The sequence below is a fragment of the Zootoca vivipara genome, chromosome 7, assembly GCF_963506605.1.
Source record: "Zootoca vivipara chromosome 7, rZooViv1.1, whole genome shotgun sequence".
In the NCBI taxonomy this organism is placed as follows: Eukaryota; Metazoa; Chordata; class Lepidosauria; order Squamata; family Lacertidae; genus Zootoca; species Zootoca vivipara.
The window spans coordinates 62,666,909-62,738,997 of NC_083282.1; the positions used below are offsets into that span (position 1 = coordinate 62,666,909).

At 44.0% G+C, this 72,089-nt stretch overlaps 1 protein-coding gene across 1 annotated transcript; it reads right to left on the minus strand.

Annotated features, from left to right (window-relative positions):
- Nucleotides 1-8,823: 8,823 nt before the first annotated feature.
- On the minus strand, nucleotides 8,824-60,465 carry LOC132592447 (synaptotagmin-6-like). Its single transcript, XM_060277158.1, has 3 exons — nucleotides 60,330-60,465; nucleotides 16,242-16,495; nucleotides 8,824-9,422 (listed from the first exon to the last, which is right to left on the minus strand). The coding sequence occupies exons 2-3, from the start codon at nucleotides 16,409-16,411 to the stop codon at nucleotides 8,834-8,836; spliced, it is 759 nt and encodes a 252-aa protein (XP_060133141.1). The 5' UTR covers nucleotides 16,412-16,495; nucleotides 60,330-60,465; the 3' UTR covers nucleotides 8,824-8,833.
- Between the last annotated feature and the right edge of the window lie 11,624 nt (nucleotides 60,466-72,089).

Genomic DNA, 72,089 nt, shown 5'->3' on the forward strand with positions numbered 1-72,089 from the left:
TTGGATTCTGTTCACATACACCCCCTTCTGAAAATATGGACAACAAATCAATGAAATCTAGAGGGGACAAAAAGATTGTGTTGCCATGACTAGCAGAGCCACGGCCCTTTTTTGACTTTGACTTTGAGATTGGAGATGAAGTGAACCATTTGGTGGGTGCCTCACAAAAAAGGAGCTGTAGGTGACCCCACGATATCTAGAACTGAAGATGATCATAAATACATGCGGCTAAAACTCTCTTGCCTGCAGAAATAGGAAACATATTGCCAGTCTTGCAACTAAAGGGCAGCTGTCCATTCTCAAAATTTAAGCCCAACATGGGGGAGAAAAAACTGCTGGGAATCAAAACCCACCAGAATCTGGTTGGCAATTGAATTAGTCCTTAAGCAAGTTGTGTAATATATTCTGTGCAGCTTCCCATGCTGAGGGCAGTGAAGAGGCCCTCTGCTGCAATTTACTCTTTTTTACGCAGTATTCATGCCACCATCAATTAATCCCAAGTTATCTAAGTGACTCACCATATCACAGCGCAGTTGACAATGAAGAAACATGAAAATGTGTCTTATTAAATTGGCCACCATGCTGAGCAGGCTTCAGGGAAGGCCCTGTTTGACAAAATCTGTGAGAACTTATTAGGGATGGGGAAGAAATTCAGTTCAGTCTGCATTTAAAAGTGAACCTACCTAATTCACACTCCCCAAAACAATGTGCAAATCAAACAGTACCATTATGCTAATTCACAGTACTCCAAATTTTGCACATGCTAGGGCAGAGGAGAATCCTTGGAAAAGACCCTGATGTTGGGAAAGATTGAGGGCACTAGGAGAAGGGGACGTCGGAGGATGAGATGGTTGGACAGTGTTCTCGAAGCTACAAACATAGAGTTTGACCGAACTGCGGGAGGCAGTGCAAGACAGGAGTGCCTGGCATGCTATGGTCCATGGGGTCATGAAGAGTTGGACACGACTAAAGGACCAAACAACAAGGGCAGAGGTGGGGAATTTCAGGCACAGAGACCAAATTCAGCCTCTCTACCTGACCCTCAGAACTCTTTCCAAGACACCCCCTCACTGCTCCTGCTTCTCACACCAAGTGCTTTTGCTGAATATCCCTATTTTCTGAGGAAAGTTGGAGGGTATGCGTGGCTGGAATGGGTCTTTGAACTCTGATAATGCCTCTTGCTTGTCTGGATGAAGGATGTTGTTGTTGTTTAGTCGTTTAGTCGTGTCCGACTCTTCGTGAACCCATGGACCATAGCACGCCAGGCACTCCTGTCTTCCACTGCCTCCCGCAGTTTGGTCAAACTCATGTTCGTAGCTTCAAGAACACTGTCCAACCACCTCGTCCTCTGTCGTCCCCTTCTCCTAGTGCCCTCAATCTTTCCCAACATCAGGGTCTTTTCCAGGGAGTCTTCTCTTCTCATGAGGTGGCCAAAGTATTGGAGCCTCAGCTTCAGGATCTGTCCTTCCAGTGAGCACTCAGGGCTGATTTCCTTAAGAATGGATAGAGAGTGTTTATAAGAAACAAGCCTACGGTACAGAGATAAAATTTACATTTGTTGTTCCATCCTCTTTTGCCTCAGGCTCTGCCAACCACTGGATTATGGCCCTTGGGAGGTTGCCCAAATGGGAACACAACCCTCAAGCTAAACAGGGTTCTTCACCCCTGCACTACGTAAATTCTTCATAAAATTCTGCACATACAATATACAAAAATGCAGTATATGCCTGCAGAACCATGTGCGTTGGGCAAATATGTATACAAAAATGTGCATATCAGAAGAAAGTTACCTTAAAATGCTGGTGAATTTTTCACAAGGACTTTAAAAAAAAATCATAACCTAGGTAGCTACCTAGGTATTTGGCTACCTAGATCTAGCAAAACTAACTAACTCAATTAGAGGTGGTAACAGCCAGAAATTCCATCAAAGCTGGGAGAAATTTGGGGTCTACATGAAGAGACATTGTCCCACATTAAAGACCTGGATCTATTTCTAGCATTCTGTACTGTTTGGAAAAATTATATTTATATGATGAAGCATTAGGGAAGTATTTTATGATAATGGAAGCAGTTAAAAATAAAATTTAGTTAACCCGAAATGAAGATAAGTGGAAGTCTTACGGAGGGAGAAGGTGAGGATATTTACATTTGTGTGTTGGTTTGGTATGTTATGTCTATTTTTTTTAATGAATGGTTTAATATGATTTAATACAATATACAATGAGTAAATGAATAGATAAGAATGCATAATGGATTTGTGTATTAGATGGTATTCACAATTTTATTTGTAAATTTGTAAGTTTTATGATTTGTGTGATTATGTGTATTGATTTGAAATTTAATAAAGATAATTTTTTAAATTAAAAATAAAATGAAATCATAATCTGATGTGGAGAACTGGAGACTGGAAAAATGAGAAACCAAAACTGGCAAATTTGCCTATCCGTATGGACTTATGAGAGTATGTAAAGGCATAACCAATTATTTCAAAAGAGAAAGCTTGAGCAGAGGAGCTGGTTATCCAATAGCAGCAGTATTATACTGTGACAGAGAAAACAGTCTAAAATGTAAATGTTCATCACCAGCCAGATAGAGGACCAACAATAAAAAGGTTTATTTATACTTCTTTGTTCTGCTTCATTAGGTGCTAAATTAATAACAGGCATTCATTCTCCCCCCCTCCCCCTCATTTATCTTATCTTTTCTTTTCTTGTCCTGGACAAGACATCACCAACAATATGAGTGGAAGGTTTCGCTTCTGGAGAAAAAAAATGTTCAGGTGTGAAATCTGGCAGTCGTTCAGGTTGTTTCTTTGCTTTGGAACAAAGACTAAGGATGCTCAGGGATTTTGTCCAGTCTCCCTCTGCAGGCAAACCGACCACGTTTTCATTTCCCAGACTAAGACGTGGATCAGGATGCAGTAACCCTTCAGTTTTCGTGTTTCTGCAGATTTTATGATGCACTTCTGAGAGTAAAACATGCACAATGTGTAAAATGTGCAAAAAATGTATACCTTAGCATAAACATTTAGAAAGAACAGCAGTTCAGTGGTAGAGTATTTGGAAGAGTTATGTTAGCATAAATCCTACGCAAGGGGGAAAAGCTGCATGTGACTGAATTGTTTACATTATAAGACTGCTGTAACTTTCCCACACACAGGAGACAGCGTAACTTGATCTCCTGTCATGGGATATTCTTTGTTCTGTTTCTACTTTCACTTGTGACTGGAGAGTGACAGAATAAACACTTAACCATCGCTCTCTAATAAACGTAGTTAAAAGCTACGATTGTTTGCTGTCTTCTTTACCGAAGCCAGTGGCAAAAGAAAGAATATAGGGCTTTACACCCCGATATTCTAACAGCCAACGTCCAATACCAAGATGAAGATCTACCAGGCTTGTGTGTTGAGCATGCTGCTTTATGGAAGTGAGTTGTGGGCAACTTCACAACCATCAGGAGTGATGCCTCAATGCCTTCCACATGATTCTGCATCATGAGGATTCTGGGTATCAAATGGTAGGCCAGAATGCCAAACAAAGATGTGTTCTCCCAAACCCACATTTCCAGCATGTTTGCACTCCTGTCTCAGTGACGTCTACACTGGCTTGGCCATGTCCATAGAATGGAAGATGGCAGGATTCCCAAGGATGTGCTCTATGGGTCTTCCAGCACCAGGCCAGTTGGCAGACCAACTCTGTGTTACAAACAGGGCCATCTCTAGGCCTGGGCTGGGTGGCGCAATGCGCCAGGGCGCCTGGCCACCAGGGGCGCTGCTGCGCCCGCCAGACAGCTGATGTCTGTGAGAAGGACTTTCCTTCCTTCCGTTCGATGCTGCACCTGGAGCCTCCATTTCGCTGCCCGCCCGGAGGGCTGCCTCTCGCCTTTCCCGTCTCCCCCTCTCAGAGAAGGGGCCCTCAGGGCATGGCGACGAGAGCTGCCGAAGCACCAAGGCGCTTTGCAATGCGATGTGCGTGCTTTGCCAGACCCTCGCAGCGCGCAAGGGCTGCCAGGAGGTGGCCGACCGCCGAGTGCGAGCCCCAGAGCTGCTGCCTCTTCCTCACTGCCAGTAGCCTGCGCCTCTCCTGAGCGCAGCAGCAGCAGTGCCGAGGAAGGGAAGCATGGCACTGGCTCCTCCTGGGTGCCGCACGGCGTACAACTTACTTTGGAGTCCCCCCCCTTAAAATGGGTCAGCAACTCTGGGAAACAGGGGGGGCCGCCGGAGGGACCTTTGCACCACAGCGCCGGATGGGCTTAAGATGTCTGCAAATGCAACATGAAGACTGCCAACGTCAATCCTGCCATGTGGGAATCCATTGCAGATGACTGCAGTGCCTAGGGACAGTCAGGTCATGATGCATCCATAGCAGTGACCAGAGAAGGAATGATGGCCGGGAGGAGCACAGAGAGAAGAAGCACCATGACGCATCTGCAGCAGAACAACTGCATGCCATTGTCTGCCCCAGCTGCAACAAAACATATCTCTCCTACATCAGTCTCCACAGCAGGCTCTGCAACCTTCCAACAGTTTGACTTCACCCACAAAGGTGCACTCCTCCATTGTTTCCCAAGACAGATGGATGCCGGCAGCTTTTGTGCAACATAACTCCATGCAGCCAATTGAGAGGTGAGGTTTTGTACAGTGTAAAAGCACCAGTCACTTCACTGTACATATCTGAAACAGATAAAACTATGTGGAATACTTAAAAAAATATCTTTAAAACTTCCAGAGCATGACAGAGATTCCGTGTGTAGTGTTGTGCTATGTTCACTTGGAGGATCCTGATTCAAGGCCACAAGTACCACGAGCGTCTAGTTCTTTCTTTTTACAGAAGCGTTTCAGTTTTCCTGTTTTTTCAATTAACCCAGCAGCCCGTGTCATTACGTAAGCCATATACATAAATATGATGTGAGCACACTTTAATCTGCATACACACTACAGTAATCAAGTAGTTGAAACATCCTATAGGGAGCCCCATACCAAGTATGAAGAAATTGCCTAATAGTCAATAGCTTCTAAGAGAACTGAAAGCTGCTTGAGAGACATTTGATTTCCCATGGTGTATATACATAATTCTTTGGTTCCTCTGTCACCTTAGCTCAAACAGGTTTTGAAGGCCTTTGAAACAATGCAAGCCCTCAAAAAGAACCTGTTACTCAGAGGAGAAGAGAGGTTGGGCAGACACATCACAATTGGTGGTCTCTCTTGGAAATCAACCCCAACTCTCTCATTTGTGTGAGAGAGTTTTGGTTGATGCTGGAAGCTGGTGGCACAGAGGCATGTCTTGCTCTGTGCTGATCCCAAGAGCTGTGGTTTGGGGGCTTCCTTGAAAGCCTCATGAGGAAGCAAGACCTGTGGAGTGTTAATGCTGTGAACCCCTCCATCTTTTGCTCAGGTTGTGTATATGTGTAAATAAAGACCCCACAGTCTTCATTGACTTCCATTTCAAGGAAACCAAACCGTAGGAAAAGCATTTGGAACCACTGTAGTCTCTCACCACTTTGAGACTGTGTTACATGCCACAGTATGTTTCTCCTTCCCTGCCATACCAAATGCCACCTGAAACCTAACAGACCCATATTTCAGTGCCTGCTAATTCTTCCCACATTCCTTCTCCTGAGTATGGGCAGACTCCATGGCTCCAACTTCCCCCCAGGCCTGATTTTTTTTACCACCTCATCTAGTCCAATGAAAAGTCCTGGAGGACTCAAATGCTCACACCCTATTTGGGGACATTTTGGCTGGTCTAATAAAGGCATTGCCCTAATGTAGATTTTGGAAGAAAAACTAGGTTTGACTTTCTTGTCTGCAGCATTCCGAGGAGGCGTGATTAAGAACTTCATTAGGGTCAAGCATTAGCATCCTTGGGTGAGGTCTGCTAAGCCTTAATGCATATTTATGACGCCGATTAGGAGGGCTGCTGCTTGAAACAAATTAGCAGCATCTGCTAAGGATCTCACTGTTTTCCTGGGCTGTTGGTAATCACAACAACATTGCAGAAGTGTTTGAAAACCTGTGAGACAGTTACGCTATTAGAATGATAAATGGGGAGCTTTGCATGGGAATAATGAGACTGTGCTGCTGAAGCATAGCAACAACAGTGCTGTTTCTGGGGTAAGTACAGCACTGAGGGCTTAGAGGGCAAGGATGCAAGAAAGGCCTTCAGGCAATGGCACTTCTGGGACCAATTACATGCTCAGGACCAGGCCATATACTCCACTGCACCATCATCATTTCCTTCTGCCCAAAATATTAAAACTTTCTCTAGGCAGCTAGCAGACTTAAAGCTCCAGTCCCATGCTCCATTCCCCAGGTTCGGCACTTCCAAGAGGAAAAATCAATTTGTCGGATTCTGTAACTTCTCATTTAAAGCAAATTTGTTCAAACTCTTCCGAAGAAGATTTGATTGGAAAGATCTATTAACAAGGGAAAAAAGGAAAATCTATAGAGATGATTCTCGAAGCTGGGCTATATAAAGCAAGCTGATCAACTTTCTTCTAGGACAGTATCTTGGACAGATTAGATAGAAAAATCTAGGTGAGGGCATGGGGAAATCAAACAGCTGTATTAAGGTGGGGAAAGCAATCTATTTCACAGTAACAGCTGAAATTCAACAATAAGAACATAATTTTGGAGCAGAGAGTAATTCCTTGGAGTAATAGAAAGGTAGGAAACATTAAAGGAACAGGAGAACATTTGATTGTCCCAAGACCAGAGCACAGTAGCCATGCTAGTCTGAGCCAGTGCACTAGAGTCCTGAGCTGGTATGGCATTAAAATGGGGTGAAATGGAGATCATTTATTTTGGACCCTATCTGGTTTCAGTGCAGAATGTGAATCTAGAGTAATGCATTATTATTGGGGGGGGGTGCTTAAAAGGAGAGGCAAAGAAACTGGAATAACTGATTCAGCAAATCAGACTTAAAATGTATGGGAGGAACATTCTCTGTTAAGATTTGTCTGCATCAATTGCCGTTCACTAACCCTTATTAACAACTGAGAATTCAAATAGTAATGAAAAGCTCAAAATACGGCATGTAATAATATAGTTTGATAGCTTCAGCATTTTTTAAAATAAAGCAAATATCTAGATTTCACGGGTTGTAATACTGAATATGAGTTGGCAGTTTTGCTTAAAATGCAAGTCAGTAAAAGCTGGACCCCAGTCCTTGCAGCAATATTCTCTTCCACATACAATTTTCCCTGTATTCCTAGTCCCTCCTGTATAATTTAAGTGCAATATCCCCAAGGACAAAGAAAGACGCTTAAAAACAATTTATAGCCTATGCAAATTGCAATGGTGATGTATAGTGAGCAGTCCCCCACCTTTTACTGCCAAAGCTGTCAGAATTTAAAGCACACAGCAGATCCTACAACCAGGAACCAATGGACTACTTCCAAACTGTGGCTCATGGAGAGGCCTGTCCTTGATAATATGCCCAACTTGACCTTGCCTAGTTGTTTGAACAACAAAGGAGTTTTCATGTTTTGATTCCCTGAAACAGACAAAAAGCTACCCAGATATGGCCAGCCCTACCATTAGATTCCATGAGATGGAGCTATCTCCAGCAAGAGATGCTGGGGAGGGGCAGCAAGATATTTAGAGGACAGAGCAGTGTGTACTACACAACCTGCCCCACACTCTCTAAGACAGCCTATTGCCCTCAGATGTGGTGGGGAAAGCTGTACCATCACCTGTGTGAAAGTAATCTACCAGCATCTGTATGTGGCATTGCGGGGGACGGGACCATGTTTTCCTTTGCCTTGAGTAGCAAAATGTCTTGGCCCAGCTCTATGCCTTCATCTTGCTTCCTTGCCACAATTTGACAAAACCTGGGTATAAGTACATCTCACCCAGGATTATCAACATTGACCTAGAAAGACCCGTAAAGGAAGTGGAAGTATTGCCATGTAAATCAGATTAAGATTTTGCAAAATGAATCTCTATTGGTGTGAACTGTGGTACCTTCGCAGTACTGTATTACTATTTTTAATGTAATCACCCATAACCTAGATGAATGGCTGGATGTTTGAATAGTTGTTAGCTCCTCAACCTCGGCCCTCCAGATGTTTTGAGACTACAATTCCCATCATCCATGACCACTCACTGGTCCTGCTAGCTAGGGATCATGGGAGTTGTAGGCCAAAAACAGGGGTCAGCAAACTTTTTCAGCAGGGGGCCAGTCCACTGTCCCTCAGACTTTGTGGGGGGCCAGACTATATTTTGGGGGAAAATATGAACGAATTCCTATGCCCCACAAATAACCCAGAGATGCATTTTAAATAAAAGGACACATTCCACTCATGTAAAAACATGCTAATTCCCAGACTGTCCGCGGGCCGGATTTAGAAGGCGATTGGGCCACATCCGGCCCCCAGGCCTTAGTTTGGGGGACGCCTGGCCAAAAACATCTGGAGGGCTAAGGTTGAGGAAGCCTGGCTTAAACTGTTGGCAGCTATTGATGGCTATCTCAAGTAACCAGGACTTTGTTGCAGGAGAACCAACCATTGTCCACTTCTAGGTCCTCCTGGCTCTTCTGCTCCTTCCCTTCCTGCTTGACTTCTTCTCTGTGTATGCATGCACAATGAACAGAGCAAGGAGCAGCATTCCAAAGAACAGGGTAAGTGAGGGGGCAGAAGGAAGGAGAAGCCAGGAGAACAAGGGACCCATGAGGGCCCAAGGACCATTTAATACCTGAAACTGACACTGTATCGTCCACACCTCCAAAAGAAGAACACTTGGTGGTCTTTCTGCACCAAAGCTCTCATTTTAAAGTGCAGCTTGGCCTATGGAGCTACAGCAAACTCATCCAAACATTGGTGTACTATTGCCTCTTCATACTGATGGCAAAAGCCGCCTACTCACTGTTGTGGCATACTGAATATCCTTCCAGATGGAGGTCTCCCGAGAAAGATCCGAAGCCTCAAAGAGGTTCTCCAAGATCACCTCACCGATCATGTCATGCCGAGAAAACCTGTCGAAGTCAAAGACGCTAAGATGAAGCTTCCTATTGGTCAGCTCCTCATAGGGCACAGGAAACTGAAAGCACTCGTCAAAGGTGGGGTTGAGCGTTTTCCTGTGCACACGGGTTTGGAACTTGCACTTCCTGTCAGGCAAGAGGTAGATCTTGACGTAGGGGTCGGAACTGCCACAGAGGTCCTTGGCAGGCAAGTCAAAGGCCTTGAGAATCCGCACAATCAGGGTCTCGTTCTCATAGTCATATTTCAAAGCGAAATTTATTTTCCCACAGTTTTTTTCTGCCTCTTTTTTAGGGTCCTCAGAGTCCACGGATTTCTGCTTGTACAGCTCTGGCTTGATCCGGCCGATGCAAGTTGGCTGCTCCGCCGCAAGTGGTAGTTCTGTACCATAATCCATACTGGAAACATGCATTTGCCTGGGCAGGTGCCTCTTGAAGGAAATGTGCCTGCAAGAGATAAGAAAAGGCTAGTGTGTTGTATGTTGGGAGAAGATTGTCTTGGGTATCTGACCCCACTTAAGAGATAGGATGCAAAATGGGGAAGGGCAGGGAGAACGTAGGAAATATAGTACTCTCCTGGGCCCAACTGCACTATAAAGTTCCATCATACCACTTTAAACAGTCATGGCCATGACTTCATGCAAAGGATCCTGGGAACTGTAGTTTGTTAAGGATGCCAAGAGTTATTAGGAGACCTCCATTCCCCTCATAAAGCTATAATTCCCAGAATTCCCTGGGAAGAAGATTTGATTGGGAATTGTAGCTCCCTGAGGGGAAAAGGGGTCTCACAACTCTCACACAGTATTTTTTTAAAGAAGCCAGTTGAGAGGGAGTAGGAAGTTTTCACAACAGTGATGTCACAGGCAGTAGGCACCCCTGACTAAGCGGGTGAAACATGAGACTCATAACTTCAGAGTCCCCACATTGGGCTAAAGATTCCAGCATTGCAGGGGGTTGGATTAGATGACCCTTGGGGTCTCTTCCAACTCAACAATTCTGATTCCTCTACGACTATAGTGCCGACCCTTGTAGAACTTCTGAAGGCTTTGTCATAAATGAACTGTGTAAGCACAAGGGAAACTGGTTTCTCAATAGCTATCATGCAATGGAAAATAAAGAAGCGCATCTCATGCTGATCTGTGGGAGAGTTTGAAAAGAACAACTTTATGGTCTTCCAGTTCTAGGAATTAAGATCCATACCAAACAGAATGCAAGGAGCAAGTTGCCGTTCAAAAGCAAAATATTTGGAACAAGTGGTATCTTTGGCATTGGAGACAACATAAAAGAATGTAATTATAGTTTGTGGGAATAGGAAACACAGCTACAAGGGGCTGGTTATACTAGCCAGAAAGGAATAGCAGCACCCCTGAGAGTTCTGAGGTCTGTTTAATAAGCCCCACGGCTTGCTGTTTATGACTTACAGGAGAGGAGAAAGGAACTGCTGACCAGTGATCCAGAGTTATAGGCTGCCAGCTGGGATTGCCACATATTCCAAAACCATAAAGCATTACTGCCTTGGGGAAATACTGTGTTTAAGGACTATGGGTCAATAGGAGTTTGGGGGCTTGTTGTAAGCTACATTTCTCTGTGCTATCAGCCCTTGAAAACAGTTACCAAAGAATCCCTGCTATTACTGAAAGCTTCCTATCTACTGGGTTGTTTTTTTCCTGTTGCTGATACGTTTACAATGAAATAAGTAGAAAAGGGAAAGGAAAGGAAAATAGAAAGACAAGAAAACAGAGAGAGAGAGAGAGAGAGAGAGAGAGGCGCACACAAGGTTGGCATACACTGTATGCAACTCAATTTCAGTTTCTCTCATTTTTCCAATTTCAAGTTCAGTTCTTCACATTTCCACTTCAATTTTCAACAACAACAACTGAACACATTTTTGCAAAGCAATCCCCCTAAATATAATGCAGTTTTGTATGTTGCTTCTGCTAATACAGTATATGCATTTTTATGCACAGTTTACCACGACACATCCATTTTTTTGTACACATTCCTTGGCTGGAGAACTGCATTGCAAAATTTAGAGAAGTGCCAATTTTGAAGGATGGCTGTGCTTTCAGTTCACATATTGTTTTGAAAAGTCCAAATTAGATAGGTATGCCTTTAAATGTGAACGGAGCAAAATTTCTCTCCCATCCCTAGAACAAGAACCTTTCTCAGCTGTGGGAAGGGGAGTGCTTTTATATTCTCCATATCAGAGAAGAAAGAAAAGAAAAGGCAGTGACAAAAAGCCAACCACATACCGTACTTATTTTGCTAGTGCACCATCTTTCCCAAGATATACCTGATTGAGGATGTATTTTGATCACACCTCTGCATAGTTCTCGTAACAGCAGGACTTCTTTTCTATAATTCATACGTTCCAGCAGAACTTTTCTAATTGAGTTTGACCAAATTACACTTATCTTCTTTCTCTCCTTCATAATGTCTTCTGTGAGTGAGCTTAATGGATATGAATGGCTAAGGGGATTTGAAACAAAGTGTGGCAGGCATACATCTGCCAATGGCACAAAACATCAACTCGATTGCTCAGTCTCTCTCACAACTTTTATGACAGGACAGTTTTAGACCTGATTTGCAGCCTTCATGGTTATGCATGAGCAGAAACTGAGAACAGGGCATGGGCCAGCCTGAGCTCAGTGACATCCTTATACTTCTCATACAGGTATTTTTTGGGGTCTTTGTTGCTACTTGGGCTGGGAGTAATGCCCATCTTCATTAAAGCCACCCTGCTTTCTTTGGCAAGTTCTACCAGGTACTTTTGTAGCAGGTTGCAATTTGTTTGTTGTTGCATTTATCTCTCTCTGGGTCCAAGGAGATCAGAGCATCATCATGATCATTCCCGTCCTACCGCTATCTCACCATCAGTGCAAGAGGAAAGCTCCCTGCCTCAAGGAGCTTACGACCTAACACTCAACACAGAAGAAGGAAGAGCAGAAGGAGATGGATGTAGAGTCCAGGGGTAAAACAGCCTTCTCATGACTTAGCTGAGAGGTAGCAGCTTGACTAAGGACATCTGGTGAGCTTTAAAGCTGAGCAAGGATTTGAGCTGGAGTTTTCCAAGAGTCAGTTCTCACACACTCTAGCCACTATACCACTGTACTCCGCGGGCTGGAGGATATGCAAGGTACTCAATTTACATTGCATATATTCTTACTATCCGAACTCTATTGCAGTGAGTGAAAATGGCTACCCATTTGTCATTGTGTAGTTAATGGTTAATATTCAGTGGGGAAACACTTCATTAAAGCACTCATTAGTACAGCTAAGGCACACAATTAGTTTACGTGCAATGAGCACCTAGGAAGCAAACATGTTCTCTTGAGACTAAGGTGGTTGACCTGGAGAGGCTGAGAAAGGCAGAAGACACTGTAGAGGTCTCCAGCTCCTATGACGGCAGGTAAGGGTCTTCTGGCAGGAGGGCATCATACCAAGGCAAGTAGGACACAGTTACTTGGAAAGACCCATCTCCTGAGAGGTGCATCTATATCCTCTTATGCCAAAGATATACCCCTGGACAGGGGCCTTGCTGTAGTGATTCAGGTATTTGTAACATTTTGGTTGGACTAATACTGATATTTCCTAATGTGGATTTTGGATTTGGCAGAAATGTTTGTGGCTTTCTTCAGAATAAATATTTCTAAGGGGAGGGGAACAAGAGCGACATTTAAAAATTACGAATGGTCAAGAAAGAGTAAATGGATTGATTTTTTTTCTCTTTCTCTCATAATGTTATAAACTGGGCGTTATCCAGTAACATTGATTGGCCATAGTTTCAGAATAGACAAATGAAACATTTGTTTCATACAATACAAAATTAACTATTTACTACCAATTAGCCATTTTCTACCATGAGATCAGGTAGTTCTATCATGATGGCAAAATAGAACTTTTGTATTCAGAGGCAATGTATCTCCAAAGCCCATTTGTTAGAAGACTGGCAGAAGAAAAGGACTATTGCCTTCACTCTTTCTTATAGGCTTCCCAGAAGCTAAATGCTGGACTAGCAGTGGTATTGTGGAAGGAGAAGGCAGAGGAGCACAGTTCTGGGACCTTTTATAGAGCAGGAGAAATGGTATCATCTGAGATGGTGCGATCATGAGAAACTAAATTTGTTTGTGACACATTAGAAACAGAATAATAGAACTGTAGAGTTGGAAGGGACCACGAGGGTCATCTAGTCCAACTTCTTGCAATGCAGGGATCTTTTGCTCAACGTGGGTCTCGAACTCATGATCCTGAGATTAAGAGTTTCATGCTGAGCTATCCCAGTCAAAGAATGAGAGAAATAAGCAGAGGATGGGTACTTCTTTCCTTTTTTTGAAGGCATTTCTACTTCATGCTAGCAGTTTAAATCGTAACACTTCTTCGCAAGATTGCTTGAACTAATTTAAAGCTTAAATGTTGCATTTCAGCTGACTGAAAATCTTGTGAAAGCTCAGTGTATTTAAAAATCTGTACAGTCATAAGCACCACTAAGTTCAATGGAGCTTACTCCCAGATACGTATATCCATATCCTATTGTGCCAAAGATATACCTTTGGGACGGTATATTTTGGGATGGTGGGTGGCAGGGTCCCCACAGTGAGATATTCAGGCATTTGGAACATATGTTAAATATTTGTAACATGCTGGTCCTAATAAATTGGACAATATGCTATGTGCTGCTCCGTGTGTGTGTGTTTCAGTGGATGAAAAGAGCTACAGTGGTACCTCTACTTACGAATAACTCTACTTACGAATGGAGCTCCATCCGCCATCTTGGATGCGGTTTAGATAGGATTTTTTCTACTTATGGATCTTTAGATAGGGTTGCTTCGACTTATGAATTTTTTCTCCCAATGCGTTCCTATGGGATTTGACTTACAATTTTTTTTGACTTATAAATGTGCATTCGGAATGCATTAAATTCGTAAGTAGAGGTACCACTGTACTTGCATTTATTTATTTATTTACTCCTTAAGCAATGGGGGCTGTCACAATGAGTTCCTGCACTTTTGTATAGTTGTGCATTTTCTTGATTTTACTGCTTTATCTTTTGTAACCCGCTTTGAAGGTTTTTGCAATCCAGCAGTGCATAAATGTTATAAATAAGTAAATAAAATGCAACATCCCGTCCAGAAGAGGGCAACCAAAATGGTCAAAGGCCTGGAAACGATGCCTTATGAGGAACGGCTTAGGGAGCTGGGTATATTTAGCCTGGAGAAGAGAAGGTTAAGGGGTGATATGATAACCATGTTCAAATATATAAAAGGATGTCATATAGAGGAGGGAGAAAGGTTGTTTTCTGCTGCTCCAGAGAAGCGGACACGGAGCAACGGATTCAAACTACAAGAAAGAAAATTCCACCTAAACATTAGGAAGAACTTCCTGACAGTAAGAGCTGTTCGGCAGTGGAATTTGCTGCCAAGGAGTGTGGTGGAGTCTCCTTCTTTGGAGGTCTTTAAGCAGAGGCTTGACAGCCATCTGTCAGGAATGCTTTGATGGTGTTTCCTGCTTGGCAGGGGGTTGGACTGGATGGCCCTTGTGGTCTCTGCCAACTCTATGATTCTATGATTCTATACTATAGGACTAGACAGACTCTTGCTCTGAATCTAGAAGGCTCTTATGTTCCTGTGCCTGAAAGCAAAGGAACTGAGCAAAATTGAGCAACTCTTGCCCTCTATGGCATGGTAGACCTCGTTCTGATCAACCATGATGCATGGTAAAACATGGATAAAGTCACCCACATCTTAGCTGAAAAGACTGCCTGTATTGGAAGACATTCAGGTCAGTGGCCCATGGGTTACCACGCTGTCTTCCACCTCCAGATCCTTGCAGACCCTGCCTTCCTTTGTCATGGATCCTCATGCACGGTCAGCCTTTCATCTGTGGCTACAGTGGCCCTGAGGCAGTGACTGATCTTGAACACTGAGATGCAGCTCCCTCGAAGCCAGTACAGTGAGTGATATGTCAATTCCGTTTATCTAATTATTCCTGCTTTGAGCCACATAAGCAAGAAAGAGAGGGAAAGGCTGTAATTCTATCTGACAGTGCGCCATGTCACTGATATGTCTCCCTGCCTCTCTGAGTCCTAACAAAATTAAAGTGGCCACAAGCATATTGACAGCTTGACACAATGAGGTCAAGTCACCGTAACAGGGTTTGAATCTTTTGGCTAAGATCAAGGGCCCACAGGGAGGCTGGGGGAATATGTCAGCTGGTTCACTTTCAACTCAACCTTCGGCAGAGACCAGCATGTAGTCGGGGGAGTATCCTGCAGCTCCAGGAGGTGTATGCCAGCCAAAGGTTTAGCGTAATATCCCTTTAGTGCAATTGTTCAATGATGTACAAGTGTCAAGAACATATTTAGAAAGAAGAGAATTGCTGCCGATGTCTTGAGGAGTGGTGGCCCATTGCATCAAACATAAACGAGAGCCATCTTCAGATGTGGGTGGGCTTAAAGAGAGGAGGAGTCAGGGAGCACATGCAAGCCCCGCCCCACAAATCTTCATGTAATCAAGTTTAACCCCATGTAATAGGGTTCCTGGTCATGAGGAGGATCCTGACAGCATTTAGAATCCGTCTTCAAATCTTCCTACTCACTGGTCCCCAGTCCAAGGGCCTGAAACAATGTTGCCGCACCTCCCAAAATACGGTATTTCTGCTTCTTCTCAAGTGCACCAATTTTGCAAATGGCAACAAAAAGGAAGAAATTCAGGGGTGGGCAGAGACATTACTATGAGTGCAATAGCACTCTATCGTTCATAATCCTCTGCAAGTGGTATTCAGAGGTATTCTGCCTCTGGGTTGTATCTGGGTGGTGCCCCAGATTTTTGCTGCTCTACTGTTCTTGTTTAACAGAGACAATAAAGTTTGTCTCCAGTTTGCACACCATTGTGTCTTCTAAGCCATGACATGACAATTACTCAAACAAATCTAATTACTCTAGAACACCTTGATCAATATACACTCCAAAAAAGGAAGGGGGGGGAGAACTTAACAAACCAACCCAAAACATAAACTTTCTTTTGAGCATATACAGCGAGCAATGAGGAAGCTCTTCACTTCATTGCAGGGGGTATGCTTCTGAATTGAGGCTGTGGGGACTGATTTGAATGGACAGGTAATAGGAGGAGAAAACTGGGCATGGTATGGCGGTGACTTTGTCAGTGCTCCCTTCTCCTCATGGATAGTTTTGCATCTTCAGCACCTCTGTAAAAGGACCCATAATGTCTGATCCAACAGATGGCAATTCAAGGGATGCTCTGCACTCACCTGGTGGATGATGCAGGCTCTGTTGTCTGCCTCTGCATCCGTGTGCGTCTCATAAGGTGATCCTTCATGGACATCTGGACTTCTGCGGGAATATCTGGTGAGGTGTGACTGATTTTCACAGCTGCCTCCAAGAAGCCCAGAGTCCCTGTGTCCTTTAGCTTGTCAGCCATGTTCTCTTTGTCGTGTTCCGTTGAGTTCTGGGAGGCGGGGGTGTTAGTTGAAATGGCCTTGTTCCTCCAGGGCACCCAGCACAGCTTCCAAAAGAGAAAGAGAAAAACTGCCACCAGCGCCAGTCCACATACAATAACTATCACTGCAAGGAGGCTGATGGAGAGCTCTAGAGGTTGGGGGAAGGCAACAGTGGCAAATGGGCAGAAAGGATCGGAGAAGAGATGTGGAAGAATGGGTGGGAAAGCAGGAAAGGAGGGAGGTAAGGGAGAAAAGAAAAGAAAAGTCTGTGAGATACCTGAAAGAACAAGGACAGATACATTCTAAAATGGAGTCTGTTCCCTTTCATATGCTCCGCTCATGAAAAGAAAGTGTAACAAGATTCCTCAGTGAAACACTTCTCCAGAATAGACATTCTTACCTATCCACCCCCCCCCAACCCTTCTGTTTCTGGTGGAATGTTGTGATTTCCTAAAACTATTTCATTACAGTTCTTGTGATGGTCCTGTTTGATATAAGCATTATTAGTTCGGGAGGCTCAACTGAAATGGCCGCTCAAATCACACACCAACATCGCTTCTCCTCTGATCAACAACTTATGGCAATTCTTAAAATGTTAAGAGATCTGACTACAGGACAGACAGCACTAATGATTAGGTTTTCAAAATGTCTGGTTCCGGTGGGGCACCCTATTGGGAATGGATGCTTCCTCACAGACCTATTGACTATTCCTTCCCAGTCAGGGTCTGATGATGTGAGCTGGTGCCCTGGAAAGGATTCATGCCCGCTGCTGACTGTGTTGGGAGTTTGTTGGCAGAAGTAGTTGGTTAGTTGTTTGGTTAGATGGCTGGGAATGGAACAGATCCCAACTCTACTTATTGTGGTCCCAGTCACAGTGCCACCCTCCCGCAGGCCATGGTTAAATAAGGGGTGGTAAGATGGACTCAGGCAAACAACGATCTGGATTGCATTCCAGCCTCCTTCCAGAGGGCTGGAACAATTTCAGGGCCATGTCAAGTATTATGCCCCACCCCACCGAGTTGGGTCCATATCAGGGGAAGGAAACATCTGGCACATGAGGCAAGTTAGACCAGACCAATTAGATCAGTTTTTAGCTGGCCATGTCCACCTGTCTGTCACCTGACATTAGAAAAAAATACCAAGATTCCTAGAAAGCTGATTTCAGTAGCCACCACTACAGTCTTCAGCTTCTGAGGAACCATAGCATTCACTTGGCCATAGCTGATTAAAAGAGCACCTGAAACTTCTTAATCCTAGAAAACATGTCACTTGACACAGCCCGAAAGCAGATGCCTTTGTACTGCTCTGATACAGGGGAGGCTTGTAATATTGCAAAAGCAAATATTAATCCAGTTCTTTACAGCTCTGTCAGGTACAAAGAGAATAACACTGTTAGGCAATCGTTGGAAAACACACAGCCATTGTGCTTACGCTAACATAACTGAACTGGAGGGGGTAAGTAGAGTTTAGGTCTGTATTTCTTGGCTGTCTCTTGTAATCCACCTTGATCCTATAAGAAAGGGCAGGATGAAAAATTTAGTCTTAGAATTCGGAACTGGGAAACAAAATCAACATGTCAAAAAGATCCTGGAAACAAGATGCCTCCATACGGATTTTTTTAAAAAATTGCTGAAGTACCTCTTGGAAAAGAAATAATGAGGGGAAGGCTGTCATTGAAAGACTAGCACTTTGACATCAAATAGTGTTTTCTATTTTCTAAAAAGTAGTGGTGATGATGCAGTTTTTAAAACCTGAAGTCAAGTGGATTTTTCTGTGTTAGAAAATGTTGGTGCAATCTGGGGGGGAAATATTCCTCTATGCAAAAAAGCAAATATACTGTTAAGTGGCTGGCTTCCTCCCAGGAGAGCACATGGTTTGCAGGTTCCAGGTTCAATCCCTGTCATTTTTAGGTAGAGCTGAAAAAGCCCCAGTGCACAGCTTTCAAGAAAGTGTAAACGATTCTAAGTTAGATCCAAAGTGTAGGTCAGGTTCCTCTGTGTATGCTTCCTAAATTCCTATGCTATCTGAAGTTACCTGGCACACAGCAACATCAAGGAAATGGATTGAGGCAACAATACAGGGACATACAGCCATATTACCGTAGCTGGCAAAAGCCAGTTGTTTTGGCCAATCCCACTACTGGATAATGCAAAGCAGTTGTTTCAAATGGAAACTGTTTGGCATCATTAACAGGGCCGGCTCTAGGGGTAGGCTGGGTGGTGCGGGGCACCAGGGCGCGGGGCTGGCAGGGCAGCCGACATGCTTGAGACGGCCCTGATCATTAAGGGTAGGCAAATGTCAGTTATTTAAGTTATTATACTTTTCCTCTCAGGAGGCACCATTTTGCATTTCCACTGGATGAGCCAAAATATATTGGGCCAGTTCTGAGGTCTGGACCACACATGCCACAGAATGAAGCACAAATGGAATTGTGGATGGAATTGAATTCCTGCTCCATCCATAGGTAAATTCAGACTGCAGGTGGGGAACACCATTTCTTTAAAACAAGACATGGAGGAACATTCCCCAATGGAGTTTTCTTTTTTAAACAAAAGCTCTCTGCAAATAGATAAAACTACCACACCAGGGGAAAGGTCCTGAGCCATTTGCTCAGAATTTTCCATCGTCTTTCTTTATATATATATAACTGTAGAAAAATCACAACCTTCTCTTGTCAGCTGAGTGGAATACCACAGCTATTTTCTGACTTACTCCTGATGCTCGGTTCCTGGTAAATGTGGCTTTTAATTAATTACCAACCTTCCTTCTGCAGGAGACTCGGTCAACCAGCATGAATCTTACCACACCTATGTTTTATTTGTTTTGGAATATTTATAAACCACCCTGGGAAGGCTGATTACCCAATGAAGGGTAAGATACCCATTTTAGAAATTGATTCATTAACTAGAAGGCAATGCACAGTGCAACCCTTACAAACCCTCTACACCCAGGGTTAATCAATTTATGACTCTAGGCAGATTCTCCCGAAGGACTCTGAGCTATCTGTTCACACATAGCCCTATGGTAATGGTAGTAGAGAAGCACTTTTAGGACTATTATGATTTGCAGTATGAGGAAGATATTTTTCCTTAATTTACTTATGTCTCGAACTATAAATATGGATGATCTTACATCTATTTGCAAGGTGCATGGGTCTTATTCTTTTAAACAGCTTCCTTTGTGCACTGAAAAGTGCTCCATCCTCCTCAGAACAGCAATTTAAAAAGGAACCACTCCAAATCTATCCTTATTAGATAGCTGAGCCTGTATCAGACTCTCTAGGCAGCTCACATCTGTTCTTCATTAGAGCTGTTATGAAAATATCCCTTGAAATATGCTTTTCTCTTCAATGCAAGCATTCCCTACCAGGACTGCTCCATTTGATCACAGGTTTCATTTAGGAACCAGCTATAATTAAAATATTAGCACTGAGTATTGAAGAAAACAATAGAAGACATGACATGAACTTAAATTGTCATCTTAATGAACATAAAAACCAAATTTCTCCATTACCGTAAAGAAGCGACCATAGATCTGGTTGGATTGCTTGGTTTTGATCTCAGATCTGGCAGGATCAGTAACACAATCCATGAACTCATGGAGAGCCAGCTTGGAGAGGGCTTGTTTTTCAGTTCTGGCTCAGAGCACAGTCTTGGCATAATCCAGTCTTATGAACAATTTACCATTAGCAGAAGCTAGATAGAGAAATGTCAGATTACGCTTTGCATCAGTCGTTTTAGTTCATCTACTGGAGAAGAACATGTATCCCCATTGTTCAGCTAAACACCCAGGGTGCCAGCTGTTTTCTAGGTAATGAGAAGGTGGAAGTTGATGGGTACTTTTGTGGCTGAAGACTTGCACCAGCTGTTGCTTTCTCCCGTTAGACCCATATAAATGCCCCTATATCAGGCATGTCAAACCTGCGGCCCTCCAGATGTTTTGGACTACAATTCCCATCTTCCCCAACCACTGGTCCTGCTAGCTAGGGATCATGGGAGTTGTAGGCCAAAACATCTGGAGGGCCGCAGGTTTGACATGCCTGCCCTATATGAATACGAGTCCCTTCATCTGCACCACAGCCTGGGGCCACCTCAATGAGAGGATGTCTTTTTGTTGCCTCATTTAATAATGAATAAGACTGCATAAGATAAACAGTGGAGGTTCCCCAAGAGACTTGGCTAATTGCATTCTCGGCATAGCACAGGCACCACTTTCTGCTGCATGGAGAGCTAAACCCTGGAAGGGTTCCCAATGTTCTCAGTTATCAAATACAGCTTCAGTAGAACTTGGATGACTTGAAAGAGCAGCCTGATCCTCCCTGTATTTTGCTCTGCAAAAAAGTTACTGGGAAGGGGGAAATGGTTTCCTCTGCCAGAAGTCTATGGCTCTAAGATCTAATGCCAGAGGAGATATATGCACATTAATATTAGTGTCAACCAAGGAGTTTTCCCTCTCCCCATCCCCTCGATGTGTATCCCCAGAAAGCATCTCTATTCTTATTACAATTAGTCATGTAAATAGTGACAAAACCCCGGAAGTCTGAAGGGGTAAACAATGCTAGGCATTTGCTGCTGATGCAGACATCAGCACCTGGGGCTGAGCAACTATTTCAGCCTGTAAGGGAACATGTACGGTTTACTGACTGTGTCTTCCCAAGGCTCATCCCTATGGGCTGGATTCCTGACAGGAGTTCTCTTTTCTTCATTTACACAAAATTCAATAGGCTAGGAGCAAGCCAGACAACACTGCATCAAATTGGCAAGTTAACTGAAAGCGAAAAATGGCCATCCTAATGGCATTTGTTGTGCAATAGATGATTACTAACACAGGTCAGTGCTGGTTAGCACTCCCTTATGTGCAATCTAATGTGGAACAGTTCATCTGCCTTGCAACATATGGGAATCTGCCACGATACTGTAGAAGTGTGTCTGCAGAGGGGCCACTCACGTTACAGATCAGCTCTCAAATTAGGGACTAGGGTAAAAGCAGGTAAGTCTATGAGCCTTCTTCCACATGAACACCCATGGTAGCCCCTGGACTCATTCTACAATTGTCCCCATCCACCATGTAGTAAGGGAGAAAGGCTAGCACTTGCACAGATGGACACTGTTTCATAGCTGCCAAACCCCCAAACAAACCATGTGCCAGTGTGCCCAGAGAACCCCATCATGAAAACTGCACCACTCTTTCTGTGCTTCTCAAGCATGTTACTTCCCAGGGCCGGCTCTAAGGCAAGGCTGGGTGGCGCAGGGCGTCACTCGGCTGCGCCCACTGCAGTGGCGCTGCACGCTGCGCCCGCCAGCCGCGGTGGGAAATGGGGCGGGGCGGGGGGGCGCGCCGCGCCGGAGCAATCTTCGCACCACGGCGCCCGGGCGCCCAATATGCTTAAGACGGCCCTGTTACTTCCTCAGCAACCAATCAATGCTTCACTCCATCCAAGTGCCCCTGCTTTAAAGCTAGATGGTGCTGACTTTATTACAGAGCTGGACCATCCATGGAGGGGTCACATCACCCTCTGAGGGTGCAAAATCCTCGCAACCCCTGCTCTCAAGGTTTGTTTGCCTTTTCCTGCAGCATGTGGAGCAGCCCCCTTTCCTGAACCCTGAGTCACCTTGATGCATCTCACCAAACACCCTTCTTGTCCCCTTGATGTACTGATGTTCATGGCCCCCATTTTCTCCTGGCAGCACACTATCATTTTAGATGACTGCAGGCTGCAATTCTGTGAGTTTTAAATTTGTACATACAGTAATTGCACTTGATCACATTCATGCTCTCTCCTTACTACCAGTCCCTTTCATTTGTTTAGCTTTTGCGCTGCATCACATGTTTTCAGCAGGGAACTTCTTTTTTAATGCAGTCTCATAAAATGACACAGACACTGATGGTGCTATTCGAATAATTAATAGTAATTTGATCACATTGCCCATTCTAGCTGCTATCATTCTATCTAGCCATACATTCGTGATCTTGCTGAATTCATGGTCTTGGCCAATGTTCTATAGCATCAAACTACAAGCAATTCATAACAAATGATTTAATGTGCTTCTTCTCTCTTTGGTCAATTAAACCTGAAGTGCAACTGATCTGAGGGCCCCTACAAAATATGTGAGATAGGGATTCTCTAGGTCTATGGGGCCCCTTCATGGATCAATGCCTTGTCGTGGCGAAGGGGCTTGAATAACTCAGAGAAGCTATGAGCTATGCCATGCAGGGCCACCCAAGATGGACAGGTCATAGTGGAGAGTTTTGACTAAACGTGATCCACCTGGAGAAGGAACTGGCAAGCCACTCCAGTATCCCTGCCAAGAAAACTCCATGGACAAAGACAACAGGCATATAAAAGTTATGACGCTGGAAGATGAGCCCCTCAGGTCGGAAGGCGTCCAACATGCTACTGAGGAAGAGCGGAGGACAAGTACAAGTAGATTCAGAGCTGATGAAGCGGCTGGGCCAAAGCCGAAAGGACACTCAGTTGCGGATATGCCTGGAAGCGAAAGGAAAGTCCGATGCTGTAAAGAAAAATATTGCATAGGAACCTGGAATGTAAGAACCATGAGTGGAGGTAAGCTGGATGTGGTCAAAAATGAGATGACAAGAATAAATATCGACATCCTGGGCATCAGTGAACTAAAATGGAAGGGAATGGGCGAATTCAGTTCGGGTGACTATCATATCTACTACTGTGGGCAAGAATCCTGTAGCAGAAATGGAGTGGCCCTCATAGTCAACAAAAGAGTGGCAAAAGCTGTAATGGGATGCAATCTCAAAAATGACAGAATGATCTCGATACGAATCCAAGGCAGACCTTTTAACATCACAGTAATCCAAGTTTATGCACCAACTACCGGTGCTGAAGAAAGTGAAATTGACCAATTCTATGAAGACCTACAACAACTTCTAGAAATGACACCAAAGAAGGATGTTCTTCTCATTACAGGGGATTGGAATGCTAAAGTAGGGAATCAAGAGATAAAAGGAACAACTGGCAAGTTTGGCCTTGGAGTTCAAAATGAAGCAGGGCAAAGGCTAATAGAGTTCTGTCAAGAGAACAAGCTGGTCATCACAAACAACCTCTTCCAACAACACAAGAGACGACTCTACACATGGATATCACCAAATGGGCAGCATCGAAATCAGATTGATTATATTCTCTGCAGCCAAAGATGGAGAAGCTCTATACAGTCAGCAAAAACAAGACCTGGAGCTGACTGTAACTCAGATCATCAGCTTCTTATAGCAAAATTCCAGCTTAAACTGAAGAAAGTAGGAAAAACCACTGGGCCAGTAAGATACAATCTGAATCAAATCCCTTATGAATACACAGTGGAAGTGAGGAACAGGTTTAAGGATTTAGATTTGGTGGACAGAGTGCCTGAAGAACTATGGATGGAGGCTCGTAACATTATACAGGAGGCAGCAACGAAAACCATCCCAAGGAAAAGGAAATGCAAGAAAGCAAAATGGCTATCCAACAAGGCCTTACAAATAGCGGAGGAGAGGAGGCAAGCAAAATGCAAGGGAGATAGGGAAAGATACAGGAAACTGAATGCAGATTTCCAAAAAACAGCAAGGAGAGACAAGAGGGTCTTCTTAAATGAGCAATGCAAAGAAATAGAGGAAAACAATAGAATGGGGAAAACCAGAGATCTGTTCAAGAAAATTGGAGATATGAAAGGAACATTTCGTACAAAGATTACCATAATCAAGGACAAAAGTGGTAAGGACCTAACAGAAGCAGAAGACATCAAGAAGAGGTGGCAAGAATACACAGAGGAATTATACCAGAAAGATATGGAGGTCTCATACACCCCAGGTAGTGTGGTTGCTGACCTTGAGCCAGACATCTTGGAGAGTGAAGTCAAATGGGCCTTAGAAAGCATTGCTAATAACAAGGCCAGTGGAAGTGATGATATTCCAGCTGAACTATTTAAAATTTTAAAAGATGATGCTGTTAAGGTGCTACACCCAATATGCCAGCAAGTTTGGAAAACTCAGCAATGGCCAGAGGATTGGAGAAGATCAGTCTACATCCCAATTCCAAAGAAGGGCAGTGCCAAAGAATGATGCAACTACCGCACAATTGCGCTCATTTCACACGCTAGCAAGGTTATGCTTAAAATTCTACAAGGCAGGCTTAGGCAGTATGTGGACCGAGAACTCCCAGAAGTGCAAGCTGGATTTCGAAAGGGCAGAGGAACCAGAGACCAAATAGCAAACATGCGCTGGATTATGGAGAAAGCTAGAGAGTTCCAGAAAAACGTCTACTTCTGCTTCATTGACTATGCCAAAGCCTTTGACTGTGTCGACCACAGCAAACTATGGCAAGTTCTTAAAGAAATGGGAGTGCCTGATCACCTCATCTGTCTCCTGAGAAATCTCTATGTGGGACAAGAAGCTACAGTTAGAACTGGATATGGAACAACTGATTGGTTCAAAATTGGGAAAGGAGTACGACAAGGTTGTATATTGTCTCCCTGCTTATTTAACTTATATGCAGAATTCATCATGCGAAAGGCTGGACTAGATGAATCCCAAGCCGGAATTAAGATTGCCGGAAGAAATATCAACAACCTCAGATATGCAGATGACACAACCTTGATGGCAGAAAGCGAGGAGGAATTAAAGAACCTTTTAATGAGGGTGAAAGAGGAGAGCGCAAAATATGGTCTGAAGCTCAACATCAAAAAAACCAAGATCATGGCCACTGGTCCCATCACCTCCTGGCAAATAGAAGGGGAAGAAATGGAGGCAGTGAGAGATTTTACTTTCTTGGGCTCCTTGATCACTGCAGATGGTGACAGCAGTCACGAAATTAAAAGACGCCTGCTTCTTGGGAGAAAAGCAATGACAAACCTAGACAGCATCTTAAAAAGCAGAGACATCACTTTGCCGACAAAGGTCCGTATAGTTAAAGCTATGGTTTTTCCAGTAGTGATGTATGGAAGTGAGAGCTGGACCATAAAGAAGGCTGATCGTCGAAGAATTGATGCTTTTGAATTATGGTGCTGGAGGAGACTCTTGAGAGTCCCATGGACTGCTAGAAGATCAAACCTATCCATTCTGAAGGAAATCAGCCCTGAGTGCTCCCTGGAAGGACAGATCGTGAAGCTGAGGCTCCAATACTTTGGCCACCTCATGAGAAGAGAAGAATCCTTGGAAAAGACCCTGATGTTGGGAAAGATTGAGGGCACTAGGAGAAGGGGATGACAGAGGACAAGATGGTTGGACAGTGTTCTCGAAGCTACGAACATGAGTTTGACCAAACTGCGGGAGGCAGTGCAAGACAGGAGTGCCTGGCGTGCTATGGTCCATGGGGTCACGAAGAGTCGGACACGACTAAACGACTAAACAACAACAACAGGTCTATGGGGATTTGACACAAAGAGATACCCACTTGTGCTTATATTAACATGTTAATTTCCTTGCAAACATTAGGTAACATTTCCTTAAATACCTCTTCCTTTCCTTGTTTCAACTTCTTTTTCTCCTAGATCAGTCACCCCCTTTTGGAATGCAGATTACTCTAGTTGTCCATTGGATCCCCTGCCTTTTTAAAGTTTGGTAGATAGAGCTTGCCGGGAGAAGGTCTGGATCAGAACCATCGTGTTGGGAGATGGGTAACAGTATCCACCCTGCTGTTTTCTCAGTGAAAAATCACCTCTCCTCCTTACGTTGCTATTTGCTCCATTATAGGAAATATATGTGTAATGTACATAGTTGTGCATGTAAGTTTTCTTTAATGGAACACATAGCAAATGGGAGGGCATTTGCTGTTCTAGGAAATCTTTGGCCTGGGGGGGGGGGGGAGCGTCAAAGTATTAATCTCCCACCCCAGCACTGCAGTCCTAGTCCACATCAAGCTCTAAAATTGCTGTTTGTCAAAAGAGAAGAAACTGGTTATTTGCTCACAGATGTTCATTGTATCGTTTAGTTTGTTCCTGGCATGTAATAGGCATTTTGGCCCTAACTAGTGTGGTGGTGGTGGGGAGTCATAGATAAGTGAGTATCCAAATAATCTGCAGTTTCAGAATGAGGAACAAGGTACAGATTGTTTCTATTGCAGAAAATGGAAAGTAGACGTTCTGAGCGAGTGTAGAATACATCACTCCAAAATAAGTTGCTGCATTGCATGAAACATTTTGCTAAGCCTTTTCTGTTTATGCCATAGAATTACATAGCATGTCGAAAGGTGCTAGCTTGCACATTATACCTTTAATGAAAAACCTTCAGAAATGATCCATTGAGGCCTCAGCGAACCGCGGTGCTGATATGAGATGGATCTCAGCCTCTGCTGCCCATTTATGTACCAGCATAGGCAGCAGTCTGGACAGGATTTAGGGGCCCTCTTATGCATGAACTCCTGGTTTCCATCTGACACTCCTCATAAAACATGAGAGGATCGGGAGTTAACAGAAAAAGTGCCTGCCTCAGAAGAACGCTCATTTAGAAAAAGATGATATTAAATTATCTGGCACTTAACTTGTCTTTTCAAACTTATGGCTGCTTTCAAATATCCTCATAAAGGAGGAGGCAACCCAATGTAGAAGACCCATGTTGAGGAAAGCTATCTATTTCACTTTCCCCAAGTTTCCTTATAGCAGACTTAGAGCAAACTAATTACCTAACATTTCCATATTGAAATGGAAGTATTATCATCATTATTAATAAATCTTCCTCCCCCATCCATTTTGGCTTGATTGTAAGCCTGAGATCAAAGAGTGACTTACTAGTGATCTTGTAAGGCACTCTGGGAGTCTTTTCGATGAATGAGAGGGGTAAAAAAAAATGCAATACACACATACATGCATACATGCATACACACATGCGTAATCATTAAACACCTAAATAAAACCTAGAAGCCGTTCAATACATACATTTTAATATTAAGCTTGTAGAATTATTACTCATCTTTAGGCAAATCTGTATGTGAGTAGGCACATGGTAGGGGGACAGTAAAGGCAAGTATGCTGAACTTTACAACCTGTTCTATTCTGATTACCCTCCAAAAGCTGGAATGAGATCTTCTGCAGCAGGATAATGTCTGCACTCATGGAGACTCCCTGCACATTTTAGAATCCTGAAAAAAATCATAGGTGTGCAGGAATTTCCCTGCTTCACATGAGTTTCCCTGCTTCACAAGTTTCCCCTTGTCCCACCTTGGGAGTTTAGAGTTCTCATCCCTGCCCAGCCACTGACACCTGTTTATTCACAAACCACATGCCTGAAAGTGGCTAAAATGCACCTGAGTAAACACATATAGGATCATACTTTAAGAATAGTTATCTAAGTGAGTTAAGAATCACATGGAGCAGTAGAGCAGGGCTGTTCCCACTGCCCCCACTGTTGGACATGAGCTGTGATTCCTGCATTGCAGAGGGTTGGATCAGACGACCCTTTGGATCCCTTCCAATTCTATATTTCTCTCTTTCTATTATTCACTCCTGTCCCTACATTCGAGGTGAATGTCTGTAGAGGGGAGCTTGCTGTACATACATAGGTTCCTCCGCCCCTTACTGTGGAACCCCCAATAGCAAGTCTTAATTGTGTGAACACACAAATCAGGCTAAAACTAAATTACAGACATCCCCTTCCTGACATTTATTGCAATCAAATTAGTGAAACACGGGAATCTTGTCATATACCGTACATACTCGTATCATTGGTCCATCTAGCTCAGTATTCCCTACACTGACTGGCAGCGGCAGTCCAAGATTTCAGGCAGGGTTCTTGACCAGTCCTACTTGAAGATGCAGGGAACTTTCGACATGCACAGGAAATGCTTTAGCACTGAGCCATGGTCCCTCCTAAGCGAATAACTATTTAAAAAAAACACTTCTAGAACAATATAAACCAGGCATCCCCAAACTGCGGCCCCCCAGATGTTTTGGCCTACAACTCCCATGATCCCTAGCTAACAGGACCAGTGGTCGGGGAGGATGGGAATTGTAGTCCAAAACATCTGGAGGGCCGAAGTTTGAGGATGCCTGATATAAACCATGAGCAGTAGCAGACAAAATGCTAACCATTAGGGTTATGGTCCATTTTCACTGGTTTGACTATTGCACCATTCCTGTAAAAGAGCCATGGCAAAGAGGACCTCTGCTCTACAGCAAGGATGTTCACTGCCTGCTTTGAATCACACTCACAAGCGTCTCTCTATTATTAAACTAGCTAGTTCTATGTTTTTGTCCCTCAAAGAGCACAGAGAGATGTGCCAATGGTTTCATTCTTAAAATCCAGAAAACACAATGAAATTGAGTGAATGGCTGAATACATGGTGAAGCAATCACCATGCACCAAAATATCTTGCTCCATCCAGTTTGTCATATTACCAGACTACTGCAAAAGCTTCCGAGAGTTGAACGTGGTAAAATATCAGCCCACAAATTGTACACACACATACAGAGTTCCCATTTTTCTTTTCCAGCTGCCCCACTTCAGTCCTCATTCAGTCCTCATTGGGCTGGGGTGGGGTGGGGGTGGATTTTCATACATCTGCAAACCCTGGGGTTCTCCCAACCTTCCAGATACTTCCCTCTTCTTCCTCAGTGGCTTCGTTTTGACTCTAATCCCTGTCAGCACTTGGCACCTGAGCTGGCTATTCAGCACGATTGATACAACTGGATCATTGCTTTGAAGCTCAGCCCACATTTGTTCAAGTCACATGCTGTTTCAGGGCTGTGTGAATCAGTGCACAAGGAGGACATGACCAGGATCATGACAGTGCATTGATGTTACAGAACTTCCATTAAGTAGGACCTGCGCATGGCTAGAAAGATCATCTAACTGAGTGGCAATTTGCAAACATCCCATGCTAAAATGGTTTCATTGACCTTGCTGGGAGTGTAGAGTTGTAGTCTAATGCAACTCACAAGCGCTTTCAGAAACTGAACTGCAGGATAATGCAATTAAAAAATGGCACTAATGAGGCAAGACTCCTCCTGGCAGAGCATATGCTAATTATGGGAATGTGGAAACCATTCAAGCAATGTGACTTGAATCCATCACTTCCTGATTCTCAGCAAGCTCCCTTATGTCATCATTTCCTGGGGAGGAGACAGGTGGGAGTATTTCTACATGAAAAACCACAGCTTCCTTCACCCCCCCCTTTGCAAAGACAGTAAATTATTAATTAAAAGCAAATGTCTTATCTGCCTCATTGGCATTTAATAACCAAGGAAGCAGAAATGTGCAAACTCCAGGGCTGTCTCAGCAATTCATCATCAGAACCTTATCTCATTTGGTTAGCACTATGTCTTTTTTCAGGCAGCTGGGAGGAGGGAAAACAAAGCACCTATTTTATAAATAGAGAAATTTATTTTACCAACTCTCAATTAAAAAAAGATAAACAGTGAAAATATAGAAGCTGTGAATGCAAATGTAAAGTTGCAGCATTCTAATGTTCCTGTGTAGGCAAAACACAACACAATACACCAGGAACCCAAGGATACTCAAGGAATCCTGTATGTATATATACACAAACACATATGTACACAAACTCAACAAACACAATTTGCTGTCCCTTACAGCTGAATTGTTAAGAAAATACAAATAAGTTACACAATCCTGATATCTGGAACATTCCCCCTTCCTTACCTGCTCCCAGGACTCTATGTTTGCAGTTATTTTGCTTCTCCACTAGATACAACAGATTTGTTTTAGGTTTCCCTTCCGTGGAAAGTATCTTCTGACAGTGTGGTTATTCCTTCTTGACTAAGCATACTGAAAGATTGTCCACCACCACCACCACCCGCTTCATGCAATTATCCTAAAATGGACACAGAACGAACTAGACTCTGATTTAGAGCCATCTGCATGACTATGCAAGTGTGGGAGAAAACTGAGGAGATATTAATTAATTAGTGTTTTATTTAGAATGACTGTCGCATGCATTTAGAATAAGACACATGTAAACTCTCCGGGACTATGAGGGCTTCCTGGCCCCATCTGTACAATATATTTAAAGCAGTATAATACCACTTTAAACAGTTAAAGGCTTCCCCAGAAAATCCAGGGAACTGTAGTTTGTGACAGGTGCCAAGCGTTGTTGGGATACCCCATTTCCCTCATAGAGCTGCAATTTCCAGAGTTTCCTGGGAAGAAGGTTTGATTGTCACACTCTTTTCCCCACCCAAGACAGACCCAACAATGACAGAAGGCTTTAGCTCTAGATGGGGAACAGCAGCCACATAATGGGGTTTGCAAATAACTTAATGTGAAACGATGCTTGTCTTGTAACACAAGTGTTATGAGCATTTGCAGATGACACCAAGCTGGGAGGGGTAACTAATGCTGCAGCAGATAGAATCAGAATTCAACATGACCTTAACAGATTAGAGAGGTTGGGTGGCTAAAAAACCTCCAAATGTTGCAACCCCTTGATCATTTCGGTTATGCATTTCATAACCTGTTTCAGCTCTACAATATCCTTTTGGAGGTGAGTTAACTTGAGCTGCCCTTCACCTTAGACAGTAAAATGTCTTGGGTCACCTCCCTCCCCCCCAGCACAGTTGGTTTGGTCTCCACCAAATACCTTTGAGCAAGTAGGCAACCTAGCATCCCTCACAGGACATGGTAAGGAGAATAATGAGATGAACTCAGGTATGCTGTCCTGAGCTCTAGGGAGGGGAGGAGGATGCAAACCTCATTATAAATATTATGCCAACAACAACAACAACAGTGCACAGTCAGTTCATGTGAAGCAACTCCCTAGATGACTGGCAGCCCCTGTTTAGAATTAGATTTATTCCCCTGCTTTAGAGATGGGCTATTTAGCTTATGCAGCAGAAGTTTGTTGTGCAGTAATTAAAGTGTGAAAGCTTCAAGTTTTAATCCTCTCCTGTCGATTGTGCAACCATAGTTTATAAAAGTTACATGAGAACCGCAGAAACAGACAAGAAATAACAACAGCATACAAAATGAGGGAGAGGGGGGGTTTCTGTTACTTCTCTGCACTGCCACCCCCAGTGCCTTTATGCACACAGAAAGGAGGAGAGAGAATCCAAGCCCTTGGCAGAGTCAGGTAACATCCTGAGGCTTCTGCTAAATGAGTGTTCTGCAGCAGGAAGTTGAGTTAGCGGTATATTGTTATCAAAACAATGAGGAGGAAGCTGACAGGCAGTGCCACCCCCTGGACCACTTGAAAGAAAGAAAGAAGTCAGGCAGGTGGAGGCTATCTAAGGGCAGACTGAGCTTGTTGAGGCAGTGCCTCATTTCACAAAGAGAACAGCCTCAAATAATAATAATAATAATAATAATATAATAATAATAATAATAATAATAATTTATTATTATTATTATTATTATTATTATTATTATTATTATTATTATTACTTATACCCCGCCCATCTGGCTCAGTTTCCCCAGCCACTCTGGGCGGCTTCCAGAAGGATATTAAAATACAATAATCTATTAAACATTAAAAGCTTCCCTAAACAGGGCTGCCTTCAGATGTCTTCTAAAATTCTAGTAGTTCTTTTTCCTCTTTGACATCTGGTAGGAGGGCATTCCACAGGGCGGGTGCCACTACCGAGAAGGCCTTCTTCCTGATTCCCTGTAACTCGGATTCTCACAGTGAGGGAACCTCCAGAAGGCCCTCAGCACTGGACCTCAGTGTCCAGGCAGAACGATGGGGGTGATGGGGGTGGAGATGCTCCTTCAGGTATACTGGACCGAGGCCGTTTAGGGCTTTAAAAGTCAGCACCAACACTTTGAATTGTGCTCAGAAACATACTGGGAGCCAATGTAGGTCTTTCAAGATGGGTGTTATGTGGTCTCAGCGGCCACTCCCAGTCACCAGTCTAGCTGCCACATTCTGGATTAGTTGTAGTTTCCGGGTCACCTTCAAAGGTAGCCCCACATAGAGCGCATTGCAGTAGTCCAAGCGAGAGGTAACTAGAGCATGCACCACTCTGGTGAGACAGTCCGCGGGTAGGTAGGGTCTCAGCCTGCGTACCAGATGGAGCTGATAAACAGCTGCCCTGGACACAGAATTGACCTGTGCCTCCATGGACAGCTGTGAGTCCAAAATGACTCCCAGGCTACACACCTGGTCCTTTAGGGGCACAGTTACCCCATTCAGGACCAGGGAGTCTTCCACATCTGCTCACCTCCTGTCCCCCACAAACAGTACTTCTGTCTTGTCAGGATTCAACCTCAATCTGTTAGCCGCCATCCATCCTCCAACCACCTCCAGACACTCACACAGGAACTTCACTGTTCTAAAGTAACCTCGCCACATTCAGTGAGATTTTAAAAAGCAGTTCATAAGTTTTCAGTGTGGTCCAGTTCTGAGCAGGGAAAACCTGGCAATTGAAGGAACCTTGAAGGACCCTCTTGACATTACTAGTGTGTTTTCACATTTTTAACTGGTCTGAGGAGCTGGGATCATGTTACAAGTGAAGAATCCACTGCGGCCATTTAAAATTGTTAAGGTGGTATCTAGTGTTCCTGTCCCTCTAAGCTATGTCCCTCTAACATAGCTTTTATCAGTCTTGGGTCCTGAGATATTGTTGGACCCAGTGCTATTTTTCTAGAAAAAGAGGTGCCGGAACTCACCATGAAGGCCTTCCTTGTTCTCATAATAGCAATGGTGACTGAGAGGTCAACTGAGTTCCAGTGAATTCTGGCAGAAAAAAAAAGCCCTGGTTGGACCACAACTCCTATCATTCCTGACCTCTGATCCTGCTAGCTAGTAATGATGGGAGTTGTAGTCCAACAACATATGAGGAATATGAGGAAAGGTTGAGAAAGGCTGCTCTAGCAAAAGAGACTTCTGCTTACAGAACAAAGCTTTCTTTTCCTGCAGCCCCCTGCACACCCTCAAAATCAGCTCTGGTGGGATTGGAGTACACTATAGAGCAATCTTGGGGGGGGGGGGGTGGAAGGAGGAAAAGTCCTGTTGGGTAAGTGGCATTCTTCTCATGGAACATTGGGTACTACTGTATGTATGATTTTGCCCTGAATGACAGTCTACAAAATGAAGCTCCTAAGACTGTGTTTGGATCTAATAGTTACTACAAAAGTCTGTTCCCTTCACATTTAAATTGCAAGGGATTTTTCTCTGAAAGCTCTGCAGTGAAACTACTGAAGCAAAAGACACACACAAAGTAAAAGGAGGGGGGACAAAGAACAGTTTGGAGGCGTAGTGCTCTAAAACAAGAAGCAATTTGATACTGCGCTCAGGGAAAAGGACCGCCTTTGTTCGGTCTGTCAAGATGTCCTCTCTTATCATGGAGTGTTCCAAGGTTTGTGAGAGCAGCTCATTAATGAAAGGCTCCATTTTGTTTCATCTTGGATGGAAATGCATGAGGAGAATATGGTGTAATTAAAATTCAGTTTCTCCCTCCCTTAGCGATCTGATGCAGCTACCCGAATCTGAGTTACCAATAGAGATAATTAGCAGAACCCAAACACAGAACGAATAAATGCCATGGACAAAGCTGTATTTTTGATGGGCTATTTGCCACTAGACAATACCATGCTAATTATGGCAACATTGACTTTTATTACTCAGTAGCAGTGTTCTCAGCCATTAAGAAGATTCATGGATAACTCTGACCCCACTGTGGACAGTTCTGTTTTAATATATCAAAAGGTTCTTTCCCTCCAGAGATAAATTGGGCAGTTCTTACAATATTGTAGTAACTGGAGGTCACTCCAGTCATATATTGGATTCAAAGCAAGGACACAGTGAGCCCTTCAAGGAAATAGCCAGAAAGCAAAAGTCTACACCCTGCCTTTCTGACTTGTTCTACAGAAAGGAGACGGAGAGAGAGAGAGGAAGAAGGGATCTTTTAGACCAAGAAAATCACTACTTGCCTTGCAAGTGGCCTAATGAACAATTGAAACAACAACAAGGCAATACCTGGGGAAGGGCCATAGCCCAGTGGCAGAGCATCTGTTTTGCATACAGAAGGTCCTTGGTTCAATCCCCAGCATCTCCACGAAGGGTTGGGAATGATCCCAGTCTGAAAGCCCATAGACTTGCTGCTAAGTTGGTGTAGACAATATTGAGTTGGATGAACCAATGTTCAGACCCTTAAGGCAGCTTCTTTTGTTCCTACCATTAGGGTGGCCATGAAGCCTACTTTGTAGAGGAAAGTCCTCTCTATGAAATACTGTCCAGTACAAGTCCACATTAAAGGTAAAGAACCATAAGAAGTGAGACCAGGGTCGTTGAAGTTGCACACGAATGGTTAGCATTTGGGCAGCTGATTGAGGCACTCCTCACCACTGCAGACACCCGAGTTTCCAGCGTCAGCTTTAAATGGAGGGCTACCCCCAAGCTATATGCCTGTTCCTCCAGAACAGGCTGTCACCCTAATTACTGGACCAAAGAACCACAGCTCAATGGTACTTCCACCTTATTGGGATTTATTTTCCCTTCATTTTCTCTCATGCAGCCCATCATTGGATCCAGGCACCAGTCCAACACCAATGCAGCCTCTTCGGATTCAGATAGACTGGAGAGATACAACTGAGTGTTAACAGCATATGGATGACACCATGCTCCAAATCTCTGCATGGCACCTCTCAACGTTTTAATGTAGATGTCAAATAGCATAGGAACAAGAGGGAACCCAGCAGGACCACCCAGCAGAAGTGTCATGGGGCCAAGCAGAAGACCCCAATGATATTTCCTGGCAGTCACTCTGCAGATAGATGAGATGTATTGATGTATTGTATTTCAGTCTTAAGTAATTATTTATAAATTTGTGTCTATACATATGTATTAACATAGGCAGATTTTATGCAAATTGGTGCCTTCTTTGGGAGGGTGTGTGCATTTGCTTTGAAAAGCCCTGTATCTGTTAGCAAAGCTGAATCATCCCAAAACTTGCTGATCAACTGCAAACTTGACAAGTTTATTTTAGTACTGGGCCAAAGTATTTGATCCAGCAATTTGTGTAAAAAAGTAGTAGAAGAAGTTGGGAAATAGCCCCTAATGATTAGATTCTTCTTCAGGGAGGTGGTAAATTACAAGGACTTTTATATTACCTTAATGGGAGGTGGCTGACATTCTTTTCTTCTTGTTGTCTCTCTCTTTTTTACAGACAAAAAGCCTTCCTGCTGGTCATTTCAGTGATGTCTAAAACTTCAGTGTTGCCTCTGATTCTAATAACATTGTCTAGGTTTTTTCAGTGACTTTCTCAGACAAACCTAAAATATAAAAGTCACTTCTTGGAAGAGATCACAGCTCAGAGGTGCAGTATGCTTCCTGTCCTGGCCGTAGGAGACAATACTGGGCTAGACATGAGAAAACACAGCTTCATATATGCTAGGGTTCCCATATTTCAAAAAGTGAAATTCCAGACCCAAAAGTTGTTGTCTTTTGTTTTTGTTTTGAGAAAAATGAAATTCACCAAAATCTACATCTCCAACATGGGCTGCCATGAGTCCAGATTTTCCTAGACATTTCAATGATTTTCACCCGGACACTGCTTCCAAATCCTGGCTATGTCCAGGAAATTCTGGACTTATGGCATCCCTAATGTTGTTGCTTCAGTGTGGCCGTTTTGCATGCTATACCAAACTCCAGAATTCTTTGTTTCATTTAGCAAAGAGACCGAACCACTTTAGAAAAATAATAATGTCAGATGTGGACAGAGGTTCCAGACAGTGAAAAGGCATATATATTTCACTCACAGTTCCTGGCAATTTAAAAAAAGGAAATAGGTCAGGAAACAAATTGGGAAAGGGCTGTCGCTTCCTCAGTGAGACATTATGTCATTTTGTGTGCACTAATGGAGGAATACAGAATAGCAGCTCAGCTTTTTGTAGCTTAGACTGTGCAGCATAAATTTGCCCAACATGCATATATTTCATTCTTATGGGTCAAACTAGATATGACATAAATTCCATGCATGCAGTAAAGATGCACATTTTAAAAAATTAGGCAAATAGCAGCCTAGTAATAGTGGATGGTAGGTAGGGGGAGTTTAACTCTCCCCCCCCTACCATAGTGAACACCTCCCTGAAGCTGCTATTTGCATTTCATGGGAAACTCCCATTGATACCAATAGAAACTTGCTTTTAGATGCAACTGCAGAAAGTCCAATTTTCCCTTCTCTTCAGCCCTATGGTTCAGAGGCTTCTGAGGTTTCCCATGATAGCTGTTTACAAAATAAAGTGCCCAAAAATGCAAGTTGATACATGGCTTTCATTCTTCTCCTATTCCATGTCAAGGAAGAAAAGTGGAAGCATATCATAGAATCATAGACTCATAGAATTGTAGGGTCATCTAATCCAACCCCCTGCAATGCAGGAATCTCAGCTAAAGCATCCATGACAGATGACCATCCAACCTCTGCTTAAAAACCTCCAACAAAGGAGAGTCCGCCACCTTCAAGGGGAATCCATTCTACAGTACTGTCAAACAGCTCTTACAAGCAGAAAGTTCTTCCTCATGTTTAGTAAGAATCTCCTGTCTTGAACTTGAAGCCATTGATTCAGGTCCTACCCTCTGGAGCAGGGGAAAACAAGCTTGCTCCATCTTCTATGTGACAGCCCTTGAGATAATATCTCCTCTCATTTTCCTCTTTTCCAGACTAAAGAAGCCCAGTTCCCTCAACCATTCCCCATAAGGCATGGTTTCCAGACCCTTGGTCATCTTGGTTGCCCTCCTCTGCACACATTCTAGTGTGTCAATAAATTGTGGCACCCAGAACTGGACACATTACTCTAGGTGGGGTCTGGCAAGACAGAAAGAGAGTGGTAGGTACTATTACTTCCTGATGATGATGAAGCCTAGAATAGCATTAGGGTTTCTTTCTTTGTTAGTTTGCTTTAGCATCATACTGTCAACTCAATGTTAAGCTAGATCCTTTTTACATGTGCTACTGGTAAGCCAGTATTTGTGCAGCTGGTTAGAAGCTTACATCCTGTGATTCATTCACAATATCATGGTACCTCGGTGTAAGGGGGGGAGGCTTATAGGGAACAACCCCCCCCCTCATCAGGTCGACTTCCTCGCCAAGCAGTAAGTCAAGCACAGGATCAGATTACAAGAGCCAGGAAACAGAAAGGCAGAGCCAAGGCTCTGACAGCATCAGAGAGCCCTTGCTCCAAGGGAAGGGAGAGAGAGCAGGGGAAGAAGGGACCGGCAGACAGTCAGCCGGAAGGCCATTCCCCCTGACGCCGGAATTGAGGCGAACGGCTCCCCGTCGGAGCAGAGGGAGGCGCTTCGCAGTTCCCAGGCTGTTATGTTGGACGCGAAACAGAAGGCAAACATTGCGAGATTCTGACTCAGACTGAGGCAGACATGTTTTATGGACACTTTGCACTGTAAATAATATGCACCAATAAAAACATCTGAAAGACAAGCAGATGTGGAGGGTCGTTATTCAAGAGTAGCCACAACAACCCCTGACATTCAGTTTTCGAATGCCTCCATAGTAGAATGTTTCGGAACTCAAACACCAAAAACCCGGAAGTAAGTACCTCGGTTTTCAAACGCGCCTCGGAGGTCAAACAGCAAACGCAGCTTCCATTTTGAGTTTTCCATATTGAGGCTTGCGTTTTGAGGCTTCCGCTTTCGGTTTTTGGTTTTCAAATGTTTTGGAACTCAAACAGACTTCCGGAACGGATTATGTTCGAAAACCGAGGTACCACTGTAATCTAAACAATGGTTTAATACTGATTGTACTGAACCTGGCCACAGTGACGAATAGAAAATAACTTCAATAACTGCTTGTATTGCTACTCAGATCTTAGTAGACAAATTGTAGATAACAACAACAAAATTTTCAGTTGTAGAATAGATAAGGAAAATCTGATACGCAGTGCTTATTTGAACATCACTCTTTCTGCTTCTGGATACATTTATGACAGGGTTCTATGCTATCTGGTATTAGTACATAGCAGCAGCAGCAGCAGCAACATCATTTTACTGCATGGTTGGTTACTCAAGATACACAGCACAAAATCAGAATGCAACTTATCAGTTCCATTCCTGTCATTTTTTGTTGTATGTGGATGTGTCATTCATGATGTCTTGATGTAGTTAGGGAAAGATTTCCCCTATTTCCAGAGGCATTACTATCAGCCTCACTGGGTGCAGTAATGAACCCGAAATTGCCAGGCCAAGGGCTTAATTAAAAAGCCACCTCTTAAAAGTTTAATTTCCCAGTAAAGCAGGAGTCCATCGATGGCAGTGTTTCCCAGAATACAAAGCTTCTACTTCAAAGGCAGGGATGAATTGGAGGATATTTTTGAGAGTAATTATATAAGATTAGGGAATCAAAAACATCTCATTATTGCAGGCTGAGCAAGAAAGGCTGGCTGCTTTCTAAAAAGAACTCCATGGGAGTCAGCAGCAGGCTCTCCCCAGCCTTGTCCCACTGCCCAGAAGCATGGGAAAGTTCACCTATAAATGCAAATTAGCCCCCAGCTCTGTCATTACAAGGGATGCTTTTCATATGATGCATGATTCATGGAAGCCCTCCACATATGGCAGCACTGAAATAAACTTCACGAGAAGTTTCAGAACTTTCCTTTGGTGTACAAAAGAGTATCCATTATTCATTGCTCCCAGCTAAGGCTGAATGTTAATTGATTCATTCTACTGGCTATTTGTCCAGGTGCACAATTTATTATTTGCAATTATTCTACTTAATCAACTCCATTCTTCCAATCTCCAGGCATACATCTTGTAACCCAATTGAACTGGCACCCCACAAAAAAGCAAATAGTGAAAGTAAACACTACTCATTAAAAACAGAACAGAACTGAACAGAAAAGAACAGAAAAAAGACCAGTGATCAAAAGCTTTAGTGCAAGCACCACATCATTGTACCAGCAATAGGGTATGTGTATGTGTATGTATATACATATACATGCTACACACTGCATAAAAGCGAACAATCCCTTGTACCAGGGGGTGGGGGACTTTCTCAGCCTGAGGTCTGCATGGCTTCATGTGCAACTTTCCAGGGACCTCCTGCCAGTAGCAGGTGCAATTTGTGTCAAAATTAAGCAGAGGTATGGATACAACTCTTCCCTTTGCACAGAATATTGTGTTCCACCCATGCAAAACTGAGAGGTTTCTACACCACACCCCACGTCTCTCTTTCCTCCGTCCAAGCAAGAAAGAGGCATGACCACACAGTTGAAAGACATATTCTAGACAGGCAAAATCACTTGAGGAGGATGCGGAGGCGGGTGGGTGAAGGGGGTGGTCTGAGGAGATGGCGCCATCTGGTGAGGGGCAGAGTCTAAAGAGAATCCTGAAGGCTGGATAGAGACTCCTGACTCCTGGGAACTGAGGCTATTTGGGCCCTCTCAATCATTATTATTTTTAGGAGGCCACTCCCCCAATTGTTGAGGCCAGACATGGAGCCAGGTGTGGAGCATAGCTAAGACATTATGCATCATTGTGTGTGCAATGTCAGGACGTTGTGTTGGGCCTCCTCAATGTTCTTCAGAAGATGGCATCTCTGGGCCTTACATAGATAGGGGAAGAAGGGGAGACTCCTCTCTCCATATATCACACAATATATCCCTTTGCCTTTCTGTGTTGGGACAGCCCTAAAATGATAAACATTATTTTTTTAGCTACTCCCCTATGTCACTGGACATGGGTGGCGCTGTGGGTTAAACCACAGAGCCTAGGGCTTGGCAATCGGTTTGAATCTCCACGACAGAGTGAGCTCCCATTGTTTGGTCCCAGCTCCTGCCAACCTAGCAGTTTGAAAGCACATCAAAGTGCAAGTAGATAAATAGGTACCGCTACAGTGGGAAGGTAAACAGCATTTCTGTGTGCTGCTCTGGTTTGCCAGAAGCGGCTTTGTCATGCTGGCCACATGACCCGGAAGCTGTACGCCGGCTCCCTTGGCCAGTAAAGCGAGATGAGTGCCACAACCCCAGAGTCGGTCACGACTGGACCTAATGGTCAGGGGTCCCTTTACCTTTACCCCTATGTCACTGGGTGATTTTCAACAAAAGCAAATAGATTAAAAATACATAAAATCAGTAAAACAAAAACAAAAACCACAACACTTTAAGGCACGCACAACAATTATGAGCAGAAAATATCAGTGGTACACCTTTTCTTTGGTGATGGCATCAGAGAGGCAGGGAAGGCCAATGTCTCAGTGACAGTTCTGTGTTTATTAGGAAGGCTCCATGTACTATTTCTATCATCTCTGACCATTGGCCATGCTGGCTGGGCTTGATGGGAGTTGGAGAGCAACAGCAACTTTGGCACAGGTTCCCTACGCCAAAGGATTGTCTCAAATAACAAGGCTGGGAAAGATCTTTGCCACTGCCTAACAGAATGCCTAACATGATATACATTGTCTCCATTCCTGTTCTGGCAGTGAACTGGCCAATGCTGGCCCTTTGTAAGAAATTAAGCTGAACATTGTAATTTAGCTTTGCCATATGGCACTTGTCCCCAGCCACTTGCAAGCAGTATAGCAATTCATTACTTTATACTAAATACAAGCCAGGAAGCAAAACTGGCATATTTGTACAGTTAAGGGTGTAAACACAGAATGAATAGAGACTCCCATTTGTTTACATTGAGCAACAAACTGTGGCAATAAAAGCACCTTGTCAGTCCTGCTAAAACCCAGAGTTTGAAGACAAGGATAGCTAACATAAGCTCCCAGGAAAGTTGGACACACCACAAAGTTGAGAAGCTGCAACCTCTCAGGTGACAGAGCATGATGAGCTTGTGTAAGCAGCTTCAAGCTTTCCCAAGGAAGAGTGGGACAGAAATGTTGCTGTCATCTATGCACAATCTTAAGGTATATCAAGGGCAGCCTTCGCCATCCTGGTGGCCTCCTGATGTTGTTGGACTACAACTCCTATAATCCAAGGCCAGCTGGCTGGGGCTGATGGAAGTTGTAGTTCAACAACATCTGGATGGCATGAGTTTAGTGATGGCAGATTTAGGGAATATGCCAGAAAACCATCACATGCAAAACATCACATGGGAACCAAAGATGGAGAATGGATCCACCTTAGAGGTAAATCCTGCTGCGTTTTATGCAACCTCTGTTTGCAAAGAACCAGCAATAAAACATCTGCCACACCAAAACATACTGATTACCACATGTTCCAAATATAGAGAGCCCCGCCAGGAGAGATTTAGCAGAGAAACTGAGGGCTAGATTCCACTGTTCTACCTCCACTGTCGGTAGTAGTATGATTCTAATAGTCACACCTTGGTTTTTGAACAGCTTAATTCTTGTACGTTTTGGCTCCCGAATGCTGAAAACCTGGAAGTGACTGCGAACTATTTTTGGAAGCCAAACATCTGATGGGCCTTCCACAGCTTCTGATTGGCTGCAGGAACTTCCTGCAGCCAATTGGAAGCCACGCTTTGGTTTCCGAATGTTTTGGAAGTTGAACAGACTTCCAGAACGGATTCCATTCAACTTCCAAGGTATGACTGTACCTATTTCTGGAAACTGCAGGAGAAGAAGAAGAGTTTGGATCTGATATCCCAAAGGAGTCTCAAAGCAGCTAACATTCTCCTTTCCCTTCTTCCCCCACAACAAACACTCTGTGAGGTGAGTGGGGCTGGGAGACTTCAAAGAAGTGTGACTAGCCCAAGGTCACCCAGCAGGTGCATGTGGAGGAGCGCAGACGCGAACCTGGTTCACCAGATTATGAGTCTACCACTCTTAACCACTACACCACACAGGCTCTCACTCACCAGTGTGGGAGAGTGCTGTTGCCTTCAGGTTCTGCTTGCTGGCTTCTGATTGACATATGGTTGACCATCCTGAGAACAGGATGCTGGACCAGATGAGTCACTGGCCTGATCCACCATACTCTTCTTATGTTCTTAAACTAGGCATTACATTATATCCATCATTTCATTGAATGTGCATGGTTTTGTTTTGTTTTTTTGCTTTTAAAAAATCCAAATAGCATCAGCAGGGGAGGCTGACAATAGTTATTAGGATCATAGCAGGTGTGGAAGGGGGAGTTTAACCTCAGTTCTGAAGAAAATCCCTCCTCTGAAGGTGTTCCTTGTCCTGGGGGGGAAATTCCAGTTAGCAGCAATGCAGGATTCCTCGCCCCAAAAGAAATACCAGCATTTCCCCTGAGGACCACAGTAGAGAAGGAAAGAGTTACATCTCCATTCCGGATCTTCTGTGATTCCAGTAATTATTACTCCCCACCCCCACAATACACACATACCAACTATAGTGCTTACATTTAAAACAAGAGCACTACACTGTAAATGCAAAGATGCATTTATAATGTCATTTCTAGTTTGGCCCTTTAAAGTGTACTCAAGAAGTCCCTCATAATAGGAAAGAGAGCGCAGATTCTCAGCAATGTGTTAGTCACTAAAGCGTAGCTTTAAGGAGCTTTTGAAATTGTCTCCTGTCACCCAACAAACCCTCGCTATTGTGCTGTGTTGTTTCCAAAAATGGCTGTACTAGGAAAGGTTAATGCAGCTTTCCTAATAGTGCATTACTAATAGAGTGAATTAAAAAGCAATAAACAGTGCTGTTCTTAGGAAAATCCTTGGAGCCTGGATAAATTCATATATGTATATGGATGGATGGGTTTATATAACCGCATTCCCACACAAAGGAAATGCAGTAACGGAGAAAGCAAACATTTGTCATGCTTTAACAGTGACCAAGCCTAAGGAAACTGCTTGCATCGGGTAACAATTCTGCAGTTTCATCAGGTGGAGAGAGGAGTGATGGACCCACAACAACAGCCTTCCCTCCAGCCTGGGTGCCCTCCAGTTGTTCCAGAATACAGCTCCCATCAGCGTGGTCTGAAATATCTGGAGGGCACCACTTTGGGGAAAGTGATGCCATGGATTCAAAGGGCTGGAAATCAGAGAGGAATCTGGTAGGCATGAGGCCAAATGTGAGTGACCACTAGAATGAGGAACTAGTCAGAATTTGGGGACCTGGTCACTGGTGGATTGGAAAGGGAAGGGCAGCCAGCTGATGCAAAGGACAATGGCCAAACTGAGTGAGACAAGCTGTGGTGCATGATGGGCTCTCAGGTTCAGGAGGATTTTAAAGTGCCCAAATGCCTAACAGCAGCTCTGTTTGTAAAGGCGCTTCTGAAAGCTCAGGTTTTATCATAGCTGCTGCTTCATCCCAACACATGCTGATGTCATCCTTGAAGACACACAATTAGAGGCACACCCTGTACTCTTAATGCAGCAAGCAAGACAAAAAGGGCAATGCAAAGAGATGGATGAGGCACTTTTATTTTATTTTTTTCTGCAGCATTGCTTTTGTCTGGCCCATCCATGGAGCACAATTTGTCCGAGCTGGACCTTCTTCTCATAAAGCCCCTCATGTCATTAAGACATGGCGCACGATGGATTTACGAGTCTGTGTGTCTGCCTCTAAATTACAGAAGCAAAGTATGTGTGTATCTTTGTGATGCCCTTAAGGAAGACACTGTTCTTGAATCAGTATCATCTGCACTACAAGACTGTATCTGCAAAGGGCTTTTCTTCTTCTTTGTCATCTGCTTAAACATAGAACAAAGGCAGTCTTGAGACCAGCAGTCTTTTGAAACATAGTCTGGCTAATTAACATTCTATGGCTTTTTTAATGTGTTGGTGGGCGGGGGCATTATTGGTTTGCATTTGCTTTATTACATATCTTGTATTCTCATTTTGTATTTTTCTGTTGTGAACCAACCTGGAATCTTCAGATTAAGGGCAGTATACAAAATAAAACAACAACAACAACAAGTTTTCTTCAAATGAGAGGAGACAGGAACACAGACTCCTTATATGGAGTCAGACATTGGCAGCTCTGGCTCAGTTTTGCATACCCTGATTTTGCATACCCATTCCAGAGTTTCAGTCAGGGCAACAGCCCTACATGCAGATCCTGGGGGTTGAACTTGGGACCATCTGCATGCAAAGCTTATGAGCTGTGGCCCTGCCCTAAACCAGTGTTTCTCAACCAGTGTGCCTCCAGATGTTTTGGGACTACAACTCCCATAATTCCTGACCACTGGTCTTGCTAGCTAGGGATGATGGGAGTTGTAGTCCCAAAACATCTGGAGGCACACTGGTTGAGAAACACTGCCCTAAACAACTCAAGTGCTTTTTGGCTTGCTTCAGTCCCCTACAATCTCCATTTTCTGCTATGTACCTGCTTATTGCTGGTGTTACAATTGGGGCTGTATGGCAGTATCTGTGTGGGGATGGGACAGATTCACAGCAAGGGGCTGGACAGGGTTAGAGGCCTTCTCATTCCCTTCAACAACTGTGATTCTATGCCCTCCTCTAGCGACTAGATTTACTAGGAGGACAAATTCATCTGCATCAGCACCTTCCAGAAGTGTCACATCGACTCGTTCCATGATCACAGGTGCTGCTGCCTTCACATATCTATGGGACCAGATTGTTCTCTGAGTTGGGGGGAGGGGACAGATTTGGCCCTTGGGCAAAAGTTATTGATTCCTGCTCTGTGTCTCTAAAAAGGATGGGACTATTGTTTGCCTATACATGAAATTAAGAGTTGTACATTCAGGGAGGAGTCAAAAGGAGGCAACGTGTGTGGAACTTGAAGATGCGTACAGACACTTAGCAGCTGGAGTAGATGCGGTGAAGCATCTGTCTTCTCTTCACTCAAGTAACTCTTGGCAAGAGAGAGATTTTGAGGAACAGATGGAAATTCTGGATTGTTGGAGAAAAGATGTGCACTGGGGAAATTAGCAAACAGGTGGCATTTGGAGGACTCTTCTAGTCCAACATATGGAGACTATCACGGTCTATTAGCATCCCAGCCAACATCATCCATAGATCAGCAAAGATCCAAGAGACATATCCTGGCACATCCTAGGCAGCACTGTGATGGACAGCCCTTGGGTCATCCCCCTCGAGACCCTGCAGCCAATCAGGACTGGGCGGAATGTCAAGCAACCCAGAGGGAGCAGAGAGTTAAATAAGGAACCTGACAGTTCGGGCTTGGAAAGGGGATTAGCTATGTGGTTAGGGAGTTGCTAGAAAGGGCAACCCAGATTATTTCCTTCAGGGGAAGGAAAAGATCCTGGAAATGGGGCTGGAAGTCTTCTACTGGCTTATTAGCACTAATAGCCATTCTTGGAGGAAACAGTTTATTTAGAAACAGGTTTAAAGAGAAAGTGATAAATAAAGTTCTCAATTACTTTTGTAGAAGCTCTTTTGATTGCAACAAAGTGTTGTTAATCGGAGTAACCAGTAAGCTTTAACCCTCTTTGAGTGTGTATTACTAAAACTTTTGTTTTGTTTTGTTTCCAATCCAATGTGCCTTATTTTTACTTTGTTTTTGAAGGGATAAGCAGTCACAGTTAACATGAGTAAACACTACCACAAACAGAGAACTCGGACCTCTCAAGTCAGGTTGGGTGTTAAAGCAGCCCAAACCTGGTCACATTACTACCACAGCCACCTTTATTGAGGGCATTTGCCACAAGCACAAGCCATGCATGCAAAGGGAACTTCAAGGAAATGGAACACAGATTTTTCTTCCTAATGAACTTTACAAAAAAAGAAAGAATCAAACATACAAAGCATCAAACTAAAAGTAAGAACAAAAGTAGTCATAAAAGCAGGAAGAATAAAATTACAAGTTAATAAAAAGCTTTCAAAATATAGCTTTCAAAAGAACGAGGGAGGTTCCAACTCACAAAGCAACTCCCCAGTCCAACCCTGCTTGATGCCCTTTTCATTCTTTCTCACCTAGATGCAGCTATTGCAACCAGCTCACCCCTGTGAAGTGCTCAGCAGAGCACTAAAGTGGCCATCTGGTTTTTATCTTCAAAGGTACCATACTTACCTGACCAGTTCCCCAACCTCCCCCAAACTCATATCAACACAAAATCCTTAAATTGGGAGAACTGTGCACTAAAATGTGGACCAATTTTAATGATTACTTGAATATAAAAATTCAAACCGATGCAGAAATGAGGTATACTGAACATAAGATCAGAAAAATGAGAAACTGGGAGAAGCCTGAATTGAAAGATCCATACATCTCTAACCTGCCTTTGCACAAGCATTTAGTATTGTTTTAATACTCGATTGGGAGCCGCCCAGAGTGGCTGGGGAGACTCAGCCAGATGGGCGGGGTATAAATAATAAATTATTATTATTATTTTCCCCTCTCCTGATAGCTCCCCCCCCCAAATAATTATAGGAAGCATGTCAGTTCTGTTCACAAGGCCATCCAGGCTACTAATGTTTCAACTTTAAACTTTATGTAAGTCCAGCAGAAGGCCATCTGGCATGGCAAATCTGACATGGTGGCAACTTGGTAGAACCACTAGCACTGACTTCTTATACAGCTCTGGGAAATGTCGAGAACCGGGATCAATATATTCTTACTTAAATTTCATGCTGGGTTATCAAGTATGTGATTAAACATTATCTAAGAGCTGAGCTAAAAATACTTAAGTTTTTCATTGCTCTTTTTAGTGGTGCGTAAAAATGCCTCCCCTTTACAGCACTCATTGAAAAAACATTTCCTTATTTACATTTCTCTCACTTGCCATTACCTTCAATTGCTTTCACTTGGCATTCTTTGCTTGGGATGCTATCACATGGCCAAATATGACTATATAGCAATATGGTGGGGTACCATCAGGGCCAGTTTACCTATGAAGCTGGGTGAGGAAGCCTCATCAGGCAGCAGATTGCGACCCCTAAGAGGGGTGGCAAATCTGCCTCCTCCTGCCTCTGCTATCGCTTCCTCCTACACTGCCGCCATCTCATTCCAAAGCTGATCTCCAATTTCCCCTTTCGTTCCTAGGCTGATCTTCACTCTCCCCTTTTGATTTCCAGGCTCTGATCTTCACTTTCCCCTTTCATACTGAAGCTGATCTTCATTCACCTCTCTCACCTCAACTGGCAGCAGGGGTGCCATTTTGTGCTTTGCTGCCTCAGGTGCCAAAATTTCTTTGACCAGCACTGCATACCATTCACAGAGATCAACTATAAAGCTAATCCACGAAAAATGAAGAAGAAGCTTGAGTAGCTTGAGGTGGGAGGAGAAGGAGTAGCTACCTAGGGAAACAATTTTTATTTTTTAAAGATACATACTAGCATGGTCTGTGTGCTTTTAAAAGCTCCACTAGCTGCAAACTTTATGGCTGTGGACTGTTTCTGAACAGTTTGTTTGTTCTCATTATTTGCTGGCTTATTTTATCCCAAGACCACTTCACACTTCCATCTTATTTTGAGATTAATACCTTTATTGGATGCGGTGGTGCTGTGGGTTAATCCACAGAGCCTAGGGCTTGCCGATCAGAAGGTCGGCGGTTTGAATCCCCACAACGGGGTGAGCTCCCATTGCTCGGTCCCAGCTCCTGCCAACCTAGCAGTTCGAAAGCATGTCAAAGTGCAAGTAGATAAATAGGTACCGCTCCAGCGGGAAGGTAAACAGTGTTTCTGTGTGCTGCTCTGGTTCACCAGAAGCAGCGGCAGAGCTTCATGCTCTGCCACTGGGGGCGGAGAGCAGGTGTGCTGCCCCCAGGGACGTGGCACGCATTCTGAGGGTGGGGCGCACCGTGCGCAGGGGCAGAGCACGCATTTTGCAGTGGAGGTGGGGCACGCGGTTTGGGGGCGGGCAGCCACGATGGCGCCCTCGGATCACGCCACTTGGGGCGCTCCACCCCCACTGCCCCTATCTTCCTACGCCCCTGGCCAGAAGCGGCTTAGTCATCCTGGCCACATGACCTGGAAGCTGTACGCCGGCTCCCTCAGCCAATAAAGCGAGATGAGCGCCGCAACCCCAGAATCGGTCACGACTGGACCTAATGGTCAGGGGTCCCTTTACCTTTACCTTTATTAGAAAGCATCATGTACAAAAGCCCACCTAAAAATCTCCATCCACATACCGCATGTCAACACAGCCATGCTGCTAAACAGCCATGCTATCAAAGAATCTATGCCTCTGGGACTGGAATACATTTTATGAAAGACTGGATATGTCTTTACTCCTGAAGTCTGCAGGTGGAGAATCTTGAATTTAGCATGTGAGTCACATGCCTAAAGCACTGAGGAGAAAGTGTGTGAACCACTGGAAAAGCCACATTTTGCAAATTCATAGCTTAATGAGTATTAAGGTCAGGGCATTTAGAAAATTTCATTAGTCTAGCTTTCTGCCTAGCAAAGGCTGGCACAATTCCCCCCAGAAAGTCCTGCACCAGGTTCCAACATATTCTTAAGAAGTCCTGGGTGGCTTTTAAAAAGGAGACTTAAAATGTACTTTTAATTCCCTTTTCGAATTCACAGCAATATATAGAGTATCATTACTATCATCATTATTACTAAGAATTTATGTAGCCTCTACAACTAGCACAAAAAAGAGCAAAAGGAACAGGACACTCTTTACTATTCAGCCTTGAAAGAATAAAGGAAGGAATTGCTAGGGAGTTGGAGCTGGCAAGGCAGCACCCGGAGCAACTCACCCTGTATGGCAGGTGAGGCAGAACCATACCAGCCAATGGTCTCCCAGCAGGAGCACCACTGCCACACACTTGGACAAGGAGGGATGGGAAGGCAGCAAGGTCAGAGTTGCACAGGTGCATCAGCGGAACCCGTCTAGTTTCTAATGGGGCTTCTTTTATTTGGTATCATTCTAATACAATAATTAGGTGACTGAAGAAATGTAATAAACTCAGGGAGCAAAGCAAACAAAAGGGACGGTCTTATAATGCAGCACATCTGTGAAACTCAATGTCACAAGATGGTGACATTTAATGTATTCTAGTGCTGTGCCTAGACGCGGGTGGCACTGTGGGTTAAACCACAGAGCCTAGGGCTTGCTGATCAGAAGGTGGCGGTTCGAATCCCCGCGACAGGGTGAGCTCCCGTTGCTTGGTCCCAGCTCCTGCCAACCTAGCAGTTCGAAAGCACGTCAAAGTGCAAGTAGATAAATAGGTACCGCTACAGCAGGAAGGTAAACGGCGTTTCCATGTGCTGCTCTGGTTCACCAGAAGCAGCTTTGTCATGCTGGCCACATGACCTGGAAGCTGTACGCCAGCTCCCTCGGCCAGTAAAGCGAGATGAGCGCCGCAACCCCAGAGCCATCCGTGACTGGACCTAATGGTCAGGGGTCCCTTTACCTTTACCTTTACTGGGTGATTTTCAACAAAGAGATTAAAAATACCTGCAACTACCTCCTTGGGCCCTAAGAGGCATCCTAGCGGTTTGGTGGCCTGCAGGCTTTCATTTACTCCCTGTGACTATCATTGTCACTGCTGCCCACAGTGTGCCACGAACTCCCCCTTCCCACTCCCAATTCATCCCAATCACAATCACCCACTCATGGAGGAGAGGGGACTGACGAGGAGCAAGTGTTTTTCCTTTGCCCCATGCCACTACCCATTTCCTTCTGTTAGCAGCATGGAGAGGAGAGAAAATGAGTGACAGCGGCTGTGCAAACTTAGGACTGATCTGTGAGGGTTGTGGGTGAGGGAGTTTGGAGCAAACTGTGGGGCGTGAAGGTTGGCAATGGGGTGGGGGTAGCAGGGTAGCAGGGGTTGGAGGAGCTGTGAAGGGATGTGGAGGTTTAGATGAGATATAAAGGATGGGGGTTTGCAAGTGGTTTAGGGGTTGGCAAAATGTGGGAGGTTTGGCAGGCTTGTTGAGCAACATGAGCAGGGTGGCAGCCGTGTGTGTGTGTGTGTGTGTGTGTGTGTGTGTGTAGAAATATGCAGATAGATATAGGTATATAGATATAGATGAAAAAATGTGGATTGAAGGGTGGCACAAAAACATTTTAAATAAATAATGGAAATAAATAAAATAAGAACAGTCTTAGTCAGAGGCAGGAGCCCCTGTTAATTGCATCTGTCTGAAAAGTGCACTAGATGTGCTTATTGATCTAACCCAGTAAAGCTGTTCTTATGTGTCATATGACCTTATGCAACTCTTATGCAACAGAAGATGAGTATGCGTGTGAGTAAGTTAGGGACAGCATCCAAAAGAATATCTCTGTGTGTATGTGAAAATCTCTTCATGATTCTCTTGGTAAGAAGAGGGGCAAGAGTTTCACAGCCTATTGGAAGGAACACACTCTCAAATATTTTAGTTATACAGCTTCGAATTAAGCAAGTTATTTGCCCTGGGAAATAAAAAAAACTGCAGCTCAGTTATATGCCAAACACCATTAGATGTGAAGTGGGAAGAGGGGAATTATGGAAGGCAACAAAGCAATTTGCAAAAAGGGGCAATTAGATTATTTCTTCAATAGATTCAGTGTGCTACCGCTACAGCCTTTCACACAAACTTCCCTGCTCAATAATATTCCCCTCTAGTCCTCGCATTATTCTAGCTAAAGACCTGAACCACAACACCACACTGGGCCAATGCCTCCTTCCAGTGTTCTTCCCATCTCATTCCTGCCTTATGAATGTCCCTGCTTTGTTGCTCCCTCCCCACCTCCAGAGCAAAAGGAAAAAGCCCCCCCCCCCCCCCGTGTAGCACACACCTGCTTTCTTTTCAGTCTGTATTTCTACTATTGTCAGGAGAAGAATAGAGCAGTAAGCCAGCTAAACTGTCTGTCTGCTCCTATTTAGACACCATAAACACACCAGCACCTGAGGAGGCTTCTTGCCAACCAGCCTTTTGTACTGAAGCTTTTTAAAAAAGAAGAAGCAGCAGCAGCAAATAACAAATTCTCTGTAGGACAGTTGAAAAGGAAACACCTCAAGAAGGCTTGAAGATAGTGTAGGGACAGTGGTTGACTAACTTGTTATGATTAATAAAGAACTGAACTAAGGGACAGGATAGTCAAGAAGAACTATCACTCTGGTACCTTCTGCAACCGAGTTGTTTACTGAGCTGCACCTGATTTGTGTACACAAAACTTAGACAAAGGCTAGTCCACATCGACCATTTGTTCTGATTTGTTTGGGAAGATCATTCATCCTGATTGCTTGTATGTCTTCCCATTAATCATTTTTCATCCCACACTTTTCAGTGCCTTTCACATCGTTCCCTCAACTGCAAAAAGTCATTTTTTTTAAAGGACCTAAATTTCTGATTTGTGCTTAAATCCCTCCTGTAGGCAACCTGGAGTCTGGCCCTAGCAGAAAGGATTTTACTGCAAGGTGGTCTGTTTCAAGGCACCTGTAACATATTTGGAACCCAACTCCAGCTCAGGCATTCTGCTTGCGTGGAGAAACAGCAGGCTGAGCTCTGCTCACGCTCCACGAGTTGGATGGTGAACTTCTGAAGTGGGAACCCTCTTGTATTTGTGCAGAAGCCCCCATCTGATTTACAACTAGGATGGGAGATAAATTCAAATCAGTTCACATCTACAGGCAAACCTATCTAATCCATACTTTCCAAAACTATATGTGAGGTGAAACACTGCCATCCTTTGAAATCCACAGCTCTCCAAACTTTACAGTGTAGTTCTCCAGTCATGCAATGTGTACAAAAATGCACCTGCTGGGATGAAGTGTGCAGATAAATGCATGTACATGTATTAGTGGAAATGGCAAACAAAAATGCATTATGTTAGGGGAAATGGCTTGCAAAAAAATGTATGTATTAGTAAAAACTGCATACTGGAATGTGTATATTGTGGGGGGAAGCACATGCGGTCTTTTTTAAAAAAAAGGTTGCACAGTGATGTGAAAATATGGAGAACTGAACTCAAGATTGGGAAAATGATAAACTGGGAGAAACAGAAATTGACAGATGTGCCCATCACAATTTAGAACCCTCATTTTAACTGCAAAGGAGCTTCCATGAGTCCAGGAGGTTCCCTGCTTCAGAAATTCACTCTGCAACTCATAGAAGGCTTGAAGTTGCTCTTGCACGCAACTGGAACGCCTGAAGAGAACTGTCGTTTCCTTAAAGGGTTCCCCACAGGCAAACCACAGCTGAAGAATCCTGAATGCCTAATCAGGGATCCAGCAAAGCAATATTAGCTCAGAGTTGCCACTGTAATTATGCAGCAGAGTTAAGATGCATGAGGTAATGGATCCTTCTGTACAGTATTGTATTTTTGTGCTCCTCGTCTCTCACAGAACCTTCAGACTGGATGTGGCTGGCAGCTGAGAAAAACAGCATTAGAGAGTTAGGCTTTTCCTCCCCAGGAGGGCTCATCCAATTTGGCTTTTATCAGCCCCCATGAGAGTCAATCTGAACTCTTCCCTTCCAAGGCAAATCATTAATGTCGTTACACATATAATCCCTGAAGTGGGAAGCAAGGAGACCCTTGATAAATTCCTTATTCTCTCCACTTTCACTTAGGAATCTCCCACAGACAGGAGGTAACATTGATTATCCTCTATCTTCCCTGTGGTAAGTGTGATGTACTTAATCATATGCCTACATCACTCCCAGGGGGAGACAACTCTGACAGTCTATGACTAACTCTTTAATTGGACCCCTGCATCTGTAAGAAAAAACATTGGGATTGGTTTTATGACATCTGTGGTTCCTGAGGTAGATAGTCCTATGCAGACATGGGTGTTTCCTTCAAGCACAGGGCATCTTCCTTTGTCTTGGCTTTGGGATCAACACTGACCACGGACTGCCTGAATGTATTTTAACTAAAGATGATATCTTACAGGGGACCTTCTACTGTACATGGGAGGTGGCCCAAGGCGCTGCAAAAAAGTCATTTATTCCCCTCCCACGTACACCTTACCTGTAACTTCCTCCATCAGCAGCCTCTCTTGGATCTCAGTCCCTTCCATGAATGGAATGGGCACTCTAATTCTAACCCTAGACTGTAAGCATACTGCATTCATTTCCCCCCCAATCATGTTCAGCAACATTGTTTCTCTTGGCTGCTGCTTCAGATCCCTAAATTAGTCATAAGGGTGACTCAGTCCAGTCATGTGAGCTAAGGGGACGATATCACGATGCCGTGCCTGATGGGATGCTGCTGCTAAATAAAAGGGGGCCCAGACATTCAAAACAGGTCACGTGTTCAAGTCATTAGCCACTGCCCAGCCCACCCCAACCCCTGTTGCAGCAGCGGTGGGCAGGGATAGCTCACATTGCCCCACAACTCCCATACCTATTCTTGGAACACGTGATGAACTCCCCCTGAGATCACAGCCAATCAGGTTTTGCATGTCAGTGAGGTCAAATGAGGGCAAGTAAAAGCAAGGGCAAGTGTCAGCGATTTTACTGAAAAAGACTTATTCGGTTAAATTACTGTCAGTTGCCCTTGCTCTTATTCAACAAGCAAGCATTTTCATAAGGCATGGCCAATACAGTATTGCTTTCATGTTTACAAACAAACAATAGTGTGGGACTCCAGTTTTAAACATAATGCAGAGTAAATCTTTAAAAAGATAAAATAACTCTGCCTTTATTCTCAAGGATCTTCGCTAACCAGTTTGAAACTTTTTAAATATATACTGTATGTGTAGTTGAGGTAGGAAGGGTGTTTAGGAATGCCATCCACTCCTAAAGGATGTTTCGGCTTACATTGTCCATATGGCACAATGGATAGATATAGCTGACTGATAGTCTCACTCATTGTTGTGCCTAGTGAAAGGCAGTGTTGTGCTTTGCTCTCTTTCTATAGCTCACTACACTGTGACCGGTAGGCAGCACATCTTAATGTGTTCATATCAATTCTATATCAGATCATGGGTGAGGTGGAAAGAAAAAGAAAGAAGAAAATACACTCAGAATTACTGGAGAAAGAAACCCCAGGCTAAAAAATAATAATCCTCCTAGCCAAATAGTGCAAAAACAGGCAGCAGAATGTAAAATAAACCATTTATCAACTCCGCAGAATATACTTTTGTAGGGGTGGGGGTTAGAAATGGGAAATATTCAAGATTCATAAGCCTATTATTGTACTTTGCATCCAATTAAATCCCAATGAGATCTAACGTTGTTCTTGGTATGAGGGATAGGAAATATGATGGTTCTCAGCCTTTTCCTTAGCCTTTTGGCTCTGTCAATATACCTATAAATTCTGTAAGGACTGGAAAACAATTACTTTCCACATGCAGATATGGATATTGAGCTAGAAATTTAAATTTAAGCAAGTCGACAGCCATGCTATAACATGGTGAATAGTGTCATGAACACCTGGCGCTTCTTTTAGCATTGTTCAAAATGTGGTGGAGACCTTCCTTCCTTCTCAAAGAATGGAAGCATCATAGAAGATGATATAGAAGAACAGTATCTATCAATGTTCCATCCCATTCATCTAACATTCTGTCTGACTTTACAGGACGGGACTGTGCAGACGGAAGGAGGTAGAAGCTGAGGTCACCTGGGTAGAAAAGAGCTTCACTCCCTCATCCCAGTGTTGTCCCAATGGCACCCCTTTATTTTATTCTACAAACATGGACACTTGCCATTCACACTTACAGGAAAAGTAAGGTTTAGCACTTGGGGACCGTGTGACGGTGAAGGCAAAGCCTACCTTTCATTCCTGATCCTGCATGGCCTGACTCTCCCTCACAGACATTCCTCCACAGGGTGCAATGTGTCTCTGTGCACCTAGAGGCTGGTAGACTGAAGCCCACAAGTCTTCCTTTCTTGCACACTTATATGCTCCCATTCCACCCGTCATAATGAAGGGCATTTTGCGACTAATAAATAATATATTATGTAGCTAAGAAAATCAATCTCATTATGGCAAGGCTGAAGGCCAATTTTCACTTGATTTTTTTATGAGGTAAAGATCTGATCCTGTGCCTTGGCCATGTCATGTCACATTGTGTTTGTGAACGACTGTTTTCCTTGGTATGCTACTATTTTGAGTCTCTCTCTCTCTCTCTCTCTCTCTCACACACACACACACACACAGATGAACAGTGCTAGGGTGCAATGAACTTGGATCAAAGACATTTGCTACCCATCCTTGAGCCAGGCCTCTATAGCCTCTGACCATTCCCTGCCCTGGGCAAAAAAAGTATTTGCCTTTTGCCGCACACCAAACAACAAGCTCTCTATAAAAAGCAGGATGGCAGAAATCAGTTTCCCCCATGAGAACCCACATTCCCTTCATGATAATCAGGCTGCTTTGTGCCTTAATCAGTAGGCTCTCTGGGGCATTATAAATGTGGTAGTAACAGTTGTCAATGCTTTACGCTTAACAGATGACAATCTAATAAGCTATTATAAGCCACGCTGAGCATAATTATAGTTTGTGGCTGTGTGCTAACCTCCCGACATTTTGCCATAATGCATTGTAGCAACATCTGTAAATGACTCAATAATGATGAATACACATGGCTCAATCCCTGCCGGAGTTAGACAGCTGCTTCCAAATTGTCCACAGACTGCCAGCAACTAGCCAGCTTAGTCTGGTAAACTTCTAAGAAGCTGACTAACTTTGAATGCGGATGTTTAACTCTGGCTCCCCCTCCCACCTGCCTCTTCATGGCCAACCGGCCTGCATGTAGCTGGGTCCCCTGGGACCAGGCTTACATCAGGAGCATTCAGAAGAAAGCGACCCAGGCTGATGGAAGCAAAGAGAGATTTCCCATTTCTTGTGCCGATTTGTCTCAGGTTTTAATTTCAGGAAAGGACTCAAAAGAGCTGTGTGCAAATTGGAGAACAGCAGTGTCGCCCGCATGTCCCCCCCCCCCGTGGGCTTCCTATTGACACCTGGTTGGTGGTAGTGAGTAACAGGATGCTGGATTAGAAAAGCTTTTGGTCTGATCCAGAATGGCTGTTCTTATGGCAGTGAATGAGGACAATGGCAGTGGCTCCCAACTACAGTGGTGCAGCACCAGTGGAGGCTTTCATCTCCCTGCCTTGTGCTGTAGCAAAGAGGTGCAGCTAGTTGTGTACTCAGCCCTGAATCTGGGCACTCAAGTTCCATGCATCAGACAGGATGCCAGGATTCCTGCAAACCTGAACAGTACAGCTATGGGGGGTGGCCACCTCCTTCCAGTGCTATTGGGTAGAGTTCTTATTTTCCCCTCCACTTGCTGCAATATATTTATTGTTACATTTCCATCCCACCTTTCCTTTCCCAAGGAGCCTGAGGTGGTGTATATCAGGCACCACCAAACTGCGGCCCTCCAGACGTTTTGGCCTACAACTCCCATGATCCCTAGCTAACAGGACCAGTGGTCGGGGAAGATGGAAACTGTAGTCCAAAACATCTGGAGGGCTGAAGTTTGGGGGTGCCTGGTGTACATGGTTCTCCTCCTGCCCATTTCATCCTCCCAACAATGCTGTGAGGTATGTTAGGCTGAGAGAAGCTGACTGACCCAAGAGATTCATGGCTCAGTGAAGATTTAAACCCATGTCCAGCACTCTACCCACTGTGTTGACACCATCTTTCTCTTTTGTCACTGACCCTAACAAAAAAAAAATCCTTCCAGTAGCACCTTAGAGACCAACTAAGTTCGTCATAGGTATGAGTTTTCGTGTGCATGCACACTTCTAACCAGTTCTGCTCCAACAGATGGACTTCATACATGCACTCGTCTTGTTGGAGGAGCTTTTAGGCTCTTAAGGAAACCAAATACTATCTGTCTACTTGGGGAGTTTCCATGTATACAGACACCCTTATCTTGTCCATGAGTGGCTTTGTTTCAGTGCCCTAAACCTTGTGGGGGCTGCCTGCCTCTCCTTCTCCTTCCCCTGACCCCCACAGCTGCCCCACCTTCTGACAACTCCAGATCACTTTGGGTGAGCTGAGCTGACCTGGGTTGATCCAGGGCAGTCAACCCAATCCAGCCTGAGCCTGAAGCTGCCCGTTTCAGTCTGGGATCCAGATATTAGCCAAAGCTAGGATACAGTCCTCTTGCTGGTCCGTACAGATTTACTGTCTTTGCAATTGGAGGGAACTATTACTATGAATTCATTAATGCCTCAGTACTGTATCATTCATGACTCAGGATCGATCATCTCAGTTCATTCCAGGACTGTACTTCAATAAAAGATCTAATGGGGTTTAGCCACCAAAGCTCTCTTTCTTCCTTCCTTCCTTCCTTCCTTCCTTCCTTCCTTCCTTCCTTCCTTCCTTCCTTCTTTCCTTCCTTCCTTCCTTCCTTCCTTCCTTCCTTCCTTCCTTCCTTCCTTCCTTCCTTCCTTACATTCCCAGCACCAAACCTAGGAACCTAACCCCAATCCTATACCCCAGAGTGATATGAAAGCTGGAAAGAACTTTTGGTTGTCCAGAGTTAGTTGTCCTTGAAGGGCTTTTTTGTGCCTTTAACAGGTGTGTGGCAGGTTGAAATCCTGGCCTGGCAAGGAGGTGAGTTATGTGGAAAGCTGTCATGTTGCTATGAAAGGCACCAAACCATTGCTAAGAAAGAAGAGACAGGAAAGATGATGAGCCTCAAAGGTGTAATTTAGGAAAGACGGGGGGCAGCCCTCACACCACCTGTGATTACTCCTCAAGAGCACTTGTCTTTCTGCTTCAAAACTCTATTAGAATAAATGCCTTAGGGGTGTATACCAAAGGCACAAGTTCCTGTTGTTTCTAAACAGAGAGTACCCATTTACCCTGCATTGCTAACATTGCTATAGCTCTTGCACCGATTTCTTTTGGTACTGTATTGAAGAAATGTTCTTTAAAAAACACTGGGGGTTTTTTTCTGGCCTAACTGAAGACCTATCAGTGTGGGAGAAAAGGTCAACCAACCAGGCCATGTTGAGCAGCCCAGTGTAATGTCCATAGTGAAAAGGCATCCTAGGAGGAAGGCATTCAGGGTATGTCTTCATCAGATTTAACTGATGCCTGTCAAATTCAAGAATCTCCAAGGTCCTAAGAAGTCAGGGTTGGCCCAAGACATTTTGGTGCTTGAGGTGGAGCAGCAAACGGTGCCCGCCTCCCCAAAGTAAGGTGTAACACCAGCCAAATTGTTTTGTCACCTGAGACAGAAAATTCTACAAGTGTTTTGTAATAAGACTGCTGACAACTTGTCCATTTGCTGCCTTTTTCATGTCTCCCGTAATCAGCTATCTTAGGTGACTTCCTCCCTTTGCCTAATTGTAGGGCCGGCGCTGTGAAAAGTATTCACTGGGTCAGTAGAGTGACCGGGTATCTAGAGAAAAACAGCATATCAGTTCCTTTAGAAATAGTGCAGAAGAAGACGTGTCAGCAAGTGAAGTTTTTCTTACCACTGACTGTTAAAATCCCATCTTCTGCACAGCTAATAAAAGGTGCAGGAGCCCTGCCCTCCTCTGCTACTGTTCTCTCTAGGGATCAGCAGCATCATTATTTAAACTGGCTTTTTGCCATCCATTGATGGGGGAAAGGCTCCACCCTCCATAGGAATTGGGGGTGGCACTTTCCTTAATCCCTTGTTGCATCTCAAGCCCTTAAGTGAAGAATCATCATTGTGTGCCCTGGTAATGCTCTTTGTCTGTGAAGCAGAGCTGGAGCTGTCACTTGAGCTCAGCTGGATGAGGGAGGAGGGTCTGTTCCTGTGTTGTTTGGTATGCCTGCTGTCTCCATTAGCTTGCAAAAAAAGGAGAGGTCTCACCCTTAGAATGTAATGCACAGCAACCATTTTCACAGGCATGCATAAGTCTCTGATCCCAGAGATTTTGCAGGCAAATGGCAAGCACCTTCTCCCCCCTGCTGCCTCTCCACCAATGACCCAAGTCACAGAATGCCTTGCACCATAAAATCCCATTAAACCAAACAGCTACAGTGATCAGGTTCAACGCTCGGGTCAGGTAATTCTGGGTCATGCATCTGACAGAAGAGCCGCACCACTTGATGGGGGAGGAGGAGGGGGGGAAGTAAATTTAAGAAAGCATTTGATGGACTGGTCTATTGATTCAATTTAAAGTGCAGATCTGCATCTCCTTCCAAGTTTATGAAGAATAGGTGGGGGGGGATTTTACATGGTCAGATTCCTAAGCACTTAGAACAGCGTAGAATTTTTGCACTTCACCTGAGGGAACAAACATCCTGGATTCTGTCCAGAGCAATATCCTGAAGACCGCTTGTGCTAAGAGCTGGGATCCTGGCACGCAGCCTGCCGTGCTGGCTGCTCAGTTTTCTACAATGTTGTCAAACACTAACATGCTGTAGCATAACAAATGGAACTCAATTTCAAGGTAGCACCAATTAGCATCCGCTGGCTTCCATGCGATTACCACTCCCGAGAGAGTTATCTTCCAGCCCATGTGAAATCTCTTCCACAATAGCTCCCCCCTTCCTCCCCGCTTCTCAGTCCCTACAGGATACGATTTTGCAGTGTTTAAGTATAATTAAGCAGAGAGCATGCAATAGACAAAGCCCTATCTTTCCCCAACCCAGATTACGATTATTATTGTTGGCGATTATATCAAGGAGTTCAACAAAGCAAAAGGATTAGATCTCTTAAATAAGCAAGTTGAGGGCTTCCACAATTCCCAGATAGAAGAAATTACACTGATCTCAGGGTCTGATATGGAATTGCGGAGGGGGTGGGAGGTGGGGTGGGGGGAGTAGAAACATCAGCCCAGGATATCAGAGCTTGGCAGTGCGAGAAGGCACACAAAGAAGACACAAAGAGAAGTAATACAGGATAACACCCAGAAATACAAACAGCGAAAACATTAAAGCGGAGGGGGGCTATATTAAAGGAAGCATGGACTCAAACAGAAAGTTAAATGAGCAATCGCATGGGGAAATGAGATTAACAGGCTCACATGTGCACATCAATCTATCTGTGGTGAGATTTACACACACGCTGCTCCAGCAGTAGTTTTGCGAAGCAAAAAAAAGAAAAAAGAAAGATGGTAAAGAGCAAACAGCTGCAAAGAGGGGAAATCAGCAGCTTGTCAGTTGCATTCTGCAAAACAATGGAGAAAGCCTTTGCTCTGGTTCGAAGTAGGCATAAGCACATGCTGGGTGTCTCTGCCTCCGTGAAAAATATCTGAAAGCAAAAATCCACATCTCAGCCCCAAAGCTGCCTCAGCTTCTGAGGCACAGTGAGCAAAGGGAAGGAGAGGATTCTTATCAGCACGAAAGGGAAACAGAAATAAAGAAAGCAACTTTGTGAGCTTTCACTTACCAGGCAGGCTTCTGTTCCCGAGCCCAGCTAGCTCTCTGGCACCTTCCTCAGTCTGCTCCACATATGCAATTAGCAGCAGAGATAGGGACTGTGTGCTTCTATGGAGTTTGAGATTCTGTTCCTCGACTAGGCATGAGGTGACTGCAGCTACACTGGAGTCGGCTCAGAGGTCCACATGCACAAAAAGTCTACAAATCTGATCAGCCTCTCTGTACACTGCCTAGGGAGTGATGCAGTCAGCCAGCTTTCAGCTCACATCTGGGCATAGACGCGCATGCACACACATTTCTGCGTGTGCAAATGATTTACACAAGCTCATTACCTGTTTTCAGCACAGTACTTCTATTTTGTCTTGATACTCACAAAAATATTTCTATAAGTTAGGCAATAAAAGAACTGCTGCATTTAGAAGCATAACGTACTGGAATTGTGCATTTTATACCATTCCTTTGAGAGGACTTGATTGATAGCTTTTACACACAGCCAGGTTCTGAAGACACCTTCAGACACGTGCTGATTATATCAGAAGCCACATTATTGCCTCTAAATATAGTTTAACACTTTCAACATGTTTATAGTGCATACTTCTCCTGTTTACTCACTTGTCATAAGTCATCATTTTATACACTTATTTCTAAAAATATAATTCCCTACAACTAACCCTACAGGTCCCATTAGTGGCTTCATTCTATTAACATATTACTCCTTTTGTGGACTTACAAATAAGTTTTTTTAACTGTATGACTTGGAAGTACGTATTTAATTTCCATCCAAGACAGTCCACAAAATTTGAACCTGAACAGCAAAAAGGAAAGTCGTGTATTTTGGCCAAATCATTTTTGGCTCTATTGCATCTCCTGACCTCAATTTTATGCGACTCCTGAGGGCTGCCAAACCTCCCTCATTTTCCTATCCCATCCATTTCCTCCTTATTTCTCCTGGCTTTTAAAAGTTGTATTCCTTCTATGTAGTATCAGAAATTGAACCCCCCACCCATTGTCTGAGAGCAAATTGTTGGCCTGGGGGGGGGGAGGTTGTGTGTGTGTGTGTGTGTGTGTGTGTGTGTGTGTGTGTGTACTCGGAAAGGAATTCTTTTCACATGTTTTCCTGAGCAGTAGCTGTATTGGTCTTTTGTACTAAAATGAACCTCCATACACTTAATTGACAGAAACCCCATCAAACCTAATGAGACTGACTTCTGAGTAGCTGTTTATAGCTGCTGTTCCATTATAGGTGTATGTAGCAACATGTTGTTGACTCATTAATAGTGAATCTCTATTTATATTCGTATTTATATTGGACTTTATCCAATAGGCTCCCACATCATTGCATCCACGCTGCCCATTCCATTGGCCACGTTCCATCCATCTCCAATTCCCCTCCCTTGCCCCACCTCCCAGGGTAAGTTAGTTGTGCTAAAAATCACTATTTTAGCTTTTATGTTCAGACTGTGGTTACTGTGCTATCCCAGTGGGAATTTGAACCCTGGCTTCCCAAATCCTAGTCCAACCACTGTAGAGTGTGTTCAACTGATGAAACCACAGCCTTGGCTCCTATATATGATTGCAGACCAATAATCATGGGCGTCAATTTAAATCCATGGGAAAGTACAATGTTCAGGAAAAAAAGTCTTTTGGGAGCCTTTATGAACCCTGCAGCTGCAATGCCATGGGGCATAAGGAATGTGCTTGCAGAGGATATTAACAGAAAGTCATTAACTCAGCTCAGTCTACCCAGAAATGACTGTCTTGTTCTGCAAACAAGCTGATTCACTTTTAATACTGCAAAAATCAACTTCCCGCCACTGGTCAGAACAAACCTTAATATAGCTCTTGAAAATAGCGCCTAGCTGGCATTTCAGGGTGATGTCTAAAAGGAAATTCCAGCATTCGGTCCTGGAAGTGTGAAACGGAGACATGCCATAAATAGAGTGAATGGTAATTTGGGCATTCCAGTGCTTGGGGGAGCAATTCACAAGACCAAACTAGCACATTGAGATTATGGGACAGTCCATGCAACATTTGGTGTGTATAAACTTAAGCATGTTTGTTACCGTACATGTGGCTGGTTACCCCACAAAAATTAAGCAGGTTCACATTAAAATGCAAGCCAAAGCCAATTTCTCCCCTTCCTTCTCTTGCATCCACACAGCCACAAATCCCTGGGAAAGGGCTTTTAAAAAAGCACTGCTTTTTACACATTGAAGACCTTGGGAGGGGGTGAAGAGCTTTTTGAAGCTTCAGTAATCACACAAGCCAATTTAACTTGACGACATTTTTGGCTGGGCACTGGGCACCTTTTAGAGCACAGCTGGGAATCCTTTATCCCGTTGTCTAATTTTATGCGCCTTTAGGCTTGAGATGGGTAATTCTGTCAATTTGTTCTCTCAGTTTCTCACTTTTCCAGTCTTAAATTTGGTCCAAATGTTCACATCAGTTTGCAAACTTTTTTTTTAAAGTCCTCATGAAACTTTAGCATTCTAGTGCAAATTTCTCCAAATATACATGCTTGTTTATAATGCATCTAAGTATACATATATTTGCAAAGCAATGTTTCCTGAATACGTTATTTTCACTAGTATATGCACACTTTACCCGAGTATATGCATTTTGTGCTTATTACCTGGTGGGAGATCTGCATTGCAAAATTCAGAAAAGTGTGAATTTCGGGAAATGGCTGTTTCAGCTTGTGTACTGTTTCAGAAAGTGTGAATTGGGTAGTTTCACTTTGTAATACAAACTGAATTGAATTTCCCTCACATCCTAACTCTCAGCCTACTTTGGCCCTCTGCAAGTGAACTGTCTGGACCTTTGGCAATACAGTACCGTTCTGTCCCTTTCCCAGCAGCCCACTAGTGGTCAGGACAAGAGAGACAGAGATTTTCAGAGAGAGGCGGGGGTGGACCTTCCACTGTTTGCTCTGAGCCCTCCTACTCCTGGCTAGAGCTCTGTTCACAGCTGAAATGCAGCCCCTGGCAGATCTCTCTCTCTCTCTCTCTCTCTCTCTCTCTCTCTCTCTCTCTCTCTCACACACACACACACACACACACACACACACACCAGGGAATGCAGTCCTTGACAGAACAAATGTTGCCAGCCCCTGTTGTAGAGCCTTTCTTGTAAGGTAAAGCTCTGAGTCTAGCAGCGCGCCTAGCATTGCACGAGGCATCCAAACTGCAACAGGAGATGCAGCAATAAAGTGTGAAATCAATAGACAATTATTGTCGGTACAGTAGACGCCTATCAATCCAGAGCATCACTTTGGCCACTGAAGAGAGCAAAAGGAGTGTAAAAGAAACTTAAATGACCACAGAAAAAGCTCCATTCTGGGTAGTTTTATAGCAGGGCCACGTCTGCACATATCAGACCCCCAGAGAGTAGCTCATTATCTGGAATGGAAGCAGGTACCTAATCAGAATGTAAAAGATGGTGCTCAGATCCATCAGCATTTCCCATCAGTGCTCTTGGCAATGCCTCGGGAAATGGGCCTCACACACCATGGCAGCTACATACAAAATGCTACATGTGTGACTGATGACAAAGGAAACAGGCTGGCTTTTTGAACCACCCTTCAGAGACATCCTGGAATGGAGACAGGGCAAGGAACAAGCATCCCCGAGGTCTCCTTTACATGCCAAGTACACTTCCATGTTTGAAATATCAGAATGAATTTCCCTTTATATTTTCCTGTAGGTAATTTGTAAATATACTCTGCAGCCACAATTATCCGTTCATGTTACCTGCTATGTTACGGATGCTCCTGATATTAGATTTACGGACACACACATCACATCCACAATATGCCCACAGTGGAGGTTTATAAAATTAAGAATGCTGTGAAGGAAAAGAATAAAGAGAAGTTCTCTCTCACACACACCCCTCAAATAATACTAGAACTCGGGGTCACCCAGTGAAACTGAATGGCAGAGGATTCAGGAGAGACAAAGGGGTGTACTTTTTTGCACGAAGCGTAAGTAATTTATGGAACTCGCTGGTGCGAGATGTGCTAAGGGCATGGTAATTTAGATGCTTGTGAAAGGGGGTTCATGGAGGGTAAGTCTAGCAATGGCAATAAGGCAAAATATTCAACCTCAATGTTCAAAAGCAGCATGCTGCTGAATATATCAGTTGCTAGCTAGCCACAAGGGAGAGCATTAATGCCCCCATGCCCTGCAACGCACACAGTATGGCTACACTATAGTCAAGGGATGATATCCAAATTACTATACAGAAGACACAAAGCAGACTATAGTCCACGTCAAGAGCTTCTGCTGTAATAAACTTGCCAGTCTTTAGGGTGCCACCAGACCCTTTGGCTTGGATCCAGAGGACTCAGTGCTCTTTCACTGGTGCTGGGTGAAGAGGGCAGGGAAGCAATCCTTTCCCTCATGTCTCCTGAAGGGCTGCTCTAGATAGTTGAGGGACTTCCAGAGCAGCATGAGGTGATACAGTGTGAGAAGTGGGAATCTGAGACATTCACCTCATTCCCACCACCTTCTCTCCAACAGAAAGGTCCACTGGATCTCAGGGAAGGGAAGAAGCCTCTCCATTTGTGGAACAGGCAATCTGGATTCCATCACACAATATAGCTCCATCACAGTTTTTTTGCCTGGGGAACATCATCTCCTCCTGAAATGCTGAGCCCAAGGCTAAAATGAATCAGAATGATTCACTTTGATGGTCTAATGCCATTCATCCCAGGCCTGCTGCTTCGCTTGTCAAAACTAAATCCCCAAAGATAGGGCACATCATGTGCTGTGCCAGTACATCTGGCCCTACAGGATATGGTGAAATCTGCCTAGACATGAGACTGTAATAATACAGGAAAAAGCAGTATATGGGGTTCAAATTGAGGGTTCAAATGGTTGCTTGACATGCTATTTTACATCACACTTTTGGAAGGTTTGCAATTGTATGCCTGTAATGGACCATAAAGAAGGCTGATCGCCGAAGAATTGATGCTTTTGAATTTTGGTGCTGGGAGGAGACTCTTGAGAGTCCCATGGACTGCAAGAAGATCAAACCTATCCATTCTGAAGGAAATCAGCCCTGAGTGCTCACTGGAAGGACAGATCCTGAAGCTGAGGCTCCAATACTTTGGCCACCTCATGAGAAGAGAAGACTCCCTGGAAAAGACCCTGATGTTGGGAAAGATGGAGGGCACAAGGAGAAGGGGATGACAGAGGACGAGATGGCTGGACAGTGTTCTTGAAGCTACAAACATGAGTTTGACCAAACTGCGGGAGGCAGTGCAAGACAGGAGTGCCTGGCGTGCTATGGTCCATGGGGTCACGAAGAGTCGGACACAACTAAACAACTAAACAACAACAACAATGGGAAATTATGGGTGGCATCCTTGCCACAAGCAGTCTGCAATCTAGGCTGAGTAAAGGCTGCTCACTTGGCCTTTGCTGATCATTAAGTTATAGTGGCCTTCAGTAAACCTTGATCACCTGGACTTTTCAGAAAAGAAATTTAATCTACTCATGCTTTATGTTTTTAAAAAACCCAGCTTTACCCCCTGAAGATAGATTGAAGAAAGCTGCATGAAAGTGAAATTAATTTCTGCCTCTGGCATAAATTACACCATCTAGACATTTGGAAGAGCCAGTCTGAGCTACCCTCTGGCATTATGTCTTTAGGTCCACATGGTATGACTCAACTAGACAGATCACTACTAGGCTTCAAAGGTGGGGTCGTGCAAGTTAGAGGAGACAGCACTAGAGGAGGCACAACTTTAACCAGGAAGCATTGCGTGATCGAGATGGTAGAGAGCAGCTATTCCTGTTTTGCAGTGTGCTGTAAATGTTGATGTTCTGCAGGCATTGTGTGTTGACAATAGAATAATACATTGTGCTATACAACAGGGTGGGGCACTATTCCTGGTCTAAGCAGAGCCACCATTGTCATAGATGAAATAGTGACATTATAAGAAGTGAAATGGGATATAAAGGAAGCATAGGTAAAGGGACCCCTGACTGTTAGGCCCAGTTGCAGATGACTCTGGGGTTGCAGCGCTCATCTTGCTTTACTGGCCGAGGGAGCTGGCGTACAACTTCCAGGGCATGTGGCCAGCATGACAAAGCAGCTTCTGGCGAACCAGAGCAGTGCACAGAATCGCCGTTTACCTTCCCGCCGGTACCTATTTATCTACTTGCACTTTGACGTGCTTTCAAACTGCTAGGTTGGCAGGAGCTGGGACCGAGCAACGGGAGCACAGAGCAGATGTGTCCAGGGCCATCTTAAGTATATTTGGCGCCCTGGCGCCGTGGTGCGACGGATCCCTCCAGCGCCCCCGCCCTGCCCCTTTTCCTAGTGCAGCGGGCGGAGCTGCGTGGGCAGGCACAGTGCACAGTGCAGCGGGGGGTGGAGCTGCGCGGGCGGGCAGGCGCCCTGGCGCCCTGCGCGACCCAGCCTGGCCGTAGGGCCGGCCCTGGATGTGTCCACACAAAACAAAAACAGAAGCATTTGAAAAAGAAAAGGTAGTCAGTAAGGGGAATTACAGAGGCCCTAAGGAAGGGGGGGAGGTAACCCAAGGCATCGGGGCAGTCACCAGGAAAGTAGCAGAAACAACATTCTTTGCCTGATTGATAACTCCAATTCTGGCACAACTACACTGGCTTCCAATTAGTTTCAGGGCTCAATTCTGGTTTTGACCTCCAAAGCTTTCTGAGGTTCAGAAGCTCAATACTTCAAGGATCACCTCTTTCAACATGAACCAACCCAGACCCTGAAATCATCATCTGAGGCCCTTCTCTGTGTGCCTCCTCCATGGGAGGTCCAGACAGTGGCAACATGAGAATGGGCCTTCTTGGTGATGCCTCTCTGCTTGTGGAGTGCTCTCCCTCAGGGAAGCCCTCCTGGTACCACCTTCATCCATTGTTAGATGCTAGGCAAAAAAGAAAAAAGAAAATTACCTCAATTTTAAAATATTTGTGGCCTCTTTAGTGGGGCAAGACCTGCAAGTCTTTTATTTTGTAAAGATGTGAGGTTTCTAAGGTTTTTATTGATTGTATTTGTTTTTGGTATTTTTATGGTGTCTGTAAGTTGATTCAAGGCATTTTCATTATTCAAGCAACTTAATAATAGTAGGTAAAGGACCCCTGGGTGGTTAAGTCATAACACACACACAGCAGACCCCATAAGGCTATAAAAATGGTGTCTGTAGAGTCATGTCAGAAATTTACAAGCTCTCACAGCTGTAGCTGAAACAGATACCCTTTTTATTGGTGCAAAGAACATTATTCCATGACTCTGATCCATTGATTTGTGTATAATACTACAACATAAGGAATTGCTGAATCAGCATGCAAGCCTACAAATTTAACACAGGAATAATTGACCCTAGTTCCAAGCTAGTAATTGGGGCCACATTATATTAAGTGGTTCGTGAAATACAGCTTTAGCATTAGTTAATTCCCTCTGCAACATGCTTGCCGAAATGTTTATATCAATAACTTTCTCCCATTAAGTGCCTTATTTTGCTAATTGACTTAATTATCTGTTTAGAGTAACTAGCAACAGCTTGACACTTACCTAATCTAAACATCGCTGCTGTAAAATCCACAAGAAAAATACCGCAAGAAAAATTAAGGTGTCATAGGCAACAAATCTGGAATCTGCAGTAGCACTTTCCATAATATTGTAAATTCCTTTTGGCCTTTTTTCTTTTGCTTGCTGTTGTTCTATGCTAAGAAGGCTCATGATGAAGTGTGAGCCTTAGAAAGAAGTAAGGTTCTTATAACTGTGGATTTTTACCCCATAGTCCACCAGTGGTTTTTCAAATTAGTTTCACACCCCAAATTTCATGTGTAGGGAGAAGTAACATCTCAAGATCAGGACTGCTGGACCACTGTCTGCTTAATATTCTTTTCTAAATATTTTTATTGGTTGTCATAGTTGCATAACAACCAGGGACGTAGGAAGGGGGCGCAGAGGGGGCGGCCTGCTCCAGGTGCCACTCTGGAAGGGGTGACAAGATGGCCCCTGCCTCCCCCCAGCTGTAGAGCGGCCAAGGGCGCATGCAGTCCGTATGGATGCCGCTCATGCACGGCAACTGTACGGACTGCCACGCATGCGCAGTCCATACGGGATGCTGCACATGCACACTCTGTACGGGCTGCCACACGTAACCAGCATCCTGTACGGATTGCGCATATGTGGCATTCCGTATGGAGTGCGCACGCACGGGATGCCACACATGCGCAGTCCGTACGGGCTGCACCACCCCGGGTGCCAGAGAGGGTTCCTCCGCCTAGTCAACTAAACATAATCATAACACCCCTTCCCCCCCACACACAATCTTGCCAGCTACCAGATAAGTATTCGTGTCTTTGTAATATTCATTCCTGTTTTAGTTTTTCTACAGGATTCTCCAATCTTTTCCTTTCAGGGTTGTTTGGAAGTATCCATCCACAGTCCTCTCCTCCAATTGCAGTATCAAGAAGTATACATTGTCAAAAAATCCAGATTTGTAGCGATGCTGCTGGTAACATATGCCGCTTTGCTTTGATAATTTGCAAAACCCAGTCCTACAAGTATCACATGGAACTGAGTAATATTTCAAAATATCAATGGGATTGATGCCCAAGTAATTTATTTAGACTGGGCGTGAACCCATACCACTGCTTCAGGGCAATCCAAAGGTATTAGCAAATGCTGCATCCAAGCTACCCTAATTTTGGTACCTTATGCTCAATTTAGTCTTCATACAGGACTGCCAGTTCAGCACTTAAAATTGCAGTGATGAGTCTGGTGAGGCTTGTAAGCTTCTAAAACACATCAATAAATTCAGAAACTGAAAACACTTTTTGATTTATTCCTTGGTTAATAGATCTGCCCCAAATATATCAAACTCCACTGAGTGAAATGGCTCAATACCTATTGTTATTAGAGGCACAGTCAATCTTATCTCCACAACAACAGGTAGCCCATTAGACACAGACCTGCCAGCTGCTGTTGGTCCATTATGGCACCAACCATTTTTTTAATTACAGTCTGGAGTTTATCATCTTTGCTGTGTGTGCTGCAACCTTTCATGCAGCAGTGAGGTCTGACTCACTTTACACACAGAGTTGCCTCTCGCTCGGTTGCCTGCTTCAGAGAATCAATGACAAATCGCTATCCATGGGCTTAAGTAAACAGCAGGGGCTACTATTTCCATAGCAAATGGTAAGCTGCACAGCCATTCAATAAGGCAACAACGTATATAACAAGCTGGTGCAAAATGCTGCAAGCAAGAGATGTCAGACTGAAATCATGGCCAGTGCCACAGGTTTCCACTGAAGGTGTAAATAAGAGAGTCCTTTTTAATAGAATAGGTGGCTTATACAGACAAAGGCACACTCCCACATACACCCAAGGCTCCTGGAATTTCTAGCTATGGGATTAATGATTAACCTTTGATAAGCCACTTCCTCAGTCACCCATCTGTAAAATGGGAATGTCAGCTACTTTACATGAGGTCTGGGAGGATAAGGGTACTTAAGCTTTTGATGCCAGTTCTGTTCTCCAAGGTTCTTTAAATGCTTATGCTTTTTGTCTTCAGGGCTTACGCACAATTACTTTTCCTCTGCACTTTCCAGGCAGAGGTCCGCACTTTAACACTCTTGTGTCTTTTTTGTGTTTTTTTGCTCTGAGCTTTCTCTGTGAAAACCCACTCTTTAAAGCTGAACTGGAGCAAATGTCAGTTCAGGTTTTATGCAGATCTGACTAAGCAAAAAGACAAATAAAAATCACAGAATTTGCCTGGGAAGAGTGGATGAAAGGTAAGTGTGTATATTTAATTTTATTGTGTACTATCATAATTGAATGGATTATTGAATATTACTTTATTTGATATAAATTGTTATGACAGATTGTTATAAGGTTGTGGTCTTTGTTGTTTCTTCAGTTTGTAAACCGCCTTGGTGTACAAATTAAAAGTATGATGATGATGATTGATGATGATAATTTGGTGCTGTATGTTTTAGACCGTTTTGTGCTTTCTTTTTAATGGAAAGATGCTAACATATAAAAACAACAGCAGCAACAGCATTTCACATTAAAATGAGAAGAATATGCCCACTGATCAGCCAGTGCTGGAAAGGACAGCTTTCACATTGCTGCTGCTTCTGTTTCAAAAAGCATCCTGTGTTTTACATCATATTGTGTTTCAAAAATCTGCTACAGGTGAATTGGAACTTGCACTGATGACCAAGCCGTGTTTTCTTTCCCTTTGTTCTGCAATATGCATTAGGAAGCACCTTCCAGCCCAAAGTGCACTGATGTGCACATCCAGTTGCATCCCTGGTAGCACACATCTGATAACAGACCACTGATGTAAACCTCTCCCCCCCCCCCATTTGTCTTTCTTGCAGCCTGTTATCAGAGGCATCTTATTCTTGCTGCAATAAGCAGCTTGGATGTGACAAGTCCATATTCAATCCCACCCAACATTCTTGGCCTCCCCTGATGTTCTGGCAGTGAGTGTCACAAGCAAACAGCATGTATTTTGCCCAAAACCTGTTACCTCACCATTTCACCGGGTGTCGTTTGCTTTTGTGTTTTGACAAAGAGCAGACTGAGTGTTCACTTTGCCTGCATTGCACCAACTGCTATTTTAACATACCTCAGTTTTCCTTTCTTCTTTTCCCTGAAAAGTGTCTCAAGCTCTCAGAATTTCCTTCTGCTTGACTCCACCCTAGCCTGCAACGCACAATCACTTGCTCTTTCCTGATTCCATTGACTCCCACCTCTCAGAAGCCCCTGGAGAAGGAAACACTAAAGGGCTGTTAAGGCCTTTCAAACGCTTGTGTTTGGACGTTCTTGGTTGTGCCTCTTCCTGTCCATGCACCCCATAATTAGCCTGTCTCCCCCACCACTCCCCCAACTCCTCCTTCCCTTTGCCTTGGGCAAGTTCAGCTTCCAGTGAACTCCTTTCCCAAGCCTCCCTTGAAAGCTATTCAGTCTTTCTGTGCATGATCACAGTTCTTCCCAGACATAACGCCACCTATGCCAGTTATATCCAGCGGCACTCCCTGATACCAGCATTTTCAAGGGTTGCCTACGGTGCAGTTCATCAAAGTTTAAACTTGCCTAGAGTTGGTTTTCTAGGCTAGCACCAACTTTGTATTTGATGATCTCTAGTTCTTCACGTTTGTATCAAAAACAAACCCTTAATTAGGCATATCAGTGGGTTATCAAGTGCCAAATAGTCTTTCTCAATGGTGTCCTCTTCTTGCAATTGCTATGTGTTTTTTAAAATGTACTTCATCATGCAGAGAGATGTAAATCAGTGTGCAAAACCCATGCTGCCAGATACCCCAAATTAATGACAGAAAGTGAACCGCTAAGAAAACAGGCACAACTGAATAGGCTGTTACTTAAAAAAAAGCAACACACAACTAATGGATAAAGGCAGATGTGGGAAAAGCAATGTGACAACAGCTGCCAACAGCTGAATATGGAGTAGGGGTGCTTGAGGAATTTAATCTTTTCAAATTCCTATATGAAATTACCCGATCCACACACCTCAGACTAATTTACAAATTGGAACTTCGCTACATAGCTGCCAAGTTATCCCTTTTTAAAAGGGATTTTCCCTTATGCTGAATAGGCTTCCTCGCGAGAAAAGGGAAAACTTGGCAGCTATGCTTCGCTACCTCCCAATTTTGCACTTCTCCAGATATTGTGACCCAGTTCTAGGCACCATGAATGCATCAAATACACTTTTTATATTTAAATTTTTTTGGATTAAATACAGAATTGTGGGTAAAGACAA

Coding starts and splice junctions, on each gene's coding strand:
- LOC132592447 (XM_060277158.1), bottom strand. CDS start 16,411: ATGGCTGACAAGCTAAAGGACACAGGGACTCTGGGCTTCTTGGAGGCA. Junction 9,423..16,241: donor GAGCCTGCATCATCCACCAG/GTGAGTGCAGAG, acceptor TATCTCTTGCAG/GCACATTTCCTTCAAGAGGC.